General features: G+C 39.7%; 4 protein-coding genes and 3 long non-coding RNA genes across 20 annotated transcripts in view; 3 read left to right on the plus strand and 4 right to left on the minus strand.

Moving 5' to 3' along the window:
• Positions 1–10,592: 10,592 nt before the first annotated feature.
• Positions 10,593–15,999, plus strand: LOC133738361 (uncharacterized). The gene is made up of 7 exons (XR_009860087.1): positions 10,593–10,762; positions 11,175–11,239; positions 11,340–11,629; positions 11,737–12,309; positions 12,393–12,643; positions 14,498–14,582; positions 14,710–15,999. It is a non-coding gene; the product is annotated as an uncharacterized LOC133738361 (long non-coding RNA).
• Positions 16,000–16,836: 837 nt separating this feature from the next.
• Positions 16,837–18,089, minus strand: LOC133741431 (uncharacterized). The gene is made up of 2 exons (XM_062169327.1): positions 17,274–18,089; positions 16,837–17,170 (listed from the first exon to the last, which is right to left on the minus strand). The coding sequence occupies exon 1, from the start codon at positions 18,052–18,054 to the stop codon at positions 17,278–17,280; it is 777 nt and encodes a 258-aa protein (XP_062025311.1). The 5' UTR covers positions 18,055–18,089; the 3' UTR covers positions 16,837–17,170; positions 17,274–17,277.
• Positions 18,090–27,060: 8,971 nt separating this feature from the next.
• On the minus strand, positions 27,061–29,500 carry LOC133737675 (disease resistance protein SUMM2-like). Its single transcript, XM_062165185.1, has one exon. The coding sequence runs from the start codon at positions 29,164–29,166 to the stop codon at positions 27,061–27,063; it is 2,106 nt and encodes a 701-aa protein (XP_062021169.1). The 5' UTR covers positions 29,167–29,500.
• A 787-nt stretch (positions 29,501–30,287) lies between these two features.
• LOC133740499 (acyl-coenzyme A thioesterase 2, chloroplastic-like) lies at positions 30,288–37,179 on the minus strand. Of its 7 annotated transcripts, none has more exons than XR_009861267.1 (4): positions 36,672–37,175; positions 33,486–33,694; positions 30,809–32,573; positions 30,291–30,714 (listed from the first exon to the last, which is right to left on the minus strand). XR_009861267.1 is itself a non-coding variant. In XM_062168452.1 (2 exons), exons 1-2 carry the CDS (start codon positions 37,047–37,049, stop codon positions 33,575–33,577), a joined length of 498 nt encoding a protein of 165 aa, XP_062024436.1. In that variant the 5' UTR covers positions 37,050–37,153; the 3' UTR covers positions 33,486–33,574. The 7 variants fall into 7 exon arrangements, 2 of the variants coding, with proteins under 2 accessions (XP_062024436.1, XP_062024437.1); XR_009861269.1 differs by having other exon boundaries at positions 30,292–30,714; positions 30,809–31,799; positions 36,672–37,172; XR_009861270.1 differs by having other exon boundaries at positions 30,288–30,702; positions 30,809–33,694; positions 36,672–37,179.
• Positions 37,180–40,743: 3,564 nt separating this feature from the next.
• LOC133736717 (uncharacterized) lies at positions 40,744–41,282 on the plus strand. The gene is made up of 3 exons (XR_009859674.1): positions 40,744–40,919; positions 41,089–41,151; positions 41,246–41,282. It is a non-coding gene; the product is annotated as an uncharacterized LOC133736717 (long non-coding RNA).
• Positions 41,283–42,358: 1,076 nt separating this feature from the next.
• Positions 42,359–50,246, plus strand: LOC133738521 (uncharacterized). 8 transcript variants are annotated; one of them, XR_009860145.1, is made up of 12 exons: positions 42,360–42,590; positions 42,998–43,062; positions 43,163–43,452; positions 43,560–43,636; positions 43,919–44,141; positions 44,225–44,475; positions 46,113–46,197; positions 46,325–46,428; positions 47,256–47,336; positions 47,662–47,776; positions 48,027–48,133; positions 50,224–50,246. It is a non-coding gene; the product is annotated as an uncharacterized LOC133738521 (long non-coding RNA). The 8 variants fall into 8 exon arrangements; XR_009860143.1 differs by lacking the exon at positions 50,224–50,246 and having other exon boundaries at positions 42,361–42,590; positions 48,027–48,230; XR_009860141.1 differs by lacking the exons at positions 48,027–48,133; positions 50,224–50,246 and having other exon boundaries at positions 42,359–42,590; positions 46,289–46,428; positions 47,662–48,020.
• The window catches only part of LOC133738518 (disease resistance protein At4g27190-like), an 8,609-nt gene continuing 5,537 nt past the window's right edge, over positions 49,701–52,772 (minus strand). The window contains exons 2-4 of the mRNA XM_062166075.1: positions 51,468–52,772; positions 50,193–50,961; positions 49,701–50,089 (exon numbers count right to left, since the gene is read on the minus strand). The exon at positions 51,468–52,772 is cut by the window's right edge and continues 2,874 nt beyond it. Of these exons, the coding sequence (XP_062022059.1) occupies positions 50,197–50,961; positions 51,468–52,772 (2,070 nt within the window). The 3' untranslated portion in view covers positions 49,701–50,089; positions 50,193–50,196. The remainder of the gene's footprint in view (positions 50,090–50,192; positions 50,962–51,467) is intronic.

A 52,772-nucleotide genomic window follows, 5' to 3' on the forward strand; every position in this document is an offset into this window, starting at 1 on the left:
TGATCAGTGGAGAAATCAGATATTTGTTCAGAGACAACTTTCTTGTCCGAAGAACAATCTTGTTGATGACCTTCTCCATGCACAGCCTCTGTGTAAGGCTGTGACTCACCAGTGAGACCCTTAGGTTGATTGCCATCTATAGGCAAGTTAGTCTCAGAAACGACCTCTTCGCGAGCAGGTTCTTGACTTTCCAATTCGCCTTGTGTTTGTTGTGCCCCCAACTCGAGCCTCGTGACCGAAATCGTGAACTCATCGAGCCGTCGACGGTCCTCCGCGAGGGCTTTCTCAGATTCTCATGGTATGCGGTAGAATTCTTTTGAAGGATATCAAGCCGCTCTTCTATGCTCGCATTCTCTGGAATGGGAATGGGCACATAGCCTTCTATCGTCGGCATGACTTCAGGAATTTCTTTTGGTAAAGATTTTCCTCTGACATCCCAATGATGGCGAACACAAAAAGACTCTAGTGTTATCCAGATTGTCCCACTGGGCGTGCCAAAATGTTTGGCTCCAGTTTTTTCTTGAGCTGGTCAACAGTCTCTTTTCTTGCGTGGGCGTGCCAGCACCGTTCGGGTGCGGTCGTTGGGGGTGTCCCTTGACCTGACTTCTTTTGAGCGACTGTAGACGAGGAGAGCACCAACCTCGTCGCGGGATTCTTCTTTGCCTCGTGGCGAGGACTTTTGCTGAGCTTCTTGAAAATCACAATCGATACTCGATGTTGTAGATCGAGCAGAGCGAGAACCACTGGGAAGTAGAGAGAACTTGCTAAGCGTGACTTTAGCTTGGCTGGGTTGCTAGGGCGTTACCCCTTGCTTGGCTGGTTCTGTAACCGTTGTGGTCGCGGCACTACCGTCGGCTCCCAAGGAGACTAGGACCGAAGCACTTGGACAGAGGGTTTGGTGGCACTGAAAGTCGGCTTCCGAGAAGACTAGGACTAGTAGTGTGATCACCGATAAGAGAAAGAGAAGGAGAGGAGTTGCTCTTAGAGAGGTTGCTCTAGAGAGAACTTAGATCATCTTAGAGATGTTTTGATGTTGTGAATGAGTGAATTGTTCTATGTTGTAGCCTCTATTTATAGGCTACCAAGCAACACTATTTGGCATTTAAACAAATCATAATGGAGCACTTAATGGGATCATGATGGAGCACTTATGAGTTTATGGAGCACTTATGAGTTTATGGAATTGTTAGGTTCAAGCACTTAAACACTAATGGAATGTTAGGTTTAAGCACTTACTGCACCAATTTTGCTGCAGCTATATCTCCACCAAGCATTCAGATTTTGACCATGACTTCTTCATATGAAATGATCCACCATGAATGTAGATTGTTGTGGTAAAATTTCAGAATTTATTTCCATGTGGTTGGGCCGGAAATGCTGCTGGACCTCTTACAGGTCCAGTTTCCAAGCCTTTCTAGACAAGGAAATTCCTTCAATTTTATCTCCATCAAGCACTCCGTTTTTCATCATGACGTCTTCATAAGAAATGTTCCACTATGAGTGTAGATCACCCTGATAAATCTTCAGAGCTTTTCATATAGTGGTTGGGCCGAAAACACTGCTGGACCTCTTACAGGTCCAGTTTCCAAGTTTTGCTTCTGCAGAAAATTGGACTGTTTGTTTGAAGGTTTTCCACTCCGAACGAGCTTTGGCACTCTTCATAAGAAATGATCAATGGGATGTCTAGAATTAATCTGGAAAGTTTCAACTCATTTGGAGTTCGGATGGTTAGTCCGCCATCCTTCATTTCTTGTCTAGCTCGCTTTCTCCTAGCCGAAGTAGGAAAATGTGCTAAAGTTGATTTTTCATTTCCATGTTTGGTAGGCCTTATTTAGCCTCTTAATAATATATTTTTGAACTTATCGAAAATATATATGTGAGCCACTGATATTGGCTCAATTTCTCCAAGACACGCTTTGTCAAACCAAAATGCTCATTTTGGGTCCAAACAGCGGGAGCAACATATCAGAGAGCCATGAACCTGATCTTCCACGACATACTTGGGAAGATCTTAGAGGTTTACATTGATGACGTTGTCGTGAAGTCTAAGAAAAGTGGAGATCACTTCACAGATCTCAGAAAAGTTTTCAAGCGCATGCAGCTACACAAGCTCAAGATGAATCCCGCCAAGTGCGTTTTTGGAGTTCAGGCAGGAGATTTCCTGGGATTCATTGTCCATCAAAGAGGCATTGAGGTCCCTGAGGATAAAGCAAACGCGGTCATCAATGCATCTCCCCCGCGAACGAAGAAAGAGTTACAGCGACTACTGGGTAGGATCAACTTTTTGCGACGATTCATTTCTAACTCTTCAGGCAAAATCCATCCGTTTTCACCACTATTGAAGTTGCAAGGACAGAATGAGTTTGTGTGGGAACCTAAACATCAAGAGGCTTTCGACAAAATCAAGGCCTATCTGGTGAGCCCGCCAGTGCTTGTTCCTCCTAGAGCGGGATTTCCATTAAAGTTGTATGTTTCAGCAGCTGAGGCTTCTATTGGCAGCCTCCTCGCTCAGGATGATGCAAATGGTGTTGAACATGCCATCTTTTACCTCAGTAGGACACTCACAGATTGCGAAACAAGAAAGCAGTAAAGGGGCAAGCCATCGCGGACTTTCTGGCACATCACCCTATGCTGGATGTCCCCGCGGTTAGAGATTTAGAGGTCGCTGCCACAACTTTAGATCGCCCAGATTTGGCGTGCGTACCAGAGTACGCTGTACTGCATCAAGACACAGTCTCACTAGCTCCAGCCCTGGGTGTTATATTTTGACGGGTCAAGAACAGATACGCTAGCAGGAGCAGGGGTTGTCTTGGAAAACCCGGCCGGCGATCGATTTTCCTACTCTTTCCAGTTGGAGTTCCAGTGTACCAATAACCAAGCAGAGTATGAGGCCCTCATTATAGGCCTAGAAGTACTACTGGAAATGGGAATCGGAGATGTACAAATACTTGGCGATTCTCTCTTGGTTATCAATCAGTTGTGTAACGAGTTCAGATGCAATAGCTTCACGTTGGTTCCTTATTGGAACAGGGCATTAGACCTGTTGGACCAGTTTGATAACATACATCTTGAGCACATTCCTCGCGAGCGAAATTTTGCAGCGAACGAGTTGGCCCAGCTGGCAACAGGGGTAACATTGAGATATGGCGTGCGGGAGAGAATCCTTAAAGTCGAGCGTCGCACGCTTCCTTCATGGATGGCGAGAAGAGATCCTCCAGATCATACCTCAGTCGCGACCTTGGAATCCATTGACGTGGATTGGCGCATCCCTTTGATCAATTATCTCAAGCATCCTGATCAGGCCACGGATAGAAGGATTCGCTATCTTGCCCTCAACTACTTCCTCAGAGGTGATGAACTTCGCAGACGAGGAGAAGATAGCGTGGATTTCAGATGTGTTTATGGCCACGAAGCGAAACAACTCATGCGCGAAGTTCATTCTGGCATTTGTGGCGCCCACCAAGCAGGTCCAAAGATGCGATGGTTGCTCAGACGACATGGATATTTTTGGCCCAGTATCTTGAAGGATTGTATCGCGTTCGCTAAAGGTTGTTTGGACTGCCAAGCTCATGGGCCGGTCCAGCATGTTCCTAATATTCCAATGCAGCCCATTATACAGCCTTGGCCCGCAAGAGGATGGGCGTTGGATTTAATTGGGATGATTCACCCACATTCATCACTTCAACACAAGTTCATCATCGTCGCGACTGATTTCTTTACAAAGTGGGTTGAAGCAGAACCTTTGAAGGAAGCATCTGGTGGCACGTTGCGACAATTCCTATTCAGAAACATCATCTGCAGATTTGGGATCCCAGAAGTTTTTGTTTCGGACCGGGGGGCAGCTTTCATGGGTGGTGAAGTTGATAAACTGGCAAGAGAATGGGGAATACAGTTCATCCATTCCAGTCCATATTATGCTCAGTCTAACGGTCAAGCAGAGGCCAGCAACAAGATCATTATCAATTTGCTGAAGAAAATGTTGGAAGTTAATCCACGACAGTGGCATGAGACACTTTATGAAACTCTTTGGGCCTACCGCACCTCTAAGCGGAATCCCACCGCGACAACACCTTATGCTTTGATGTTTGGCCATGATGCGGTTCTACCGTTGGAAGTCAACGTCCAATCATTACGAGTTCAAGAGCAACATCATCTCATTGGAGAAGACTACGTTCAGGCTATGTGGCAGGAACATGAAGACCTTAGCGAAAAGCGCTTGGAGGCTTTAGATAATTTGGTCATGGAAAAGCAACGAGTCGCTCGCGCCTATGACAAGCGGACACGGGGAAGGAGTTACAGCGAAGGAGAGTTGGTTTGGAAAGCAGTTCTCCCGCTTGGCGAAAAATTAGATGGTCGCGGCAAATGGACTCCAAGATGGGAAGGCCCGTACATCATCTATAAAATCTTAGAGAAAGGAGCTTTTCATCTCAAGGACCTGGTTGGAGATGTCCATCATAACCCTATCAATGGGAGATACTTGAAGAAATACTTTCCTAATGTCTGGGACTCGGAGGAGTCATAGACAGTTTATTCGCATAAGACATGGGGGACAATTCTAGTGTTCCTACACTCGTAAAGCCCATTCATGAAGGCCTGTTTTTGAGGCCCATAATCATTTCTTCACTATGCCTAGCAACACTAGGGGGGCAACAATATACAATATTAAGCCCATTTAGGCTAAAAAAAAATAAAAAAATAAAAAAAATAAAAATAAAAATAAATAATAAAAAAATAATAATAAAAAAAAAAATAAAAAATATTTAAAAAGTCATAAATACAACTCTTAGGGGGCAATTCTAAGTGTTCCTACACTCACTCGCAAAGCTACTAAGCCGAGTCAGCGGCTCCAGAAACTTTTTCCAGCTTTGCCCTCGCAGGAAAGGCTGAGCTCAAGGGAAATGTGAGAGCCACCACCGTGACCGCCACCTCCATCGGAAGTAGTCTTCATGTTGCCAAAGATGTCCTCACCATGCACGGGAAACAGTGAAAGGGTTTCAATCTCCTGGTGATCTTCTCCTCTTTGTTCCATGAAAGTTTGTTCTACATTCATGTCAAAGAAAGTAGAACTAGTTCCCCCTCCAACTGAGATTGAACAATCCCTAGCACTCTTCTCCATGTTCAAGGATCCATAACCGCCATAGTTCCCCATCTGCCCGTTAAAAGCAATCATCACACCAGCGGAAGAAGCAGAAGCAGGTGCAGATGAATTGGTAACATTGTCATCACCAACAAGCCCTGAACTTTGCATGGGCACATGAACATCCGAAGTGGACCTCTTCTTCCGCTTCTCCCGAGCCCTTTGGTTCACGAACCAAAAATAGACGTTCTTGAACTCGATCTTGCCGTACCATTTCAGCTGGAGACAGATCCTCTGAATCTGCTCTATAGTTGGGGACCTAACTCCCTTATTGTAGAAAAGCTCCTTGAGGATTCTTATCTGATCTGTAGTGGGATTCCACCTGTTCCGCCCCCGCAGCATGTTAGCACTACTCCCGGCTGCTTTGTTGCTTCCTCCATCCTCGGTTGGTTGCTGGGTTTGTGGTTCCATTAGTGATGGGTTGAGAGAATGCAAGAATTGAAGAGTGATGATGATGAGTAATTAAGAAAGATTGCTGTTAGAAATATTCGAGTTGATGAAATGATTTCGGGATTGGAAATTTGGGTTTATAATGTGGAGGAAGATATAGGCATGCAAATATCCACCCTTGGATGGACGGTCAAAGAGGAGTCAAATCGATGTCAGTAAATCGAGATTAGTGATTCCAAATCTCGGGAAAAAAGGGACTAGCAGCATGTGAGGAGCGGTTTTTGAGGAGTTAGCTATTATTAAAGGATTAATAGCATGTGGGGAAACCGAACAGTTTTCGAGGATTGGATCTTCTCGGAAGCTACTACCTGTAAGAGTTTTCGAGGAGGTAACTGTTATTTTCACGAGATTATTTTTCACGACTGTTGTTTTTCAACGAGTGATTAGTGCCTTAAATCTCGGAAAAGAAGGAATTATTGGCGCTAAGAGTTTTGAGTTGGGAGCCAGCAAGTGGATCCAAAAGATACATATTTTCTCAAAACCCTCGCCGCGAGGCTCTTTTTGATGCGGAGCATATTTTAAAAGTTCATATTATTTTCAATATACAACTATGGGGGCCTATATATATTTGGGGCCTTGCGAGACACAATTATTAGCTTCCCACGGATATTTGGATATCAGAATAAGAAAATATTATTGTATTCATAAAGTGGCTTTGCGGCCAAAAGCAGTACATTCATTACAAAGCCAAAAGTGGCTAGAATACAAAAATCTTCGGATTATCTTCTGAATCTTTTCTCAAGAGGAAGAAGCTATGGAATCCAACGTCGGGTTGAGCCGCGCCATGAGGGGCAAACTTCAGGGAAGGAAAAAGAGGAGTAACGGAACCCCCGCGCCCCTTTACATGGAAGCGGCAAAGGAATACAACATAGGCTTGGCCAACGCCATTATCCATGAGAAGGGGAGACTCCAGTGAAAGAAAATGGAGCCTCCAAGCCCCCTCAATTGGAAGCAGCTATGGAATCCAACGCTGGGTTGAGCCGCGCCATTATCTCCTGGAGGGGCAGAGAGTGAAGGAACCGAATATCAGCTTGAGTCTCTGCACCCCCTCTAGCCTTGGTAACCACCATTAGCTGGACGTGAAGTACAGGAACAGCCATTCTGTAGCTTGAACCCATTCCTTCAAAGAGTCCATCCCTTCTCATCCCTCCAAGATTCTATCAAGAAGAGAAAGGGGGAGAAGGAGGTGAGAACCAAAGCCCTTTCCATCTGGAGGGCACAACACGGGCCAGGTCCAGAAGGAAGGAAACAGAGGAGGAAAGACGAACCTCAGAGTGACCGTCCTCCCTCTCCCCGTTTCGCTCCGCGTATGGGATTTTCTCAAAAAATGATCTTACATGACCGGAGATCCCACACTTGGAGCCCCCTCGCGTTTCTAAACCAATCTGAAGCCTGGCATTTTTGTTGCAGAACTCCAGAAGGACGAAACAAGGGGTTGCCTAAGATTACGCCATGAGGCCTAACTCAGGCTTAAGATTACGCTATAAAGCCTAAAATTTAGAGGCTAAAGGTCATTTCATGAGGGGAAGATTTGTGAAGAAGGAGAAAAAGAAGCAAGGATTGAAAGGCCATTTCTCGAATATTTCAGAAAAGTTGTTGTGAGTATTCCCTTCCTGAAATACAACTATTTATAGGGAGTTCAGGCAAATCCCCACCGTTGGATGAAGCTCAATTTCAAAACCGATGTCAGTAAATCGAGCTTAATGATTCCAAATCTCGAAAAAAAAAAAAAAAAAAAAAAGGGACTAAGCAGCATGTGAGGAGCGGTTTTTTGAGGAGTTAGCTATTATTAGAGGATTAATAGCATGTGGGGAAACCGAACGGTTTTCGAGGAGGTAACTGTTCTTTTCACGAGATTATTTTTTCACGACCGTTGTTTTTCAACGAGTGATTAATGCCTTAAATCTCGGAAAAGAAGGGATTAACAGCATGTGAGGAGACCGAACGGTTTTCGAGGGGGCCTACAGAGATTGGCCCGCAAAGCTCAATTTCAAGCAAAGTTCCTCCACGCGGAGGTTCGCCGCAATAGCACTAGCTTCGGCTTGAGTGGCCCGTTCTCTGACACGGGCCAGGTTGCGGCCCATTTCTTCAGAAGCAGCCAAAGGTTCATCGAGTTGGGCTTTTTCTGCAGCAGTCGCATTCTCAACAGAGAGCTAGCGAACAAGGCAGATACTTGTTGCTATACACATGGCGAAACTACCACCAAGGAAGAGAAGGATCCTCATTCGCGATCAAAAGCAGTCTCCTTCGCATGGGGGGCACGCTAAAGTTCTGATCTCCTACAACCTGCCCAAGTTTCGCCAATTCACTGCATACCAGACATCAGATACATGGGGGCAATAAAGTTGGCAAAGGAAGCATCATTTCATAACAAAGGCAATCCAGATTGTGGCATTCAAGCTTTATGGCCTATTTAGAGGCCTATATGGAATCAGCAGTAATTTCAATCAAGCCAATACAAGTGGCTTTGGAGCAACAACATTATAAGAGTAGTGCTGATTCAAGACCTCTTCAGTCAAGACAAAACCTTTGACTTCGAGGTCTGGGGGGCAATGTTTGGACCCAAAATGAGCATTTTGGCTTGACAAGGCACGTCTTGGAGAAATTGAGCCAATGTCAGTGGCTCAAGCTATATATTGTCGACAAGTTCGAAATATATATATATTTAGAGGCTAAATAAAGCCTACTATGGAATCATGAAAAGTCAACTATAGCACATTTTCCTACTTCGGTTAGGAGAAACCGAGCTAAACAAGGAAGGAGGGGTGGCAGACTGACCAAATGAATTCGAAATGAGCTGAAACTCTGCAGATCCATTCTAGACAGCCCAAGAATCATTTCTTATGAAGAGTGCCAGAGCTAGCTTTGAGTGGAAGGCCTTCAAATAATCAGTCCAATTTTCTGCAGAAGCAAAACTGGAAAACTGGACCTGTAAGAGGTCCAGCAGCATTTCCGGCCCAACCACATGGAAATAAATTCTGAAATTTTACCACAACAATCTACATTCATGGTGGATCATTTCATATGAAGAAGTCATGGTCAAAATCTGAATGCTTGGTGGAGATATAGCTGCAGCAAAATTGGTGCAGTAAGTGCTTAAACCTAACATTCCATTAGTGTTTAAGTGCTTGAACCTAACAATTCCATAAACTCATAAGTGCTCCATAAACTCATAAGTGCTCCATCATGATCCCATTAAGTGCTCCATTATGATTTGTTTAAATGCCAAATAGTGTTGCTTGGTAGCCTATAAATAGAGGCTACAACATAGAACAATTCACTGATTCATACATCAAAACATCTCTAAGATGATCTAAGTTCTCTCTAGAGCAAACCTCTCTAAGAGCAACTCCTTTCCTTCTCTTTCTCTTATAGGTGATCACACTCTAAGTCCTAGTCTCCTCAAGAGATGACTATCAGTGCCACCAAACCCTCTGTCAACGTACTTCGGTCCTAGTCTCCTCAGGAGCCGATTGTAGTACCGCGACCACAACGGTTACGGAACTAGCCAAGCAAGGGTAACGCCCTCGCAACCCAGCGAAGCTAAAGTCACGCTTTAGCAAGTTCTCCCCACTTCCCGGTGATTTTCGCTCTGCTCGATCTACGACGTCGAGTATCGATTTGGTGACGCAGAAGATTAGCAAAAGTCCTCACCACGAGGCATAAAGAATCCCACGACGAGGTTGGTGCTCTCCTCGTCCACAGTCGTTTGAAAGAAGTCAGGTCAAGGGACACCCCCGACGACCGCACCCGACGGTGCTGGCACGCCCACGCAAGAAAAGAGACTGTTGACCAGCTGCAACAAAATTGGAGCCAAACACCTATCTCTCTCTTACATCAGCACCGGCGAGAAATCACGATCAGCTTTAGACGTGGGTGCCCAGAGCACTTTTTTTTTTTTTTTTTGGTATCCTGAGATTGCAATGTAACTGTGGGGTTTGTTTGATGGTCTACTGGGGGGCAGTAGACACATTATTGGCCCCCAGTAGACTTTGATACGAGGGACATGGATCACTATAGTGTGGTGTTTTGATAAGTTACCTGTTGTTTTCTGTGTATTAAGGTCAAATTATCAGTGAATCCTACAAAATGGTGCATTTTTGGTGGTCTATTGGGAGGCAGTAGAGACATTGGACTTTGTATTGGGGGGCAATAATATGATTATTGGGAGGCACTAATATGATTATTGGGAGCCTTGACAGAAATGGTTATAAATTGATCAATTGTGTCTGTAGTGTATTCATTTTGGTTTTGGGAGTTCATACAATTCACTGGACGGCAATAACATGATTATTGGAGGCAATAACATGATTTTTGGGAGGCAATAATATGATTACTGGGGGGCAATAATATGGTTACTGGTATTAGTAGGGACCGGTCGCCGGATTCCGGCCACCGGAGTCCGAGGCCGGCCACTAGTCACCGGAGTCGGCGGCTGCCACTGGTCACCGGAGCTTAGCAAGGTGGAGGATGACTTCTCTCTCTAAGTGAGAAAGAAGGAGAGGGCAAAAAAGTCCCAAAAATAAATAAAAAGAATTAAAAAAGAATTAATTGGGTAAAGGGGAAATAATCCCTTAGAGTGTTTTGGGTAAATGGGGTTTTTAAACTCTTCGTTGTGCAAGTGGGCAATTGTTAAGCTAAAAATGGGTAAATGATCATTTCCCCTTTTTTTTTTGCTATTTATAGAAAATTTCCAGATTTTAAAAATTCTTAATAAATTCATACGAACTCCGAATATTGCATTCCATATATGCACGAGATCGTATCGACGAGCTCTACAACTTTCATGAAGGAAGTTTTCCCAAATTCCGAATATATAAAAAGTCAATTTTCGCAACCTCCTAAATAACGTTTGTTTAAGAAATTAAAAATCGATTAGAAACCGAATTTCTCGTATAACAACTAAATAACAAGGACAATACTTATTCCTAGTTTTTCATTTATGTAAGAAAAAATCGATTTTGCCTCTAATTTCTAGTCTCTTCAACTGTTTTGCCCCTACCTAACCCTGCATGGCTTGGTTGCGTGGCTTGCAGAGTGAATGTAAAGGAAACATAGTGGATATGGAGAAAGAAAGCCAGAGAGAGGTCTTCTCGCTGTTTGGTAGATAGAGAGAAGAGGGAGATTCTGGGTTGCGCATCTTCCAGCTCTGGTGACGACTAATTGAATTTCTTGGTAATTGATAGTGAGGTTCTCCAAAATTGAATCTTGATTTTCCTAATTGGTTGAATTTTGATTTTCTTTTTTCAATTTCTTGATGATTAGTCAAGTAGTTTGGTTGTGGTGGTTCTTCGAAATTCAATATTGAATTGAATCAGTTGATGTGTGTATATGTTGGATATCTACTGCGGCCATGTTTATTGATTATGATGAATATGGGTTGGAAATTTCATATGTCTAAATTTTTGTAAATTTTGCTGTGAGATTTAATTCTGTAATTACTTCACTCCCTTTTGGCTGCTATCTCTATAACTTAAAAGACTGGAATATTTACAAAATTGATGCTTTAGTTTCTTCTTCCCTGTCTTCTAGACCATTTGCTTGCCCTTTTTTTTTTTGGTGTGGCAATGAAGATTTTTCTATGTAGGTGGAGTCGTATTTGCGCATAATTGGAGAGCCAAAGAGCCAAAGCTTCAGTCTGTATTTCGTCAGGTACACTCTGTCCTCTCAATTCTCTTCATCCTATTTTTCTTTTATGTAGAAGTTTATGAAAGAATATTGTTGATATATTAACGTTTAGTTGTGATTACAGGTCATTTGCTGGGTTTTGGGGGAATATGGAACTGCTAATGGAAAGCATTCTGCTTCATATATCACTGGAGAGAAGGGAAATTGTATAGTTAATGGACAATTGGAAGGAATATGTTCAAGCCATGAGAATCTCGCCTGTCTTTCCTGAGAACCGTTTAAAAATTGGTCAAGAGCTTACCAGGGGTCTTGGTGCTGGAAGAAACCCATGCCAGACATTGGTGTGAATGCTGTCAAAGAAAGCCTAGAATCATAGAAGAAGCACTATATGGGTCAGACATGGTATTCATTATGGTAAGCTCAAATTATGTTCCCTCGTTCTTTGTTCCCAACCTTAGCCCCTTTGAGATATTGTCAGACTTATTTTAGCCATTCTGCATTTGACGTTGAATTACATGCAGGCTAGAATGGGTGGAGGAATTCGCTGCTCCGGTAGTTGCAGGTGTTGCAAAATCAATGGGAAACTTCAAGTATCCTTTTCTGACTATGGTTGTAATGAGATAATTCGGAATATGAGAGTATTACGTTTGGATTTGATTTTACAGCATTTTAGAATTTGATCTCAGCTATGTAAAGTCATTGACATTTTAAGAATATATTGGCTGATGAGAGGTTCAAAGAGATTATGAATGAATTACCATCTCACATTAGGTTATAAACATGAATTCAGGAAAAAAAAACATAACCCCGCAGCATCGAGTGGGCGAGTTGCCTAGTTACCTATTTTAAACCTCTAACTCCTTATGAATAGTAATTTGCCCTGCTGCTTTTCCCATAGTTTGCTCATTACCCTTGCCACCTGTTGATCTGTTGAGCCACCACCTAATTACTTTGAGTGATGGCGGGTCGCCCTTTCTCTGCTGAGCAGAAGAGACAGGAGCTGAAAGAGAGACGTTGTTTGCCTGGCAGAAAGAGAGTTGAAGAGGTGGATTGATAGAGGGTGACATACGCAGAGGTTGTATTCGTTTTCCCAGGTGCAGTAGCTTTTTTTCAAAGAATTTCTTTAAAGTCATTCTCAATCTGTGCATGTCACTGATTTTGGGTTTGAGTAATGCAGGCGTTGTTGAGATTGTTATTCATTTTGAAGCTTATGGATTTTCAGGGAGGATGAGCATAGTATCAAAAGAAATTGACTGAGGAATGTGCAACCAATAATTTTTCTTAATCTGTTTCAGTTTTTGCTAAATTCTGTCATTTCCAGTGTTTTCTGAAATCTAACTCACTCAATTTAATGCCTTTTATGTTATTCTTTAGGTGAGACAGAGATGATTGTTCCTCTTCTTTGCTACAGAAATTGAGCCGCTGGAGGTATTATATATGCTATCATGCAGTAGTTTGATGGCATGCTACTCAAGCATAGCTTCTAATACTTTCCATTTACTTTTTCTCAGATTCTCCATCCTTTGAATTATTTGGGTTTATAGTTGCTGTTGTCTGTAACTATAATGGTTACAGACTACAGCAATTCCATGTTATTCTGTGATTGTATGGAATTACAGACATGTGATTCACTGATTCTCCATCCTTTCAATTATAGTTGTTGTAGTATGTAACTATAAACCTATTGTATATCGACAAAATTGTATTTTCCTCTATGCATACTATGAAGGGAATCCTGGAAATGCAATAGCTTGAACACGGCTTAGTGTACTGGAGTATCATTTTAGGTCGTATTATTGGAAATTAGGAATGTGTTTTCAGAACTCCTTGCCTAAGATAGCTCTTTATGTGAGTGAACAGATTTTTTTGGGGGGGGTGGACAAATTCTTTCTGATGTAATAGGAAAGCCTATTTTCAAAATGGATTTGATTTTTTCAGTGTGGCTAGACTCAAAGCTTATGTGTTTGATATATGGGAGTTCTTTCATTTCTGACATACATAATACATAGATTTCCCATTATTGTTTAGATTATAGGAGATGTTAAAGCAATAGTAGGTTTAGTTAACTCAGCGAATGCTTCAGAGTTCTGATGGTGTACAGGGTTTGCTCAATACATAGTATGAACGTGTTTGCTTTAACTACTAAAGCTTAAAGATATAGATAGAAACAAAATTTGATTGCTTATCTATAAGTTCTATAACTATCAACTATGTTTATCTTCCACTCTTTTAATTTCACTTTTGAACAGAACCTCTCTTCTATTTTTTCCCCCTTTTGCATGTGCGCAGTTGCAACTACTATGTTATATATACATGTGTGTGTGTGTGTGTGTGTATCTATATATATATGAATAGCAGAGCTCTGCACAAAGCTATTGGGTGCGGTCTTGGTTTCAGGTACTTTGATTAGCAATGGTACTTCGAATCTATGACAACTCCAATAACAAATAACCATGACCCTTTTGCATTTTCTTGAACCTGTGACCAGTTCCTCTTATTCTGTTTATGTTTATACTTTTTTTTTTTTTTTTTTTTTTTGAGACTAGGGTATCCGAGTCTTTTGACCCGACTATTCCCTAGGTCCCCCGCCTGACCCCACAACATTTGGGGAACTGGAAACTCTAGCAATTGCTAGGTGGGTACCTTGGGAGAGGGTCGAACCCCAGACCACTTGGGAGCAAACCAAGGGCCTGACCGCTAGACCAACAACTCTTTGTTGCTGTTTATGTTTATACTTAAAATAACTGCTTACCAAACATGACTTCTCTGTTGCTGTTTCATGGTCCAAAATTCAAGTATATTAATCTATTTGAACAGCTCTAGAGTCTCAATTTTAGCTGCATGAGTTCTATTTGAATAGCATTCTCCATTCACAACCTGCTGATTGTTTTTACAAACACAGACCGCAATGCTACTCATTTGTATTTTATGAATTTTTGTGTGCATCTTTTCTCTTTGGCCTGGAACTTGAACTTTTAATTGAAAATCTCTTGGGTTGTGAGATAAAAAAAAAAAAAAGATTTTTCTTTTTGTAAGTGTATACCATGATTCTTCTGTCTATCTCTGATTCATTGCTTTTGATTATGGGAAATGGGTATTTGGTGAATTGGTTTTTCGTTACAGTTAGAAATCAGGTATTGAGATTCCTGGGTTTTGTTGTCTTTATTCACTGTGGCCTTTGGGTTCTAGCACAACTCTTAAAAGGTTTTTCAAATTAATGCTGCAGTGATGCATGTTTGATATAATAAATCCCTGTATTGATTCTGAGGGTTCTTATTGCAGGTTTCATTTGCAGTAGTTGTAATTATTTCTTATATCAATGCTGTGATTTGGTGTTGAAGCATCTTTCAGTCATGCAAAAACAAGGGTATGCCGCTACTCTATTAATATGCATCGGCTGATCTGATATCAGATTGAGAATAGGATTATCGAGTCCCTGCGTAAAATAAAATTGACAGGGTTTTTTGTGGTTTATTGGATTCCCCACAATCCAGGCTGAGGGACTTACAGTGGAGGTGATACTTTAAACCCTGAAAATAGGGTGTTACTTGATCATTGGACGTTGGAAAAGATGAGGGATGCTGAACGCCTCAATGAGGTACTTTGTATCAGTGTTATCAACTGAAATTATGTGTTTGATAGTAGTAGGTTTTTGCTGCTTAAGGTGTGATATATATTAACCTTAGTTGATGGTTCTTGATACCTCCGAATTTTTGTATTGGATGACTATGCCAATCTATGCTTTATTGCATACATAATCGTGCCATTACAAATTTGAGCATCGCAAATGAATAACAGTGCTTTACTTTGTAGGCATGGGGTTTGACCCTTTTTTCACCAGTATTTATAATTATTTGACATAAAGCCTCTAGAAACCAAACCTAAGTGTATCAAAGTGGTTATTGAACCTTTCAAAAAAAAAAAAAGTGGTTATTGAAAAAGGCCCTTACTGTCATTGTTTCTCATAACATGGGACATCTTGGAGTTCTAATTTCTCAATTAAAACACATATGTTTTTTTCTTTAAGTTTATATTGTTTTTAAATCTGCCCTATTTTGAATAAATTTCGGGATGAAATGAAGCAGCTAGCTAAGATTGAGATATATAAAATGTAGCAAATTTCCTGCTCTTTGTAACCAGTGGTAAGGCATTATCAATTTTGCTAACTAGAACGATTTTGAAAATAGTTAGATTCTTTCTTACAACAGTTGATGAGATAATAGAGAGATAGCATTGGTTGAGCGAAGACTATATTTTAGTTTTGAGCAACTAGGAATGAGTTCATTTGGCTGGCAACAATCAACATATTGTGTTGGACATGCAAAGTTGTGTCCACATTGTTCATAATGAATTACTGTTTGTCAGCTCTGTTTTTGTTCTTTGTATATCTCCAGATTCTGTACTAATTATGCTTGCTCGTGCAGGGTGACATTGTCTTTGCATCTATTATGGCAACTCTTGGACTGCAAATATTGCTCGAGTCTGCTTGAGAACTGATCTCAAAGGTAAGCGATCCATTTGTTTTCCCTACTCCAACCTGAAAATTGGAGCCGAACGATCTCTAGATTTCGGACTCTGATTCGGTTGGTTTTGTGGAATGTATTGCTGATATGCTCCCTTTTAACTGGCTTCTTAGAGGGTTCCAATTTGGCATATTGAAAAGATTTCTGTGGAGGCATATCCATAAATTTTCACTGTTATTGTATCACCTGAATTAGCAAATCATAAGAGTTAAAAACTGGATTGCTAAGTTCTGTTATTCTATATATTCAGTAGTTCGGTCATACGTATCTTACTTCTGTATCCTTCATTGGCTACAATCCCGACCAGAAATGGATGATGGACAGGAGAAGTGGATGATCGCTATCATGGTCTCTGTCACAGTTGTGAAGTTTCTCCACATGGTCTACTGTCAAAGATTTAAAAATGAAATTGCACGGGCAAGGTGAATTTCATTGAACCTTGAAGATAACAGTATTGACAAGGCAGGGTGAATTAGTAGCTGGGCAATGTTATCTGTTGAAAGATTGGGGAAAAACCAAAAGAATGCGAAAAGAGTCCACATACTCTTTCGATAAATGATCGTGTCAATGAGCATCTCTAAAAGGCTAAATTTAAGTATCATGTTTTTATGTTTGATTTTATATTTTGGCTAATTGTTGTAGTTACCCGCAACATCGCGCAGGGGTTGATGCCTAGTTACCCACTATTTTCATATCAAAGTTGATACCAATTATCTTCTACAAGACTATTTTGTCCACAGCAACTGTGACCAGAAAGATTGGTATGGGGGTAAAGATTTTCTACTCAAGTTTGCCTATTTTCTACTTGAGAGTGGTGTCGACAAATAACAGCCTACCTTATTTTATTACAAGAAAAGAAAAAGAATAGTTAAATCTTCATATAGTAGGATTTTTATGAAATGCAATTTTTGTGTTAATAAATGTTTGAGCAGTTTCATATTACCAGTATTATTCCTCCATTAGCTACTTAAGTACTTCCAAATCACTAAAACAAAAGAAGTAGGAAAAGATTACAACACAACTACTTGTTGTTGTTTCCAAATTCACAAGAAGATAAGAAATCCAAATTACAGACAAGATCACAAGAATGGGCCAAAACTCTCAATATCAATTACAGATAACTAACACACTTTTTTTCTTTTTTAATCATCACACAAATATCACTCTTCTCTCACCCAAATTATCAGGGTGAGAGAAGACTACAAAAAATCTGAAATACACACAAGGATTCAAACTACAAGAACAGTCGTTTTTTTCTTATCTTTTCTACTCATCACACAACTAGATTAAACGAGTGTCTGTCGCCACCGCTCCCCAGGCTGAAGTGAGCTCGAGCGGAAAATGCGGCAGACATAAAGAACATCCCAACCGACTTGTACCAAGCCACTCCTAGATTAACTTCTCCACGAGCAGAAATGCACTGCGTCCAGATCTGCAAAATTTGATTCACATTGAAACAGATTACACATTTATCCTGATGCTCGGTCAAAACACATATGATAGGAATGTACAGCAGTAGAATTGCAATTGCATACCTGATCAGCTTTCTTTCTTGCTATCATTCAGCTCCTGCTCAAGATTCTCACCAGAATCAGAGACATATAGGCTCACTTCCCTTGAGATGCTGAGGGATCCTGAACAAAAGTTGTTCATTTTGATGCAATCGTTAATTTCGATCCATTGCACTAGTGGCCAGTCAAAAGTATATTTGCCTTGCGAAAAGCTTCCAAGATGCGGTAGATCCCCAAGAGACAAATCAAAAAGCTGAGGGAGCATGCTTTCATCCTCTGTTTCTTCACCCTCATCTGCTGCGACTATTGCTTCGATCTTCTCGCAAGAGCTTATCTCTAGAATCCGGAGCTTGATAAGACCTCTGGCAATCGAAGGAGCGAGCAGGTATCTCAAACTGCCACAAGATCTAACATATAGTTCAGTTAAATTCTGAAAGCCTTGACAAGATTGTTTGAAATCCATGATATCATTTATTTGCATCCCTTGATCAGATTGGGAAATATTTGAATCTATTTTGTCTGACTGAGAAATTGAAGCATTCCCTTCATTGACGGTCAATCTTCCGACTTCAAAAATCTCTTCCAGTGAAGAACAGTTCTTTACCCATATGTACTCCAATCTCTGCAATCTATTTCGCATTTGTGTTGGTACCAAATGCAATAGTTTGTCACAATCCTCGACAGTGAGCCTTCTTAATTCAGAGAAGGAGTTGGGTGAAAGTCGGCTATTCCATATCTCTTTCAAGTTGCCCAGGCCTTTAACTTCCAGGAGTCTCAAGACTGGAAAGACAACCTGCAAATACATTGAGATCTGTTAATATAGTACTATCTCCCAAAAATTACTTGCTCGCTTACGTTGTCCAACCATTTGTTCTTATAGTTTTACATCACAGCAACAACAATACATATATATTTGGGAATTCCTTTTTTGGGTCCTATAAAATACTAGCTGGTTGGTTTATTTTGCTATAAACAATTGAGGCTGGGTAGGGAATTTTGTGACCATTTATTTTAGCATACTCTCCAGGTAACTTGTGCAAGTGTGAAACTTAATTGACACATATTCATTTTTGGGTCCTTGACTAAAAGCACCAAAATGAACAAAAATTATCCCACTTACCCCAGCAACAGATTTTTAATCCCACTTACCCAATTTAAAATAAAAAGACAAAATTGCCCTCAGCCTAATTAATAAATTACTGACATGCCACACTGTCTCTCCTCTCAAGCACGATATTCTCTCTCTCTCTCCCCCGGTCGCCCTTCATCGACGACGTTGTCACCGGCGGTCTCTGCAGGCACGATATTCTCTCTCTCTCTCTCCTCTCTCTCTCTCTCTCTCTCTCTCTCTCTCTCTCTCGGCGTTCTCTCTCTCCCCCCGTCGCCCTTCATCGACGACGTTGTCACCGGCACGGCTTCCCGGAGATCTGGCATGGAGGCACCAAAACCAAACTGTGGCCTCGCTCGGCTACGGACCGTCGCACCGGATCTTCAAGGCTTCGGCGACATCGACCTGTCCAGATGCACTTGCCTTCATGTGGTGGGAGATCTCATCGCCGGCGACCAGGAGAAGGTGTTCGTGGCCAGCTTCCACCTCCGCCGGACTATCTGCCGGACCAGGACCAGACTCGAGTGATTTGGTCCAGCTGCTGCGTGGGTGCCCAGAGCATTTCTCTGGGTGCCGAAATCAACTTCTTCTTCTTTTTTTTTTTTTTTTTTTTTTCTTTTTGTAAACTTTGGGCATAAATCCGAGAAGGAAATAGAGAGAGACGTCTATTGGGGGCAGAATTCCGGCGATCGAAAGTTATATTGGGGGGCAATAGACGTCTATTGGGGGGCAATAGACGTCTATTGGGGAGCAATACAGGTTTATTCAGATGGCAACAAACCTCTCCGACCCCATATGAGATCTACAACAACCTCTTTGGAGACTTCCGGCGAGGTTTCATAAACCTCTATTGCCCCCCAATACACGTCTATTGGGGGGCAATACATGGCTGATAGTCGTCTATTGGAGAGGAATAGATGTCTATTGGGGGCAAAAAAACCTTTCCGGTGAGATTTTCAGCAAAATCCGGTGGGCGGCGAAAGTTGACCGGAATCAGGCGAAAGTTGGCCGGATTCCGGCTACCGGTGACCGGAATCCGGCTACCGGTGATCGGATTCCGGCGGCCGGTGACGGGCTCCGGCGAAGTCTCCTATGGTTTCTCTCTCTTCCATTTTCTCTCTCTCTCTCTAAGTAACAAAGGGGTTAGGGGTAGAATGGTATTAAAAAAAAATTAAAAACAAAAAAAAAATCTTAATGGGGTATTAGGGAAGACTCCCTTAGAGTGTATTGGGTAAGAGATAATTAAAAAAACTTAATGGGGTTAGTGGGAAAAAAATCCCTATAAATGGGGTAAATGGACAAAAACCCTTCATTTTTATATCGATATTATTCTTTTTGGACTTCAATTAAGCCTTTATATATGCTTATTCAAATTCTTCTTTCATCCAACCTTGGTAAAAAAAAAACAATGACATAACCTTAGTAGTAGATAGTCAAATTGTAATTAGTAATTTGAAAAAGTAAAAGATGGAAATTTACTTCCAAAGATGTGACAAAGTACAACTTTTCTAAAAGGAAAAATACCTTGGGGTCAGAGAAAAGTGAATGTTCAACGGCCAAACTATTGGGATAGAGACTGCTGCCTTCCAGTTGCCTTTCCATCCCCTTACAAGTACTTTTGCTCATTCTAGTGAAGCTTGGTAGACCTATAAGTGTCAACTCTATCAGACTACGGAAGTTGATCTCTTTGACATGATGTCCCGATCCTTCCAAGGCAAAAATTGCTTCCAATGACTGGCAATCCTGTAAAGTTAGCCTTTCTAGTTTCTGAAGCGATCCAAGTGGCAGGTCACCATGAAAAATCTCTTTCAGCCTCCTTGCTCCATCGATTTCCAGATAATTCAAGACAGGAAAGACGCTTCGTTGAGTATCTTGCTTAAGAGTCATGTCAATCAGATATTCCAGAGAATCACAGTCTTTGAGGGTAAGCGACACCAAGTTTGCATAGCAGTTTACATCCAATGACAGGCAAGTGAAGCTCGGGAGACCTTTAAGTTCCAACTTTGTCAAACTAAGGAAGTTGATCTCTTTGACATGATGTCCCGATCCTTCCAAGGCAAAGATTGCTTCCAATGATTGGCAATCCCATAAAGTTAGCCTTTCTAGTTTCTGAAGCGACCCCAGTGGCAGGTCACCATGAAAAATCTCTTTCAGCCTCCTTGCTCCATCGATTTCCAGATAATTCAAGACAGGAAAGACGCTTCGTGGAGTATCTTGCTTAAGAGTCATGTCGATCAGATATTCCAGAGAATCACAGTCTTTGAGGGTAAGCGACTCCAAGTTTGCACAACAGTTTACATCCAATGACTGGAAAGTGAAGCTCGGGAGACCTTTAAGTTCCAACTTTGTCAAACTAGGGAAGTTGATCTCTTTGACATGATGTTCCGATCCTTCCAAGGCAAAAATTGCTTCCAATGACTGGCAATCCTGTAAAGTTAGCCTTTCTAGTTTCTGAAGCGACCCCAGTGGCAGGTCACCATGAAAAATCTCTTTCAGCCTTCTTGCTCCATCGATTTTCAGATAATTCAAGACAGGAAAGACGCTTCGTGGAGTATCTTGCTTAAGAGTCATGTCAATCAGATATTCCAAAGAATCACAGTCTTTGAGGGTAAGTGACTCCAAGTTTGCACAGCAGTTTACATCTAAGACATTGAGAGGGTCGGTCAAATTCTTCATTTTCAACTCGAGCTTGTTAGTTTTCTTTAACAACAAACTGAGTCCAGTATCCGCAAGAGAGCTTGCATCAAGATCATGTACTCTCAAGTAGTTACCCTCTAAGTCCTCCAAGTCTTGATAAGGCTTATCCCATCCAATAGAGATCTTAAATCTTTCAAGCTTATGAAATAGCTTACTGGTTCGCAGAATGTCAATTGGGGGTAAAACCACTTCTAAAGCAGTCAAACGGGACAAGGAAAGCAGCTCTGAAAGTAATCCAACACTCCAGTCCATAGAGTTGGCCCACCTTGTGAGATGGTCGTAGTTTCTCCATAAACCTCGAACATACTCTGCGAACAGATCTCCAAGGTTGTTGAGCTCATCTGGTTCACTTTTTTCCTCAACCTCCAGTCGAGCGATCAGATCAGTTGTTGTTTCTGTTGTTAAGGCTAGTTTCTCAATCGCCAACCTGTTGAGTTTCTTCCATATGTCCACCTCAGATTCTTCTGGTTCTTCTGATTCGTCTGATTCTTCTTCTGGTTGGGCATCAACCTCCAATTGAGAGATCCAATTGATTGTTTCTGTTGAGCCCAGTTTCTCAACCACCCAATCTTTAAAGCTATTCCCCATGTACAATTCTTCTAGACGAGATAAACTCGACAGAACACCTGGTGAGATTACTTTAAGCTCTGTACATCCTGTCAACTGTAAAACCCTCAGATTAGATAAATTTTTGAATGTATCAGGCAACTGTTTGACGTCGTCACATTCAGGCAAAAAGAGTATCATGAGTGACCGTAGCTCTCCAATGACATCAATATTGAGACGGCAATCCGCTAGAATGAGTGTTTGAAGATTCTTCGGAAGTGAAAGGGATGGGAGGATTGAACGCCAGATCATTAAAACCTTGAGATTTTCCATTCCATCGAAAATTGTGGCTGGCAGCTCCAGTTCAATTCTATCTGTGGGTCCCAACACTAAAAGCTCAGTAGTACTCATATCGGCTCTCAGTGAACTGCTCTTGAGCCAATCGTTCAATTCCACTCCTCCTCTTGCCATAAATCTCCTTTCAAGCTTATCACTCTTCTTTTGTGCTAACTCTTTGGAGGCTATATATATTAAGAGTGAAGATTCTAGTTGATTCGATGTAATCTTGTATTGACTGTCACTTAGGATTGTTTCCTAGAATGACTCCTACAAGTTAGGATTGTTATTGTAACTCTTGTATATATTGGCAGAGCCATTCGTTGATTGAATATACAGATAATACAAAACCATTCTCTGTTTCTTTATGGTATCAAAGCAACGCTCTTGAGACCTTGAAAACTTTCTCAAACAATCCTCATGGCTGGCGACGAAGAATCTAAATCCCCACAACAACTCGTGAAGGGTTCAGAAACTTCCAGGGCTGCAGTACCATGGGAGAACTCTACTCATCCACTCTTTATCCACCACTCAGACCAACCAGGAGTCATGTTGGTTTCTGAGCCTTTGGCGGAGGACAATTACTCAATATGGGCCCCTTCGATTATGATGGCACTCGAAATCAAGAACAAAGCTGGATTTGTCAATGGAACTCTTAAAAGGCCACAAATCAACGAAGAAGAAGCTCTTCAATGGGACAGATGCAATACTCTCGTAAAGAATTGGCTCATCTCGTCTATGACAAAGAACATGTCCAAATCTGTGATCCACCGTAAGGAGGCTCGAACTATATGGCTGGAACTAAAAGATCGCTTCGATCAAACAAATTCCGTTGCTTTGTTTCGAATTGAAGGCAACATACACAACTGTGAGCAGGGAAGTCGTTCCGTCACGGCCTACTACACGGACTTGAAAGGGATGTGGGATGAGAAAGACGTCCTATGTTCTTTTCCTTCATGCACCTGTGACGCAGCGGTAGAGATTAATAAGTTCATGGAGGCACAGAAGACAATGAAGTTTCTTATGGGTTTGAATGAAAGCTTTGAACAAACTCGTGGAAACATAATAGGTATGGATCCCCTACCAAGCTTGAGTAAGGCGTATGCTATTGTACATCGGCATGAGAAACAGTCACAGGTTGCGGCAGACAAAGCCACTGCAGTACCAGAATCTGCTGCTTTCTCCATCAAAGGTCTGGGCCGAGAATCAACTGTTATAGACAGGGAAGTCGTCGACTCCTCCATCAACTCTGTCAAGAGAGGGAATCGTGATCGACGACCTGAAGGAGCAAGTGATTTTCGTCGATCCGAAGGGGGAGGCAGGTATTGTGAGAAGTGTGATATGACTAACCACAGTACCAAATACTGCAGAGCTCACATCATATGTTCCTACTGCAACTTGAAAGGCCATTCACAAGCGTATTGCCGTAAACGGAAGAACGATATTGCGAATGGAAGGTTGCAACAGCCCAAGGCGAACCTCGTCGGAGGGCAGGACGCCTCAGAGGGACACAATGATGGCTTTCCTCTCACAAAACAAGAATGTCAACTCTTCCTCAACAAGCTCATGGCCCAATCACAATCATCCTCTGCAAATTTGGTTGGTAATATACAAAACTATGAAGAGTTATCGGGTAAAGTCCATCAACTTTCACAAAATAGCACTAGGCCTTTTTGGATCTTAGATAGTGGTGCCACTGATCATATTGTGTGTAGTCCTGAACTCCTCTCCTCCTACAAAATGGTCCCTAATCGATGGGTGAAGTTACCAGATGGGACTTCAGTTCGTGTCACACACATAGGCACTATCACTTTTTCGCCTCAATTTGTCCTTCATAATGTGCTATGTGTTCCGCAATTTTATCTCAATCTCATATCAATTAGCAAACTGGGATTTGATTCGTTTTATATCACCATCTTTCTAAGACAATTTTGCTTCATACAGGACCTACGATCGGGGAAGATGATTGGGACGGGAACTGAACATGAGGGACTCTACCGCCTCAATCTTCCAGGGAAAGCAACGTGTAATGCAGTTCACATTGAATCCAATAGCTTGTGGCATCAACGTCTCGGTCACCCGTCTGCTAAAGCATCTTCTTTATTTCCTTTTCTTTCGAATAAGTCTTGTGACACCAACTCATGTTCTATTTGTCCTCTCGCGAAGTTAACTCGCAAACCTTTTCCATTAAGTGTTAATCGTAGTCATTCAAGCTTTGATTTGATCCATGCTGACATTTGGGGTGGCTATAACGTTCCCACTTATTCTGGTGCTAAGTATTTTTTTACTATAGTTGATGATTATTCACGTAGTACTTGGGTCTATCTGATGCAACGTAAGTCTGAAGCTCGATCTTTACTCATCAATTTTGTCCTTTTTGTAGAAACACAGTTTTCTAAGCATGTTAAGATGGTTAGGAGTGATAATGGTGCTGAGTTTAATATTCCCGTTTTCTATTCTTCACGGGGCATCGTTCATCAGACGAGTTGCATCAACACACCACAGCAAAATGGTGTGGCTGAGCGCAAACACCGTCATTTACTCAATGTTGCTAGAGCACTTCTTTTCCAATCACATTTGACCAAGCCTTTTTGGGGGGATGCTATCTTAACCGCCACTTATTTAATTAATCGAACCCCAACTCCTAACCTTCAAGGACAAAGCCCATTCGAAAAACTCTTTGGTCATCAACCTAGCTACTCTCACCTTAGGGTTTTTGGCTGTCAATGCTTCGTATCCACGCACCCATCTCGTCCGTCTAAATTTGATCCAAGGTCAGTTGAGTGTATCTTTCTCGGATATCCAAATGGGAAGAAAGGATATAAGGTATATGACATTTCCACACAACAGATTCTTTTTTCCCGAGATGTCGATTTCTTTGAGACTATCTTTCCATATAAACACATTGTCGACAAGCATAAAAACAACCATGATTCCTTTCCTTATCCTATCCCTTCGAAATCTCTCTCCTTTGATTTCGATTCCACTCCTATAATCTCTCCTCAAGACTCCACTCCTATAATCTCTCCTCAAGATTCCACTCCTATACTTTCTCCACAGATCACGTCACCTCCCACTTCTGCTCCATCACAACACCATCACAACACCCCAACCTCCTTACCTTTACCGTCTCCTAACTTTTCTCCTACCTCTTCCGCTGATAATTCTCACGATCCACCTTCTTCTCCTAACTCTTCTCATCACTCATCTCCTCCTGCCACAGAACATTCACCTTCACCCACAATCTCGGCCTCACATCCGCCAACCTCTCTGCCACCAGTTCGACGCTCCATTCGCGCCACCAAAGTTCCCACGGCACTACGCGACTTTCATGTTGAGGCGGCCCTCCCATCTCGCACAGTCCCTTCATCTTCTCCGGCCGAGGTCGTCCATCCTGGTATGGCTCACAGTCTCTCCAATGTGTTGTCTTATTCCCATCTTTCTACACCTCATCGGGTCTTTACTGCTAATATTAGCTTGCACCGAGAACCATCCTCTTTCTCACAGGCCGTACAAGATCCTAAATGGAGAGAGGCGATGCGGTTGGAAATAGAAGCATTACAAGCCAACAAAACCTGGAGTTTGGTGTCTCCCCCGGCACACAAACAACCCATCGGATGTAAATGGGTATACAAAATCAAGTACCATCCAGATGGAACCATCGAACGATATAAGGCGCGCCTAGTGGCCAAGGGTTATAGCCAAGTTGAGGGACTCGATTACCGCGAGACATTTGCTCCTGTTGCCAAGCTTACAACCGTGCGTGTTTTATTAAGTTTGGCTGCTCTACAAAATTGGCATCTCCATCAATTGGATGTCAACAATGCTTTTCTGCACGGTGATCTTCATGAGGATGTTTATATGCAATTGCCACCCGGATTCGAACGAAAGGGGGAGAAACAAGTTGTCTGCAAGCTACACAAGTCGTTATATGGCCTAAAACAAGCCTCTAGGCAATGGTTTTTGAAGCTTTCAGCAGCTCTCAAGGCTGCCGGATTTCGACAGTCCTGGTCAGATTATTCTTTATTCGTTCGCAACCATGGTGGCATCTTTACCGCTCTCTTAGTCTACGTGGATGATGTAATTCTGGCGGGAAATAGTTTGGATGATATCACAAAGACTAAAGCCTTCTTGTCAAGTCAATTCAAGTTAAAGGATATGGGTAAATTAAAGTTCTTCCTTGGATTAGAGGTGGCACGATCAAAGCAAGGCATTGTGTTAAGTCAACGAAAATACGCCTTAGAGATTTTGGAGGATACGGGGTTTCTAGGAGCCAAGTCTTCGCGTTTTCCCATTGAACAGAACATATGTCTCACGCAAGGTGATGGAAAATTACTACAAGATGCATCAAGGTACAGAAGGTTAGTTGGACGTCTCATCTACCTCACTATCACAAGGCCTGACTTGGTTTATGCAGTACACACTCTTAGTCAATTCATGGACAAGCCACGAGAGCCTCACTTGGAGGCAGCTTATAGGGTATTACGGTATCTTAAACACACTCCTGGACAAGGCATTCTTTTGCCCTCTAGTGGGTCTTTGGAACTAACGGCATATTGTGATGCGGATTGGGCAAGATGTAAGGATACAAGAAGATCAACTACAGGATATTGCATATTTCTCGGAAATGCTCCAATTTCATGGAAGACAAAGAAGCAAAGCACGGTCTCTCGTTCAAGCGCTGAAGCCGAGTATCGCTCTATGGCAACAACTTGCTGCGAGGTAACATGGTTGCTATATATTTTACGTGATTTGAATGTTAGACAAGTACGACCAGTGAGCTTATATTGTGACAACAAAGCAGCAATTCACATAGCTTCTAATCCAGTATTTCATGAGAGAACAAAGCATATTGAGATTGATTGTCATGTGGTGAGAGAGAAGGTGCAAAGGGGAATGATCAAGACACAGTATGTTAAGACCCAAGAGCAGCCAGCAGACATCTTTACAAAGCCATTGAACTCGAATCAATTTCTGACATTGTTAAGCAAGTTAGGAGTGATTAACATCCACTCCAACTTGAGGGGGAGTATTAAGAGTGAAGATTCTAGTTGATTCGATGTAATCTTGTATTGACTGTCACTTAGGATTGTTTCCTAGAATGACTCCTACAAGTTAGGATTGTTATTGTAACTCTTGTATATATTGGCAGAGCCATTCGTTGATTGAATATACAGATAATACAAAACCATTCTCTGTTTCTTTAATATACACGGCTACGTCACGCACCACATCATGCATTCTAAAACCATCCTTCTCATCGCCGTCTAACAACAAAGAACGACATTTGAGTGTTTCAACCACTGTTATTACGTAATCCCTTGCTCCAGATATTGAATCAATGTCTTTAAAAAGTCCAAGCCCAATCGCAAACATAACCAAGAATTCAATTGGAAACTCTGTACTTTCTGGAAATATGCAACACAGCAAAAAACATGATTTGGCTTCCTCGCTTGGTAGACATTCATAACTGAACTCTATTTTTCCGTACACACGCTCTATAACTCCTGGAACATCTTTTGGGCAAGCCATTCTTAGCTGTCTAAGTGCATTTCTCCATACTGGAATTTTTTCATCTTGTAGTGCCCTTCCAACAGTAGAAATTGCAACCGGTAAGCCATCACATTCATCCAGAACCTGCTCTGCTATAGGACGCAGCTCGGAATCGGATTCAATGGAACATCCTGCTACCTTCTTAAACAAACTCCAGGCATCATGTTTTAGCAAACTACCAATGAGGAAGTTCTTTTTGGTTTTCATCTCTTTAAAGATATCTTGATTCCGTGATGATACCAGAAGTTTGCAACTTTTTGGAATTCCTAGTTCCCACAGATCTAGTTGTCCCCAAACATTGTCCAATATTACAAGGACCTTTTTGATACCCATTGATAATCTTTCTCGTAACTTGGCTGCTCTATCATCCTCTGCTTTAAGTTCCAGACCTAGAGCATTAGCAATTTTACCTTGGATTTTGATCAAGTCGGGTTCTTGAGTAAACTCTGCAATTGCAACATCATCAAATAGATCTACTTCACTCGCTTTTGCAGCAATTTCCATCACCAAGGTTGTTTTGCCAATTCCCCCCATGCCACAGATTACAATGGGGTTGGATTCATCATCTGTCAGAGCATCCATTACATCTCTGATGACTGAAATTCTTGATTCAAACTCAACAGGTCTTGCTCTGTGAGTGGATTGTGATAACAATTTGAAATTGCTCTGAGTCCCCATTTCACCAAACACATTTGATAGTTGTGAAATCAACATGATCTTGCAGCTTTTCTTGATATCAACACGAGAAATTCCAATTGCTTCCAAATCAGGTATTTCACCGATATCAGTCAGTATTACAAGAATCCTCTTAGAATCGGATGCCTGTAAAACAGCACGTAGCCTCTCTGCCCGTTCAACCAAACTCCCATTCTCCAATTTCAGGTCGAGCATTTCTGCAATTTCACCTTGTATTCGTTTCAAGTCTGGACCCTGGGACACAACTGCCATCGCAACCTCTTTAAAGAGCTTTTTCTGTTTCATTCTTTTCATGAACTCTTTAGTTGTTACTGTATCTATCACTCTGATTGTCCCAGAAATGCCGATCATGCTGATCTTGTCATCTTGCAGAGCCGTCAAGAGATCCTTTGTATAAGGCAACCTATATTGCAGACGCTCAGAGAGATCCATAGGTGCAGGTGGTTTAGCAGGATGGGATGTTCCTGAGGAGGAGCTGGCCCCTTCATGTGGCTTCGCCGGTGCCTCAGTGGAATCATCAAAATATGGTATGGCTGGATAATCAATCTTCCGCGGAGGAGCAGGACATGATATTGCAGTGAAATTTCCATCTGTAAGGAGGTCATCAACCCTTGGAGCCATCTTCTTTGCTTTCCTACTCAAGGAATGACAGACCTTCAGATTTGGACACCACCCATTGGAGCTGCAGCATGTTGTTGCCTCGGCTACTCTTCCTTCCTCAAAACATGTCTCCTTTTCTTGAATGGTTTGGTCTACTCGCTCCAACCAGAGCTCAACTTCGGGACGAATACCCTCCAAGTTCCTCTTCGCTGCATCTACAAGTCCTTGTACCCCATCTCTTCTGGCGGTCAAAGTTCTAACCTTCTCGGTGAGATCTTCAACATTGCTCTTGTAGTTAATCAGATAACCAAGCGGTCGCAGAACAGGAGCGACTGTGTACTCTGCTAATTTTGCCACAACTGAAATACATATTTCTACCATTTGTCTACTCTGTTTTGCTTTTGATGATGACTAAGAAGGATAGCAAATGGATTGAACGAAGGAATACTGAAAAGACAAGGACTCGAAGAAAGGACGATTCTTTTTTGTTCTTCTGGTGCGTGCTCTGAAACTGAGTGAATTCAGATTCACAAATAATTGAAGTGATGAAATCAATAAGCAACAAGAGGGAGGGCCAAGAAAGAAAGGAAGGAACTAGAAACGAAAGCCAGCATTTTTTTTTTTTTTTTACTTCTTTTATTACTAAAGATTCACAGAACAATTTCAATAACTAGGAAGCAAAGGGGAGAGAGGGTGGACAAATGAAAGCAGTATTTTTTTTTCTTTCATTTTTTTTTTCTGGGGGCTTGTAGGATGAAGAAGGAAGACCAAAGACAAGAAAGGAAAACAAATCTAACTAAGCTTCAGCAAAATATTCGAGCAAAAGAAAGAAAGACAACAGAATTGCGGGGAACTCAATTGGAAATGGCAACTAACGCGTACCTTTCCCGTTCGAGTTGCTTGGTTGTTGATCAGAGATGAGAAATGCAGAAATTTCTGGAGGCAGGAGTAGAGAGATGATCAACAGTGATCTTATCATTCCAAGTCTACTCTTGCTCTTCACCACTCAACTAAAGCAAGTCAAGTAGTAAAGTCTAGGTCCACGCTTCTATTAGTGGGCAGTACAAAATTTACTCTTTAACCATGCTCACACCTTTTTAGTGAAAATGTGGGTCTGGTGAACAATGGGAACACATACACATGAATTCTAGTTCACTAGACCTTTAATTATGAACAATGGGTACACATATCTCAATCTGGAACAGCTCTCAATTTGGAGCTTTTTTAAGTTTTTGAAATGCCAGAATGTTCTTTTGATTCCACACATGTTTCAACTCGGATAGATCACTCAATTCCATTTTCTCCAGGCAAGGGAGAAAATGTCATATTTCTGGCTTCTGCTTCTTTGAAAAGCAATCGTTCTCTTTTAGAACTGATTAACTACAGCAGCCTTCCCAGTCTTAAGAGTGACGAGCCACAAATATGGAGTTCGCTGAAAGGGCTAAAGAATAAGAATTGTCACAGCCTTCTACAAAACTTGAAATGTTATCATGAACTTGAAATGCTTCTTTTAGACATATAGACTATGAAGTAATTAACATGAACTTGAAATGTTATCATTTCTAATTTTGGATCTGAAAAGAAGAAAGTTCTGCCCTACAGGAAGCAATTTCTTACCCTCAAATGACTTATTTCCAACTTCTCAAATCTTGTGAAGAAGTTAGAACAAGTCATTTGCTAACATTCTCTCAAAGTTGCTACTTGTACAGTTACAGGGATTGAAAGAATGGACTTGCTGCAGTTTAGTTACATGAAAAATGGATTGAATTTACAAAGGCTTCAATCGACATGAGTTCAACGGACTGTTATCAACCCTTCACATATGGGGTATAGGGTTCTATAGACGTTATGACTGATCAATCCTTCCAATATACTGTATAGGTCCTTATTCTTTGTCCCAAGTATCTCATCAGCCTTCTGCAGAGTCTCCTGAAATGTACCAGTTATTTATAGACAAGTAACAGTCACTAAATCAACTGTAAAATAGCCACCAAAATTGAGCTGAGAGAGAAAGAGCATGTACCTCTTTTCTTTGCTAGTGGGCGTTTAGGTCCTTAACATTTGCCAAAAAGCGCCAAACCGCTCCCAAGACAAACAACTGCAATGCACAAGATCAGAAGGTCAGAAAACTTAAAGCATACACCCAGTCATCGACAAATGATGTCTGATGGCAATAAGAGGAAGAAAAATTACAAAACAGATAATGAACTCTCTCATTTGACTTTCCAGGAAACTAACTAATCTGTAATTTGAAAGTACAGGAACATGTGTTCTCCTGTTGCTAGCAACTGACAGGAACAAATACCATCAAAAAATACATAAGGAGGCGAGCAAACTGGAATATTTACAATTTCCCAATGGCCCCTAATCCACTAACCAAGAGTGAAACCGTCATGCTGTGCTTAAATGATCCATAGTGCCATCCTCAATCCCAACAGTTCATAACGAATGTAAAAATGAACCGGAACCGTCAAAAAAGGTTTGAAATTAATTCTTATATTTTCAGTGTTGCTTAACACTCACTTTCAAAGATCGCACTGCATTTGAAACATGTGAATTTGTTCGCTAAACAATTATTAGACAATTTTCTCTGTACTTGTGCTATCAATCTTCTGTTCCTTTGGGTAGTAAGCTTTGTTGGTTGAGGTCTTATGCAACAGTAACTAATTAACAGGGTCCTCAGGCTGAAGTGGGAACCAATAAACAAATGCCTAAATTCCCAGAATTTGTAGAAATGTGAAACAAATTAAGCAGCAAAACATAACCCACATGGCTGAATAGTCATTCAATCACAAAAATGAGAGCTCATAAACATTAACCAAGCGAGTAAAAGAAAAACACTGAAAAGTATAAAATTTCTGAGAAGTTGATATACAGAATGAGAAGGAACCTTGTATGATGGATAATTCATGTTTTGACATACAATCTCACACATCACAGAACCATCCATTCGTCATGTAGGATCCCATCCATCACCACCATTGTCGGTTGAGACCCATTGACATTCTATCTTGCTACAATGTATTATTAAGAAGTTATCAACTTCAAATACAAATGATAACTACAGCAAGAAACTAGGGTCCAAGAAATATTACAGAAGGGTTTCATTATTTAGAAATGGAAAGTGCTCTCTGTTCTGAAATATATGCATTCACTCAATCACAATCCATAAACTATTCTATATTTTTAATTTCTATATTAAGAAATTAATAAATAGAATATTAAATCCGTAAGAAGATAAAATAACAAATCACGAATTCATGTGAAATCCTTGTTCTTTTTCTTTTTTATTCAGTCGCTACAAGACAACAATTCCATGAGCTTGGGCTTCTGTTGCTGACATAAAAACATCTCTTTCATAATATAAAGCATTTGAGTATGTGACCAAAAGACCGAGCATCTGCACATAGAGATTATGTGCCTAGAACCTTCACTCACACAAGTGATGTTGAAATCACTCAAAATATGCACACCTTAGTAATGCAACAGAGAAAAGTTCAATCATTATAAGTGAAACTTGTCAGAATTCCTGATTCGTGCCTTCGGTAACATGGAAACTCTCAATGTAATTTGGGCTGAGATTAGCAATTCCAGAAAACGAGAGGAGAGAGTTGGTGAAGTTGCTACGCTCATCAATATCAGTTCTTCTGTTACTATCAGTCTGACTAAATGGTGGAGATACTGACTGGAACCATCAGACCTGTGATATAGTGCTGGCTGCACATGTTGTCTCAGCATATGCAGACTACTCTAATGGGTCCAAGAACCCATTTTTAAGGGTATAAGTTCTGCACTAATTAAAAAGGAAATTTTACATGATGAAAAGGCACCTATAGGGATCTAATATATTTGACACTTCAACCTTCCTTTCAGCATGGAAAGTACCCAATGCCTTAAGGATGTCGTTTAGAGGTCAGGCACAAACATTTACCTCAACCTTGTGTGTGCACTTGAAAACATGTGTATCTTTTCACAGATTCTAAAACATTTTTAACCATAATGCATACCTAAATCCTTAAAAGTTTTCCAAACAGAGGTTGCATGTCTGTTTTTCAGATATGAGTGCAAACCATCACTAAATTCTATAGCAAGATATTACCCGGAAGCCAATTTCCCTCGTCGTGACATGTAGATAAGATCTAGATTTATGACTCGAAGACATTACAGGGAATGTTTAGTGGAGGTTCAGTTTCTCTTAAATTTCAAGACTATTAATAAAGGAAAAAAAACGTTTCGTCAAAGACAAACACCAAAGGGAGACAGATGATTAAGTAATTTGGTCCTGAACAGTGAGCTTAATCCTTGCTACCCTGATGCAATAATATAGCCAAAATGTTAAGTTCACACACCTAGCACTGAGAATACAAGAGTGAAGTATATGAAGGTGAGCACTAACAATAGTACACAAAACAAACAGGATACTAGAAAGTATTAACAATGTGCTCTATATAACTGAAAAATGTGTCCTAATGAATGTGACTCAATAGGATCAACAGTCTCTTCCACATGGATCCTTAAGACTCCTAATGTAGATAGAGCACTACCTCTTTCAAAATTTCCACAAGCTAAACACTTAGGTAACCAAATGAAAGAAAAGTTCAATTAATGTCTGCAGAATCCACTATATACTTGGCAAAAAGAAAGAGCACATATGTGAATAATCCTAGAATTAGAGCCAGAGCAATGAATTCAAGAATAACCTGAAACGGGAAGAACATCCATGTCAACTCCCATGTGGAATAGCGCACTCCGAATCTCGCACTTGTTGATCTTTCCTTTGTGTTCTGCATCAAGAACTTTTGAGCTTGATTTCACTTTTGCGCTTTTTCCCCAGACAAAGGTTGTTCCATCTCTCTTTCAAGTTAAGGCTGCCACCAATTTCTAGCCTCTCCAAGACTGGAAAATCAACCTGTAAATGTTAAGTTGTGTTAGTACATACCTTGACCTGTTTAACACTTCATAATAGCTAAATCAGATTCAACTGGTGAGCTGTGGGTGGTAACCGACACTGTGCGGGTCATGGGTTCAAATGTCACTACCATCATGGGATGCAGTGTGATAGAAATTTTTTTTTTTTTTTTTTTTTTTTTTTTTTTTTTTTAAAGTTAGCTAAATTACATTCAATACGAACAACACTTTATCAACCCTTACATTGCAGAATAAAGATTCATGTGATATAGAAAATTCAAACAATTGAATTCTCATATGATGAAAGCAATCATACAGTCCCGAGTCTAAGAAACTATCAACACAATACAACATATTAACAATATCTATTACTAAAAGGACTTTGTTTTGTCACCAATGAGAAGGAAACTTTGTCTTCATTTGAGAGAACAAATTCTCCATATCTCTATTATGTTTAATTTGACTTGAAATATACGGTTGAGAAACTCAGTTTTATGATTGTGGATCACTCATATTTAAACAAATATTATCATTTGGAAATGACAACATCGACACTGTACTTCAAACTATGCATCATGCTACATTAGTTCCGAAGGTCATGTTATGGCAACTAGTGAGCACCAGGGTTTTCAACAATGGGCAGTCAACACAATGAAAGAATCTTTTGAAGTTGTGTATTAGTATCAATCTCTGACTCCTGAACCCCCCATTGCAAGCAGCTATTCCTCATGTACAGTTCTTCTAGTTTTGCTAAGCTTGGGATAAAAGCAACATCCATTGTATTGCTTTGCAGACTTTTACATTCAGTCACATCTAGCAATCTGATATTTGACAGCTTTTCAATGCCACCAGGTAACTGTTCGATTGAAGAACCACAAAAGCTGAGTATCATTAGTTCCTGTAGCTCTCCAATATCGACATGTACACTTTCCAAATTGCAATGCTCCAGACGCAGCGTTTGAAGACTTTATTTTCCTTTTTGCTGGTTCCACCTCCAGGTTTACGCCTTCTCTTTTGACACCCAGCTTCTAAAGTGGACTAGTGAGATGCTCAATGTCGCTCTTATAGTTAATCACATCACTGAACTGCTGCCAAATTGGTTTCACCAATAGCTAGAATATTTTCCATATCCATACTCCTCTTTTCATTTTTTCAGTAACTAACTAGCATCACTGATGGAATAATGAAGAAATACCAAATATTCAAAGACAATGAATGAAAGAAAGAAACGAATGATCAGAGATTTTTGTTTCTCTGGGTGAAAACACACTCACAGGTGTATTTATGCATGGATTAAAAGCAATACGAAATTCAAAAAGGCAGGAATGGAACAACCAGAGAAAGCAAACAAATGTTCTCTTTTGCGATTCACAGATGTAACTGATGAAGCAACACCAACAGGATAGACAGTGAGGCCAGACCAACTATAGTAATCTTCTTCCTATTATTTTTCTGAGTGATACAGGAGTTGATGAAGCACAAAAGAGAAGGCAAAGAACGAAAGGAAGGATCAAAGCTATCACATATTTTCTTTTTCTCTGGATGAACAGAAACTCACAGAATACCAAACTCAACTGAAGGAAACAACTCAAGAACTAGACAACAAAATGTGCTCTTCTTTTCTTTTTCTTTTCCTGAGAAATTACAGACTCATGAAATAACTAATGAAGGCAACAAGGAAAAAGAAAGAAATGATATTCCTAAAGCATACTTTCATTTTTTTTTTTTTTTTGGGGGGTGGGGTAACGAACTAACGATAATATTGAATCAGATTAGAAACAAAAGAAAGACTGCAACAAACTAAAGAGAGATTAATTTAATGCCAAGGCATGCATACCACTCTCTAGTAAAAATTGTTAATTTCTTGATCTGAGAAATGCAGATAGATTCTTGGAGTACTGGCAACTGACTATTGATAAGGTTTGGTTTTTCAAGTTAACTATTGATAAGGTTTTCTGTTCCATTACTCCAAAAAACTAAATTATGTGGTACACGATATTTGGCAAAAGAAAATAGAAGAAGTAAACATCCAATCGTTTTAATTGCAGTAACTGATAATACCAAAGAGATGAAATCAAGAAAGGAAAGCAATTTACTATCAGGACTCGCCTGAGTTAAGAACCACACCGAAGGAAAAGTAAAATGAAACGAACAAACTAAAGCATCAACCCAAAGTGAAACGAAAAACCAAACATAGATAGAGAGTGACGATAGTACTACTAGTTAGATTAAAAAGCAGCAACAGTCTGTTAGTCATAAGTTTTAAGACCATTCCCATGACTTTCACAAAGCAAAATTCAATTCAAAATGTGGCAGCTCCTTCGGATAATGCTTACAGTTATCTTATTACTTTAGGACTCAGCAAGAAAATTGAAAACACACTGAATAAGCACATTTAGTCGATTTTACTGGACTAAATTTGAAACTGAGGACGCATTTCAACATGGCACATAACTTGGATAGCTCCATAAAATGAATATTTAGTGGTAGAAAACACCAGTGCTAATTCAGTGCTCTATTGCTCTCGTAGAAGTAGACAATAAAGAGCAGCAACTGTCTGTTAGTCATATTAAGACCATTCCCATGACATTGAATTCAAAATTGTGGCAGCTCCTTCGGATAATGCTTACGGTTATCTTATTACTTAAGGACTCAGCAAGAAAATTGAAAACAGCCGCAAATACCAGCAAACAAGACATACTCTTCATTTTCTATCTCCAAGGCCACAATTGTTGAAAGTTCAAAAGCTCAGGCTTATTGATTCAAAGTGCAATTCAGCCTAATGATCACAAATTTTCAATAAACACATTTGATTTACCGCTTGTCTTTATCTTTCTCAGCTATTCATTCCCCATACAATCTACTTTGATATGATCCACATATGTATGACTCCATAACCAATCACAACCCAGTTCAAGTAACCAAATTTGAAGCAAAACCCACAAATCCAAACACAGAAAGACTAAAAAAAGTGATACCTTGACAGAAATGGTTCCAGCTAAAGCATCAAGGTCTTCAAGCAGTTTCCCAATTCGGACCTCATTCCAAGGATCCCTGTACTGCTCCCTCAGTATAAAATCAGTAGAGAAATTGTACAGAATTGTAGTCCTGCTCTGAGACGGAGTCTTGTTCAGCAATTCGCTCTGCGGAGGAGCGTCTGCTGGTGGGTCCAAGAGCCTCTCGAACTTGTGAGACCTCGCTTCCCACAGTGCCTGCGTCACCGGCGAGTGGAACATTCCGGGCCACAAGCTGATGGGCTTCCGGGTCAAAGAGTCCGACCCGAAAGCGGGGAGGGTTGCCACTACCGGAATGGTCGTGTTGGAATTGGAATTGGAAGGAGATGAATTTGGGTCCATGGAGTTTCTTGGGGGTCTTGGAATTTTGATTTCTGGGGAAATACAGTGTATGGAATTGACTTGATTCCGTTTTGGTAGTTTAAGATTTGGTCAAGTATTAATTATGGTTCGCGGCCTCCGTAAATATGGGGGCTAAGGCTATACACGTTTCTGGCCTATTGACTCTTCCTGTCTATGACGCTATGTAACGATATTGACCCATATCACATGCTGCCTTATTTCTTTAGTAATGTCAATCTTTAAACATGTTACAATTAGAGCATCTTCAACCATTTAGCTATAAGTCATTTTGACTTTGGCTTTTTGGTAGAGGGATCTCCAACCATGCTCTTGCTTTAGCTATTTTGACTCTTGAGCCATAACTGGAGTCAAAATGACTCAAGTTTGTAGAACGAAAGCCAAATTTCTTTGGCTGAAAAAATGGTGGGCCCCGCTGCATGTGCTGCATATTGTAGTTAATTAATTCTCGAAAATGATTAATTTATTAAATAATTTTGGCTTTTGACTAAAGATGGTTGGAGATGCAAAAATTGAATGAATAGTGATGACATTAGGGGAGTCATATTTTGCATATGGCTTTGGCTTTTGACTAAATGGTTGGAGATGCTCTTAGAGCAAGTTCACCCGTTGGGTCACCGGGTCTGTTTGGCTCCAATTTTGCTGCAGCTGGTCAACAGTCTCTTTTCTTGCGCGGGCGTGCCAGCACCGTCGGGTGCGGTCGTCGGGGGTGTCCCTTGACCTGACTTCTGTTGAGCGATTGTAGACGAGGAGAGCACCAACCTCGTCGCGGGATTCTTTGTGCCTCGTGGCGAGGACTTTTGCTGAGCTTCTTGAAAATCACAATCGATACTCGATGTTGTAGATCGAGCAGAGCGAGAACCACTGGGAAGTGAGGAGAACTTGCTAAAGCGTGACTTTAGCTTGGCTGGGTTGCTAGGGCGTTACCCTTGCTTGGCTGGTTCTGTAACCGTTGTGGTCGCGGCACTACCGTCGGCTCCCGAGGAGACTAGGACCGAAGCACGTTGACAGAGGGTTTGGTGGCACTGAAAGTCGGCTTCTGAGAAGACTAGGACTAGGAGTGTGATCACCGGTAAGAGAAAGAGAAAGAGAGGGAGAGGAGTTGCTCTTAGAGAGGTTTGCTCTAGAGAGAACTTAGATCATCTTAGAGATGTTGTTGTTGAATGTGAATGGGTCTTGGTGTCGGTGTTTGGTCGTGGTACTACAATCGGCTCTCGAGGAGACTAGGACCGAAGTACGTTGACAGAGGGTTTAGTGGCACTGAAAGTCGGCTTCTGAGAAGACTAGGACTAGGAGTGTGATCACCGGTAAGAGAAAGAGAAGGAGAGGGGTTGCTCTTAGAGAGGTTGCTCTAGAGAGAACTTAGATCATCTTAGAGATGTTTTGATGTTGTGAATGTGTATGGGTGTTTTAGAATGAGAGGAGAAGGTGTTTATATAGGGAAGAAAAAGAAGAGTGAAATGATGAGTGGAAGAAAAATAATGAAAGTGGAGTATGAAAGTGATTTGTAAAATATGGAAAAGATAGAGAAATGATGAAATGAAAGCAAAGCATGAAGGTGTAGAAACATGGAAGTGATGATGATCTATTAAAGAGATTGTCTTGAAAAATATATCCAAGGAAAAGAAGAAAAGCATCTAGCTTTCTTCATGTGGGTAGGAAACATGAACATGTGAATATTGAGCTGGTTTTAGGTCAGTTTCTGCCCCTTTATTCCTTCAATTATTTCTCCAACAAGACTTCAGAATGAGCCTTCGACTTCTTCATAAAAAATGTTCCACTATGAGTGTAGATCATCCTGACAAATTTTCAGAGCTTTATTCCATGCGGTTGGGCTGGAAATGCTGCTGGACCTCTTACAGGTCCAGTTTTCCAGTTTTGCTTCTGTAGAAAATTGGACTGATTTTTTGAAGACCTTCCACTCAAAAATATCTCTGGCACTCTTCATAAGAAATGATCCTTGGGCTGTCTAGAATGGATCTGCAGAGTTTCAGCTCATTTCAAGTTCATTTGGTCAGGCGGCCGCCCCTCCTTCCTTGTTTAGCTCGGTTTCTCCTAGCCGAAGTAGGAAAATGTGCTAAAGTTAACTTTTCATGCTTCCATGCTTCCATAGTAGGCTTTATTTAGCCTCTAAATATATATTTCGAGCTTGTCGACAATATATAGCTTGAGCCACTGACATTGGCTCAATTTCTCCAACACATGCCTTGTCAGGCCAAAATGTTCATTTTGGGTCCAAACAGGGTCACCTACTATTCACTGTTTTTTAGTGTATATTTTCATTCTATGGGTCACGAAATATACTGTGCCCGTGACCCATGGCACGAAATACACTGTGCAGGTCACCATGGTGACCTTGAAAGTGATCCAGGGTGACCTAGGGCACAAAATACACTGTACTCGTGACCCAGAGGATGAAAATAACACTAAAAAGCAGTGAATAGTGGGTGACCCGGTGACCCAATGGGTGAACTTGCTCTTAGTACACCTTGCAAAGGCTGAGTCAGCTGTGGTTGGATTTCAATTGATGACCTCCCCACCAATATGACAGTATATAATAAGGCCTAAGACCATCTCCAACAGATGTGTCTTTTGCCAGATGGATACCCAACGTCAACTTTTGACCAACCAAACTAATCTCCAACCCATTTGCCTTTTACACGTGGATTTGACATAAGGGTCTTCTCTGTCAAATTTGACAGATTCCTCCGTTTCTGTCTTTTATTTTTTTATTCTTTGTTTCTCTCTCTCTCTCATTCTCTTTCCCTTTCACGTCTTTCTTCCTCTCCTCTCACCCAGAAATTCAAGCTTTCCTCTCTTCAAGTTTCTTTTCTCTTCTTGAATATTAGGAACATGGATCAAAATTTATCAGATTCATCTTCAGATGCTGCAAATGAGGAATTTTGGGATCTTGCCAATTCATCATCAGACGAAGAATTGATGAATCTGGAGATTGCTGCTCTACAAGAGAAGGGAAGAAGAAGTTTTGGGGCACTTTGTGTATGGTGGTTACTGTTTATCTTGTTGTGGAGCTTATTTTCTGGAAATAATGACATAGTTGTCTATTTGTATATGAAGTCTTGACTTTAGGTTTCACATTTACTTTTATGTTGGCATAGATAATTGAGGGTGTACAGCAATGAGAGGCGAAGTCAAACAATTTATGATCAAGTTTGGTATGGATTCAATTGTTGTGAGCAGCTGTTTGGTTGTTAACAGTCCAATTAGGTGAGAAACTGAATTGCTTTTATTTCCAATAGCTTGTTTTGAGAAATTGAGTTGTTTAGAATATGAAATGAGTTTTGTAGGGCTTCTCTTCCCAGATATTATGGTAGGAATTATGCAGATGAGTTAAATGCATGTTTATCTGTTAGCAAAATGGATTGTTAGTTGATGAGTTAAAGTTTATTAACTGAATGGTAATAAAAGAATGTTTATTTTGTTTTTGTTAAGACTGAATGGTAATAAGTTATTTCCCTTAGAGGGTTGGTTCTTGTATACATGTGTGTCTGTGTGTAGCTTGTTCTAAAGCAATTAGTCCTTTATCCAGGACAGGGAGAACCTTATATAAGCTAGGTGGGTTGGGAGGTTGTTTCAGTGTCTTTACATATCTAGTTTATTTACTCCAGATACCTGTGTGATATACACATCTGAGGTGGTACTTGGCAGTGTATTTTAAGTATCTCCATCAGCTCATGCCATGCCACATACTTTTGTTAATTCCCAACCTTTTCTGTTTTGCTTACTTGAAATTCTAATATGTTTAAGTTCATTATGCAGGCTGAGATAGAAAAGGTTAAGAAGAGAAGGGAGGAAAGAGCACTTGAAAAAGCTCAACATGAGGAAGAAATGGTAAGTTTATTGCCTGGTATGCCAAGAACTTTTCTCTTGAAAATGTTGGCATAATGAATTGGTGTGCATTTTGCCATCGGGAATAATATTTTTGCTGTTGTCATTTCTTCTTACCTTATTGGTTGATATCATTGTAGTTTTGTTATGCACCTTTCATTTCTTTCTGCAGGCGCTGCTTGCCAGAGAACGCGCTCGGGCTGAGTTCCAAGACTGGGAGAAAAAAGAAGAAGAGGTATTCTATTTATATACCCTTCTTTTTGCTGTGAACTTTGAATGCTCTTGTATAAGTTAACATGTTATACCGCTTTTGTTGTGCCTGGTGATAGTTCCACTTTGATCAAAGCAAAATGAGGTCAGACACAATCAATACATTTTGTTTTCTTCAAAGAAAGAGATAGCTTTTGTTGGCTGTCTGTTAGTTCAGACACAAGCTCTTTGCAGGTGATATTGGGACACATACGCACAAACACCATTCACATGATCTCATGACCATTAGAAATTGTGGTTTGGCTTTTGGGTTAATATTTTCTTGATTTGACTGATTAATATGACAATTAGGGTCCCTGATTCTGGAACAATAGCGATATAGAACAATGCATATTTGTTTTACTTGTTAATGTGGCTAGCTAGAGTTGATAAAGTCACGGTTTTGGGTGATGGAATGTGGGAAAGCATGTGTGTCTGTTTGTTGTTAGTGAGAAAATTGTTTAGTAAGGAATACGGATGCTGAGGGGCATCATCCAAACAATCACACAGTACAGAAGGAATAAAGAAAGCATATCTGAAGACAGTGTTCAATTTGAATAAGTTACCTTCTTTCCAAACAATCACGCAGTACTGTGTTCAATTTGAATAAGTTACCTTCTTTCCAATACTTGTGTCTTTAGGAAGTATATCTGCCACATTTTTCTTCTATTGTATCTACTTTTGATTCTAACATTCTAAGTTTTATCTCTTTCTGTAGACGCATTGTTGGGAATTAAGGATTTATTCCTTAAGCATCCAGAAGAGATGAACCACTATCAGTTAAGTTACAGTTCAATTTGCTGTCATGTTGCATTGTGGTCAGACATTCAATGCTGGTGAGCTTGGTGAAGACAGAATAGACTGTTAACTACATGATCTTAATTGTTTCTATTACCTAACATGTGGTTCGTTGGTTTCCAGCGGTGCACTTGATGTTTATGTTCAAAAGCTGTTTATGTTTCGATTCTATGTATTCTCATATCTCAAATGTCTCATAATCGCAATTGCATCTCAATTGATTTACAAGATAAAAAAAAAAGAAGGAAAAACAACATAAATAGAATTTTATATATTAAAGTAATATTCAAATTTGACGTAGCCATTAGAGCTTAAAGATGTCAAAATGTTGTCCTATCAAATTTGCCATGTCATATGTCAAATTCAAATTTGACCCAAATCAAAAGAAAAAGCCATTGGAGATGCTCTAAGTGTCGGACGATTTTGCCTCTTATTTCTAGTCTCTTCAACTGTTTTGCCCCTGCATGGCTTGGTTGCGTGGCTTGCAGAGTGAATGTAAAGGAAACAGAGTGGATATGGAGAAAGAAAGCCAGAGAGAGGTCTTCTCCCTGTTTGGTAGAGAGAGAGAAGAGGGAGATTCTGGGTTGCGCATCTTCCAGCTCCGGCGACGACTAATTAAATTTCTTGGTAATTGATAGTGGGGTTCTCCAAAATTGAATCTTGAATTTCCTAATTGATTGAATTTTGATTTTCTTTTTTCAATTTCTTGATGATTAGTCAAGTAGTTTGGTTGTGGTGGTTCTTCGAAATTCAATATTGAATTGAATCAGTTGATGTGTGTACGTATATGTTGGATATCTACTGCGGCCATGTTTATTGATTATGATGAATATGGGTTGGATATGTCTAAATTTTTGTAAATTTTGCTGTGAGATTTAATTCTGTAATTACTTCACTCCCTTTTGGCTGCTATCTCTATAACTTAAAGACTGGAAAATTTACAAAATTGATGCTTTAGTTTCTTCTTCCCTGTCTTCTAGACCATTTGCTTGCCCTTTTTTTTTTGGTGTGGCAATGAAGATTTTTCTTTGTAGGTGGAGTCGTATTTGAGCATAATTGGAGAGCCAAAGAGCCAAAGCTACAGTCTGTATTTCGTCAGGTACACTCTGTCCTCTCAATTCTCTTCATCCTATTTTGCTTTTATGTAGAAGTTTATGAAAGAATATTGTTGATATATTAACGTTTAGTTGTGATTACAGGTCATTTGCTGGGTTTTGGGGGAATATGGAACTGCTAATGGAAAGCATTCTGCTTCATATATCACTGGAGAGAAGGGAAATTGTATAGTTAATGGACAATTGGAAGGAATATGTTCAAGCCATGAGAATCTCGCCTGTCTTTCCTGAGAACCGTTTAAAAATTGGTCAAGAGCTTACCAGGGGTCTTGGTGCTGGAAGAAACCCATGCCAGACATTGGTGTGAATGCTGTCAAAGAAAGCCTAGAATCATAGAAGAAGCACTATATGGGTCAGACATGGTATTCATTATGGTAAGCTCAAATTATGTTCCCTCGTTCTTTGTTCCCAACCTTAGCCCCTTTGAGATATTATCAGACTTATTTTAGCCATTCTGCATTTGACGTTGAATTACATGCAGGCTAGAATGGGTGGAGGAATTCGCACTGGTGTTGCTCCGGTAGTTGCAGGTGTTGCAAAATCAATGGGAAACTTCAAGTATCCCTTTCTGACTATGGTTGTAATGAGATAATTCGGAATATGAGGGTATTACATTTGGATTTGATTTTACAGCATTTTAGAATTTGATCTCAGCTATGTAAAGTCATTGACATTTTAAGAATATATTGGCTGATGAGAGGTTCAAAGAGATTATGAATGAATTACCATCTCACATTAGGTTATAAACATGAATTCAGGAAAAAAAAAACATAACCCCGCAGCATCGAGTGGGCGAGTTGCCTAGTTACCTATTTTAAACCTCTAACTCCTTATGAATAGTAATTTGCCCTGCTGCTTTTCCCATAGTTTGCTCATTACCCTTGCCACCTGTTGATCTGTTGAGCCACCACCTAATTACTTTGAGTGATGGCGGGTCGCCCTTTCTCTGCTGAGCAGAAGAGACAGGAGCTGAAAGAGAGACGTTGTTTGCCTGGCAGAAAGAGAGTTGAAGAGGTGGATTGATAGAGGGTGACATACGCAGAGGTTGTATTCGTTTTCCCAGGTGCAGTAGCTTTTTTTCAAAGAATTTCTTTAAAGTCATTCTCAATCTGTGCATGTCACTGATTTTGGGTTTGAGTAATGCAGGCGTTGTTGAGATTGTTATTCATTTTGAAGCTTATGGATTTTCAGGGAGGATGAGCATAGTATCAAAAGAAATTGACTGAGGAATGTGCAACCAATAATTTTTCTTAATCTGTTTCAGTTTTTGCTAAATTCTGTCATTTCCAGTGTTTTCTGAAATCTAACTCACTCAATTTAATGCCTTTTATGTTATTCTTTAGGTGAGACAGAGATGATTGTTCCTCTTCTTTGCTACAGAAATTGAGCCGCTGGAGGTATTATATATGCTATCATGCAGTAGTTTGATGGCATGCTACTCAAGCATAGCTTCTAATACTTTCCATTTACTTTTTCTCAGATTCTCCATCCTTTGAATTATTTGGGTTTATAGTTGCTGTTGTCTGTAACTATAATGGTTACAGACTACAGCAATTCCATGTTATTCTGTGATTGTATGGAATTACAGACATGTGATTCACTGATTCTCCATCCTTTCAATTATAGTTGTTGTAGTATGTAACTATAAACCTATTGTATATCGACAAAATTGTATTTTCCTCTATGCATACTATGAAGGGAATCCTGGAAATGCAATAGCTTGAACACGGCTTAGTGTACTGGAGTATCATTTTAGGTCGTATTATTGGAAATTAGGAATGTGTTTTCAGAACTCCTTGCCTAAGATAGCTCTTTATGTGAGTGAACAGATTTTTTTGGGGGGGGTGGACAAATTCTTTCTGATGTAATAGGAAAGCCTATTTTCAAAATGGATTTGATTTTTTCAGTGTGGCTAGACTCAAAGCTTATGTGTTTGATATATGGGAGTTCTTTCATTTCTGACATACATAATACATAGATTTCCCATTATTGTTTAGATTATAGGAGATGTTAAAGCAATAGTAGGTTTAGTTAACTCAGCGAATGCTTCAGAGTTCTGATGGTGTACAGGGTTTGCTCAATACATAGTATGAACGTGTTTGCTTTAACTACTAAAGCTTAAAGATATAGATAGAAACAAAATTTGATTGCTTATCTATAAGTTCTATAACTATCAACTATGTTTATCTTCCACTCTTTTAATTTCACTTTTGAACAGAACCTCTCTTCTATTTTTTCCCCCTTTTGCATGTGCGCAGTTGCAACTACTATGTTATATATACATGTGTGTGTGTGTGTGTGTGTGTGTATCTATATATATATGAATAGCAGAGCTCTGCACAAAGCTATTGGGTGCGGTCTTGGTTTCAGGTACTTTGATTAGCAATGGTACTTCAAATCTATGACAACTCCAATAACAAATAACCATGACCCTTTTGCATTTTCTTGAACCTGTGACCAGTTCCTCTTATTCTGTTTATGTTTATACTTAAAATAACTGCTTACCAAACATGACTTCTCTGTTGCTGTTTCATGGTCCAAAATTCAAGTATATTAATCTATTTGAACAGCTCTAGAGTCTCAATTTTAGCTGCATGAGTTCTATTTGAATAGCATTCTCCATTCACAACCTGCTGATTGTTTTTACAAACACAGACCGCAATGCTACTCATTTGTATTTTATGAATTTTTGTGTGCATCTTTTCTCTTTGGCCTGGAACTTGAACTTTTAATTGAAAATCTCTTGGGTTGTGAGATAAAAAAAAAAAAAGATTTTTCTTTTTGTAAGTGTATACCATGATTCTTCTGTCTATCTCTGATTCATTGCTTTTGATTATGGGAAATGGGTATTTGGTGAATTGGTTTTTCGTTACAGTTAGAAATCAGGTATTGAGATTCCTGGGTTTTGTTGTCTTTATTCGCTGTGGCCTTTGGGTTCTAGCACAACTCTTAAAAGGTTTTTCAAATTAATGCTGCAGTGATGCATGTTTGATATAATAAATCCCTGTATTGATTCTGAGGGTTCTTATTGCAGATTTCATTTGCAGTAGTTGTAATTATTTCTTATATCAATGCTGTGATTTGGTGTTGAAGCATCTTTCAGTCATGCAAAAACAAAGGTATGCCGCTACTCTATTAATATGCATCGGCTGATCTGATATCAGATTGAGAATAGGATTATTGAGTCCCTGCGTAAAATAAAATTGACAGGGTTTTTTGTGGTTTATTGGATTCCCCACAATCCAGGCTGAGGGACTTACAGTGGAGGTGATACTTTAAACCGTGAAAATAGGGTGTTACTTGATCATTGGACGTTGGAAAAGATGAGGGATGCTGAACGCCTCAATGAGGTACTTTGTATCAGTGTTATCAACTGAAATTATGTGTTTGATAGTAGTAGGTTTTTGCTGCTTAAGGTGTGATATATAATAACCTTAGTTGATGGTTCTTGATACCTCCGAATTTTTGTATTGGATGACTATGCCAATCTATGCTTTATTGCATACATAATCGTGCCATTACAAATTTGAGCATCGCAAATGAATAACAGTGCTTTACTTTGTAGGCATGGGGTTTGACCCTTTTTTCACCAGTATTTATAATTATTTGACATAAAGCCTCTAGAAACCAAACCTAAGTGTATCAAAGTGGTTATTGAACCTTTCAAAAAAAAAAAAAGTGGTTATTGAAAAAGGCCCTTACTGTCATTGTTTCTCATAAAATGGGACATCTTAGGAGTTCTAATTTCTCAATTAAAACACATATGTTTTTTTCTTTAAGTTTATATTGTTTTTAAATCTGCCCTATTTTGAATAAATTTCGGGATGAAATGAAGCAGCTAGCTAAGATTGAGATATATAAAATGTAGCAAATTTCCTGCTCTTTGTAACCAGTGGTAAGGCATTATCAATTTTGCTAACTAGAACGATTTTGAAAATAGTTAGATTCTTTCTTACAACAGTTGATGAGATAATAGAGAGATAGCATTGGTTGAGCGAAGACTATATTTTAGTTTTGAGCAACTAGGAATGAGTACATTTGGCTGGCAACAATCAACATATTGTGTTGGTCATGCAAAGTTGTGTCCACATTGTTCATAATGAATTACTGTTTGTCAGCTCTGTTTTGGTTCTTTGTATATCTCCAGATTCTGTACTAATTATGCTTGCTCGCGCAGGGTGACATTGTCTTTGCATCTGTTATGGCAACTCTTGGACTGCAAATATTGCTCGAGTCTGCTTGAGAACTGATCTCAAAGGTAAGCGATCCATTTGTTTTCCCTACTCCAACCTGAAAATTGGAGCCGAACGATCTCTAGATTTCGGACTCTGATTCGGTTGGTTTTGTGGAATGTATTGCTGATATGCTCCCTTTTAACTGGCTTCTTAGAGGGTTCCAATTTGGCATATTGAAAAGATTTCTGTGGAGGCATATCCATAAATTTTCACTGTTATTGTATCACCTGAATTAGCAAATCATAAGAGTTAAAAACTGGATTGCTAAGTTCTGTTATTCTATATATTCAGTAGTTCGGTCATACGTATCTTACTTCTGTATCCTTCATTGGCTACAATCCCGACCAGAAATGGATGATGGACAGGAGAAGTGGATGACCGCTATCATGGTCTCTGTCACAGTAGTGAAGTTTCTCCACATGGTCTACTGTCAAAGATTTAAAAATGAAATTGTACGGGCAAGGTGAATTTCATTGAACCTTGAAGATAACAGTATTGACAAGGCAGGGTGAATTAGTAGCTGGGCTAAAATATTGTCAAAATTGGGAAAAAACCGAAAGAATGCGGAAAGAGTCCACATACTCTTTCGATAAATGATCGCGTCAATGAGCATCTCTAAAAGGCTAAATTTAAGTATCATGTTTTTAAGTTTGATTTTATATTTTGGTTAATTGTTGTAGTTAAACATATATCATACCCGCAACATCGTGCAGGGGTTGATGCCTAGTTACGCACTATTTTCATATCAAGGTTGATACCAATTATCTTCTACAAGACTATTTTGTCCACAGCAACTGTGACCAGAAAGATTGGTGTGGGGGTAAAGATTTTCTACTCAAGTTTGCCTATTTTCTACTTGAGAGTGGTGTCGACAAATAGCAGCCTACCTTATATTACTACAAGAAAAGAAACAGAAAAGTTAAATCTTCATACTTATCAAAAAAAAAAAGTTAAATCTTCATATAGTAGGATTTTTATGAAATGCAATTTTTGTGTTAACAAATGTTTGAGCAGTTTCATATTGCCAGTATTATTCCTCCATGAGCTACTTAAGTACTTCCATAGTACCCTCCAAATTTTCACCAAATTGTCTTACTGGTATGTGCACTTACAATAATTAATTTTATAAGACGTAACACAATCATGTCCACGAAGTTGTCAAAATATACTTAAAAGTTTTGAGAATGCAATAGGATTGACACTATGAATAGTAGATCCTCGTCTTCCAGTGGTACAATACTCATAAATACGTTTGTATATATTAACTACTGTCGTGTTTTATTTCATGACTTTAATACATTTAGTCATTTAGACATACAAGAATATGTGCATTTACTTTTGGGAAAATTTCGCAAACAGTACACCAAGTAAAGGCCACTAATAATTCTTATACATAAAGTTCCAAACCAAACATTTCGGTACACGAAATCTGAAACTTGACCCACTATCAGTACACGACGTCAATTTTTGACACCAAAATGTCCATTATGCCCTCAGTTTTTTTTTTTTAATAATTTTTTTTTTCTGTTATTTTTTTCTATTATTTTTTTTCTTTCTTTTTTTTTTCTGTTATTTTTTTTCCTTCGTTTTTTCTGTTATTTTTTTTCCTTCTTTTTTTTTTTCTGTTATTTTTTTTTCCTTCGTTTTTTCTGTTATTTTTTTTCCTTCATTTTTTCTGTTATTTTTTTTCCTTCGTTTTTATCTCTTTCTTCTTCCTTCTTCCGGGCTCACTCCCTCGCTTCCAACGCCGCCCTTGCCCTCTAATTGGTGAGATTTATGGTCCTACAGCTTATATTTGTAACTCAGCCAATATTTAGTCATGTGAAAAGAAAGAAAGAGATAAAAACGAAGGAAAAAAAAAACGAAGGAAGAAAAAAAAATAACAGAAAAAATGAAGGAAAAAAAATAATAGAAAAAAAAACAGAAAAAATGAAGGAAAAAAAATAATAGAAAAAAATGAAGGAAAAAAAAAACAGAAAAAACGAAGGAAAAAAAATAATAGAAAAAAATAACAGAAAAAATGAGGGAAAAAAAAATAACATAAAAAAAAAATTATTAAAAAAAAAAGAACTGAGGGCATAATGGACATTTTGGTGTCAAAAATTGACGTTGTGTACTGATAGTGGGTCGAGTTTCAGATTTCGTGTACCGAAATGTTTTGTTTGAAACTTTATGTATAAGAATTATTAGTGGCCTTTACTTGGTGTACTGTTTGCGAAATTTTCCCTTTACTTTTAACTAACCTGTAAATTTCACAAACGCAATGAAGAAGGAAAGACAAATGAAACACAACTACAAGAAGACACATAATTATGTAGTTCACCTCGAATTTGGCTATGTCCACCACAATGAATATCCAAATCACTAAAACAAAAGAAGCAGGAAAAGATTACAACACAACTACTTGTTGTTGTTTCCAAATTCACAAGAAGATAAGAAATCCAAATTACAGACAAGATCACAAGAATGGGCCAAAACTCTCAATATCAATCACAGATAACTAACACAAATTCTTTTTTTCTTTTTTCTTTTTTTCGAGAAGACTACAAAAAATCTGAAATACACACAAGGATTCAAACTACAAGAACAATCGTTTTTTTCTTATCTTTTCTACTCATCACACAACTAGATTAAACAAGTGTCTGTCGCCACCGCTCCCCAGGCTGAAGTGAGCTCGAGCGGAAAATGCGGCAGACATAAAGAACATCCCAACCGACTTGTACCAAGCCACTCCTAGATTAACTTCTCCACGAGCAGAAATGCACTGCGTCCAGATCTGCAAAATTTGATTCACATTGAAACAGATTACACATTTATCCTGATGCTCGGTCAAAACACATATGATAGGACTGTACAGCAGTAGAATTGCAATTGCATACCTGATCAGCTTTCTTTCTTGCTATCATTCAGCTCCTGCTTGAGATTCTCACCAGAATCAGAGACTCGTATCCTCACTTCCCTTGAGATGCTGAGGGATCCTGAACAGAAGTTGTTCATTTTGTTGCATTTGTTAATTATGATCCATTCCACTAGTGGCCAATCAAAAGTATATTTGCCTTGCGAAAAGCTTCCAAGATTGGGTAGATCCACAAGAGCCAAATAATATAGCTGAGGGAGCATGCTTTCATCCTCTGTTTCTTCACCCTCATCTGCTGCGACTATTGCTTCGATCATCTCGCAAGATCTTATAGTTAGATATTTGAGCTTGGCAAGACCTCTGGCAATCGAAGGAGAGAGCAGGTATCTCAAACTGCCACAAGATCTAACTTCTAGTTCAGTTAAATTCTGAAAGCCTTGACAAGATTGTTTGAAATCCATGATATCATTTATTTGCATCTCTTGATCAGATTGGGAAATATTTGAAGGTATTTTGTATGACTGAGAAATTGAAGCATTCCCTTCATTGACGGTCAATCTTCCGACTTCAAAAATCTCTTCCAGTGAAGAACAGTTGAATACCCCTATGCTCTCCAATCTCTGCAATCTATTTTGCATTTGTGTTGGTACCAAATGCAATAGTTTGTCACAATCCTCGACAGTGAGCTCTCTTAATTCAGAGAAGGAGTTGGGTGAAAGTCGGCTATTCCATATCTCTTTCCAGTTGCCCAGACGGCTAATTGTCAGGTATTCCAAGACGGGAAAGACAACCTGCGAATACATTGAGATCTGTTAATATAGTACTATCTCCCAAAAATTACTTGCTCGCTTACGTTGTCCAACCATTTGTTCTTATAGTTTTACATCCAGCAACAACAATACATATATATTTGGGAATTCCTTTTTTGGGTCCTATAAAATACTAGCTGGTTGGTTTATTTTGCTATAAACAATTGAGAGGCTGGGTAGGGAATTTTGTGACCATTTATTTTAGGCTTTTAGCATACTCTCCAGGTGACTTGTGCAAGTGTGAAACTTTAAAATAAGGTAAATTGACACATATTCATTTTTATATCGATATTATTCTTTTTGGACTTCAATTAAGCCTTTATATATGCTTATTCAAATTCTTCTTTCATCCAACCTTGGTAAAAAAAAACTATGACATAACCTTAGTAGTAGATAGTCAAATTGTAATTAGTAATTTGAAAAAGTAAAAGATGGAAATTTACTTCCAAAGATGTGACAAAGTACAACTTTTCTAAAAGGAAAAATACCTTGGGGTCAGAGAAAAGTGAATGTTCAACGGTCAAACTATTGGGATAGAGACTGCTGCCTTCCAGTTGCCTTTCCATCCCCTTACAAGTACTTCTGCTCATTCCAGTGAAGCTTGGTAGACCTTCAAGTGCCAAGTCTGTCAAACTACGGAAGTTGATCTCTTTGACATGATGTCCCGATCCTTCCAAGGCAAAAATTGCTTCCAATGACTGGCAATCCCGTAAAGTTAGCCTTTCTAGTTTCTGAAGCGATCCCAGTGGCAGGTCACCATGAAAAATCTCTTTCAGCCTTCTTGCTCCATCGATTTCCAGATAATTCAAGACAGGAAAGACGCTTAGTGGAGTATCTTGCTGAAGAGTCATGTCAATCAGATATTCCAGAGTATCACAGTCTTTGAGGGTAAGTGACTCCAAGTTTGCACAGCAGTTTACATCTAAGACATTGAGAGGGTCCGTCAAATTCTTCATTTTTAACTCGAGCTTGTTAGTTTTCTTTAACAACAAACTGATTCCAGTATCCGCAAGAGAGCTTGCGTCAAGATCATGAACTCTCAAGTAGTTACCCTTTAAGTCCTCCAAGTCTTGATAAGGCTTATCCCATCCAATAGAGATCTTAAATCTTTCAAGCTTATGAAATGGCTTGCTGGTTCGCAGAATGTCAATTGGTGGTAAAACCACTTCCAAAGTAGTCAAATGGGAAAAGGAAAGTAGCTCTGAAAGTAACCCAACTCTCCAGTCCATAGAGTTGGCCCACCTTGTGAGATGGTCGTAGTTTCCTTCTAGATCTCCAACATACTTTGCAAACAGATCTCCAAGGCTGTCGAGTTCCTCTGGTTCACTTCTTTCCTCATCCTCCAGTCGAGAGATCAGATCAGTTGTTGTTTCTGTTGAGGCTTGTTTCTCAATCGCCAACCTGTTGAATCTCTTCCACATGTCGACTTCTTCTGGTTGGGCATCAACCTCCAATTGAGAGATCCAATTGATTGATTCTGTTGAGCTCAGTTTCTCAACCACCCAATCTTCAAAGCTATCCCACATGTACAATTCTTCTAGACGAGATAAACTCGACAGAACACCTGGTGAGATTACTTTAAGCTGTGTACATCCTGCCAAACTTAACACCCTCAGATTAGATAAATTTTTGAATGTATCAGGCAACTGTTTGATGTCAGATCTATTTAAGCAGAGTATCATGAGTGTCCGTAGCTCTGGAATGACATCACTATTAAAAAGCTGGCACTCCACTAGAATGAGTGCTTGAAGATTTTTCAGAAGTTGAAGGGATGGGAGGATTGAACCCGCGAT

Source organism: Rosa rugosa, chromosome 3, assembly GCF_958449725.1.
Source record: "Rosa rugosa chromosome 3, drRosRugo1.1, whole genome shotgun sequence".
Taxonomy (NCBI): Eukaryota; Viridiplantae; Streptophyta; class Magnoliopsida; order Rosales; family Rosaceae; genus Rosa; species Rosa rugosa.

Excerpts from the sequence above, each read along its gene's own strand:
- LOC133741431 (XM_062169327.1), bottom strand. The coding sequence starts at position 18,054 with ATGTATTTGCAGGTTGTCTTTCCAGTCTTGAGACTCCTGGAAGTTAAA.
- LOC133737675 (XM_062165185.1), bottom strand. The coding sequence starts at position 29,166 with ATGGTAGAAATATGTATTTCAGTTGTGGCAAAATTAGCAGAGTACACA.
- LOC133740499 (XM_062168452.1), bottom strand. The coding sequence starts at position 37,049 with ATGGACCCAAATTCATCTCCTTCCAATTCCAATTCCAACACGACCATT. Across the intron at positions 33,695-36,671 it reads CTGGAACCATTTCTGTCAAG|GTTGATTTTCCAGTCTTGGA; the intron begins GTATCACTTTTT and ends TAACATTTACAG.